Consider the following 72,089-nt stretch of genomic DNA (forward strand, 5'->3'; position numbering starts at 1 on the left):
ATTACTAGCTTTATATTCTATTTGTTCTATTTCTGAGTTATCATCTTCTATTTCAGTTCTTTATACAATTTATCATCACTGGCTCTAATTTGTTCTAGACTCATTATAAATTCGGTTGTTCCTATATATTTCACCACCAAAAACTAACCGTTTTTCAGTGAATCCACATATTTCTCTTAGTCCTAGTTTTTTTTATCCTTTTTAACCTTTTGTTGAATTCTGTATTCTTCATATTTTCTCATAAGATAAGCTCTCTGAACTCTTATTCTTTCTCCTAATGTGTTTTCTTTTGGTTCTAACTAAGTATATTCTTTTGAAACTTCTATGTTGTATGGGTTTGGTAAGTGGTCATAATATAGTTGTTGATATATCAATCCTTCTTGTGGTAAAAATCTAGCTTCATAAAAGAACTTAGTAAAACTGATAGTATATTCTGGCAATTTACTAATTTTACAACATTCATATTATTTAAATTCATTATTATTTCGGCTTTTCTTTCTGCAAATACTGTTTCTCTTGCCACTTACCATCTTTCTCCTAAAAATTCTCTTTTTAATACCATATCAAATAATAGTAACATTGATTTCCAATCATGAGTACAAGCTTCTATTTGTGGTCTTAACTGATGAGTTATTGATTTCATCCAAAATCCTACTTTTTCTATCATTGTTTTAGATATTAGGTCATAAATATAATCTAAATTTCCAGTTTGAGATGAATTCATTAAGGCTATGTACATTCCTAAATTCCAATCATTTATTCGTCTACTTATTTCTTGATAGATATGGTGATCGTGGACTTCAGGGTTCAGAGGGTTTTCATCGATACTGGAAGCTCGGTAAATATCATTATGAGAAAAGTATTTGAAAGCCTCCCTATAAACCCAGATAAAATGCTTCCCAATACGGCCCTACTAGTACGAATCAATTGACACATGATCCCACTATTGGGTATCATTTGGCTTGAAGTGGAAGTATGAGACTCTAGGCCCAAATGGAGGACAGGGGCTGAATTCTTAGTGGTAAACACAGTTCTGTCCTATAATGCAATCATGGGTAGGCCCATGTTGTCCACTTCGACTAAAGCCCTGTCCATTCAGCACTTGGCTTGGCAGATCCCGACCAAGGAGGAAATGGCGATGGCCTAAAGAAATCAAATGGTGGCACAATAGACCTACATGACCGTCAAACATGTCATCCAACATGTACGCCGCTTATCCTTAGCTAGAAAAGGCGACCTTCCAAATTTCATTGTCTCGATCAAGGGCGTATCTTGCCCCAATAATTCAAGATATGTCGTTCGATATAACTATCAAGCATGTCTCCAACATGTACACCGCGTATCCCTAGCTAGAAAAGCTGATCTTTCAAATTCCACCGATCTGGATCAAGGGCGTATTGTGCCCCTCGATAATTAGGTTAAAACTCTATATTTAATTAATGACTAATGGAATGAATGTTTATTTGGGAAATTTACATAGAAGTTCTTTGTTAAAAAATGGCTTAATACACAAATAACCCCCTAAACTTGTCCAAATATTGCAACTGCCCCCTCCAACTTTCGATTGTAACAACTTGCCTAATTGTAACAATTTACCCCTTAAACTTGTCCAATTGTAAAGTATAACCCAAAATTGCTGACATGGACTGCAATTAAAGAAACACGTGAAATGCAAAATTTGCAACGCTCGTGGAGTGTGATAATCAGATCTTTTGCGTGATACGAATCCGAAGAAACGCTTTTACCGTTGCTTCAAGTACGGGGTAAAAAAATTCCCAATTTGGGGTTATATTTTACAATTGAACAAGTTTGAGGGGTAAATTGTTATAATTGAAAGTTGAGGGGGGTAGTTGCAACATTTGGACAAGTTCAGGGGTTTTTTGTGTATTAGGCCTTAAAAAATTATCTACAACTATGTCAAGTAATAATTTGAATTATGTTAAATTAAGTAAATCTTTATTTTTAATATATTGGCAAAAAGCATATTTAAGCCCCTGAACTTTATCTGTTTTAAGGATCAAGCCCTTGATCAATTATTTTTCCACATTGAGCCCCTGAACATTGATTTTGTTATGGTTTAGGCCCTTATTTAACTTTTTTTTCGAGTTTAGGAGATGAGAATATCGATTTGGCAATTCTAATGTTGAAAATCACAAAATGGGAGAGAAGAAAATCGAGTTTGGAAGAATATACTGAAAATTAATTTCTATAATTTCGTTTTAATTTTTGATTTTTTATCTCTCCTAGTCAAAGAAATCTTTTTTTTATTTGTCCATGTCAACAAGCCAAATCGCTCTAGCGATGAATGCAGTCCAAACTCGACAGAAAAGTTAAATAAGGGTCAAATCCATAACAAAATAAATGATCAGGGGTTCAATGTGGAAAAATAATTGATCAGGGGCTTGATCCTTAAAACAGATAAAGTTCAGGGGCTTAAATATGCTTTTTGCCTAATATATTTTATGGACTAAGATTCAAACGTTATTAGTCTATAATATATTTTTTATGATTTAGAATTTAGAATTTATGGATTGGGGTCTAATTTTTTTAATTAGGGTATAAAATCATATTTTGTTTGTCATGTATAGAAAAGTGTGACATATTTACAGTTAATACTAATAATATGATTTAGTTGTAATTTTATATCTAATTATTATTTTAATGTAAAAAGCCTTATTTATTTCGTAATCAGAATAGAGATTTGGAAAATTTACACAGAAATTCAGATTTGAAAAGTTATTTACAACTATATCAAGTACTAATTTAAATAATTTCAAACTAAGACAGAAATTCAGATTTGAAAAGTTATTTACAAAGCCTTTTATTCCTACAATTTTTTCTTCACCAACGCTTTTTATTGACCAGAAGCAAGGATGAAAGAATAAAATTGAATGGCGAGTCCGGATTCGCTCTTTAATATCATGTGAAGAAAAAACAGAGTTTACTGGGAGAGGATTTCTTCCTACCCTACGTCCCTAAATAGAATTCCTCCACATAGAAATAGGAAAATTTTCGGAAGTCAATAGAGGGCGAGCTTTCTTAAAGAGAGAATAGGGAGTGAATAGAAATGCTTCTGTTTCTGTTTCAACGCGTGGGGGAGGGAGTGAATAAGATTAGAGATACAATTAAATATATATGTCAAGTACTACTACAACAACAACAACAAAGCCTTAGTCCCAAAATGATTCGGGGTCGGCTAACATGAACCATCGTATGAAACCGTGCAATCAAGTCGTGTCAGCGACACAAATTCTCTCCCTCCATTCTGTCCTATCCACTACCATATTCTCCTCAATCTCTAATAAACTCATATCACTCTCGATCTTAGGTCTACCCCTACCCCTCTCTACATCCCTTTCCCACTTTTCAGTCCTCCTAACCGGCGCATCAAGCGCTCTTCGTCTTATATGGTCAAACCACCTTAGTCGGTTTTCCCTCATTTTATTCTCAATAAATGTAACCCCTACTTTTGTCCTAATTATTTCATTACTCACTCTATCCTTTCTCGTATGACCACACATCCATCTCAACATACGCATCTCCGCTACCGACATCTTATGAATGTGACAGCATTTCACTTCCCAACACTCCGTACATCTGTGTCAAGTACTAATTTAAATAATTTCAAACTAAAAAAATCATTGTTTTTCATATATTTTAAAAACTATGTTTTATGAATTAGGAGTCTAAGATATATTTTTTAGGGTTTAGGATTTATGAATTGGGGTCTAAAATTTATAAATTAGAGTATAAAATTATATTTTATTTATGATATATAGAATATAATGATATATTAATAATTAAATTTTATAATAATATTTTATAATATGATTTAATTATAATTTTATAATGAGATGTGAATTAAAAAAAGCTAGAGATTTCTGATGAAAATATGGTGGATCGGCCCATTTGTGATGTGAGGAAATGTGGTCCATTTGTTTGGTCTTCTCTTCCTTCCTTTATATGTCTCTCCCTAGGAATCTAATGGACTCTTAAGTCAAATTGGAATTGAACCCCAAAAGAGTGGTCAATTTTACACTTTTCTTATGTCAATTTTCATAAAATAATAATATAAAAAAATTGAATCCTTTGCTTTAATTTCTTCCAAACAATGAATTTCAAGATAAATAGAATTGAATTCCTCAGTAATCTATCTTTAATTATTGATGACCCTAAATAATTGTTAGGATCTTTTAATAATTTCTTTTTGTTAGTCGTTCTGTTAATAGAATTAATCATAATCTTGTTAGAACATCTTATTCTATTCTTTGTCAGAGTATAAGCAGTGGTATTTAAATCTTCTTGATTTTATTGTTCTCGATTTGTATGTTAATTCTCCTTAATGAAAATTTCTTTGTTTCAAAAAAATTCTCTGAATAGTTTATTAATATAATCAAGTAGTTTCAACTATACATTCAACTAAAACTGTTATGAATATTATATCCTTCAACTATACATTAAAGTTAAGGGGCCATTAAGGTTCAAAGTTCGGAAGCCATGATATCGGATTTTGAAAAGTTCAAGCATGGATGTAATTTACCCAATAAATTTAGAAAATAATGTTACATAAAATTATGAAGAAAGAAAATAATTTTGAGTCTAACTGACAATTAGGTGTACATCTTTATTACAACAAGCAAATGCAAATCCAAAAAAAAAAAAAAAGGAAATGAAAATCTAACAAAACAATTATCCAAATCATAAATGGAGAGACAAATCAAGTTTCTGATCATTGTTATTCTTTCCCACATTGACATGATTATGAGCAGCAGCAGCAGCAGCAGCAGCAGCATTCTGTTGCAGGCTAGAGAATGACCTTATACTTCTTTGCCAATTCATAAAACTCCTTTCATCTTCTTCAACTTGATAATAACGATGATGATTATAACTGGAAGAACAATTGCTATCAAGCCTCGCTGCACCGTTGGATCCAAAGATATCAGAGAACGGATGGCTGTGGTGAAGGGTTGAAGCATGAGCAGTTATATACATTGAAGGATGTAAAAAACTAGTCGGTGCAAAAACCATTGGGGGCGGCGGTAGGAGCGGTGGAGGTGGTGCATATTGATGATGATGATGATCAGAAGAAGCAGATCTTTTAGCTTTTCTAGCAGCGTTTCGTTCTTTCTTGTGTGCGTTTTGATGGCCGCCTAAAGCTTGAGAACTGTAGAACTTTCTAGAACAGAAGAGACAAGGAAACACTCTTGGTCTTGTGTTGTTGTCTTCCTCTGTCTCTGTGTTATTACAAAGCTTGTCTTCAATTCTCATTCCTGGAGAAATTAGAAGAAGAAGAAGAATATAGTAGATGAGATTATTGAGGTTGTGGAAAGGAAGATGAATAGTGTAATAATTATATACAAGGGAATTGTTATGGGCTTGGGAACAGAAGAGATAAGAAAGAGAGATAGTTGTGTATCTTTAAGGTATTGGTGGAGGAGAGAAATGCCTGCATTTTACAATACAATCTCTCTCTCTATCTCTGTCTGTCTGACAAGTTATCGATCAGTTTCATGGGCAATTGGGTTTTCTCTTACACTAGTTTAACTCCCTGTTTCTTTCTTCATTTCCAAGTCTCCTGTCCTAATTCACCTTCATCAATCATTTTTGTTTTTTTCTCTACGGTAATATTCTAACTCAATTCTATATTTTAACTTAATACTTTAACCTCCCACACCTAAATTTGTAAAATTTGGTGCTTAATCGAAAGTTTGAGTTGAGATGACATATCAGCTTTCAAATCTTTCAAATTGACAAATAAGGATATAGAAAGTTTAAAATTGATAAGTTTAGATGTGTAATAGAGATGGATCTCAAATTTTAAGGAGGTTCCAGTTTAAAATGTTTAAAACGGATCTGGACAGAGGATGAAACAACAAAACATGACAAGTTTAGATGTATAATTATGTATTAAACCTACATAATTACACATTTTAACTTGTCACTCTTTATCGACACCTCCCAACTTGTGATTGGAACTATCACACATTTAATTAATTTATCAATTTTAGACTTTTAACACTTTTATATGGCTAACTTCAAAGTTTACAAACTTACACCTAGCAAATAAGGGTGCCTAAGATTCAAAATTAACAAATTCAGAGTCTTTATATATTAAATCTAATTCTACTCCAGTCAAACTGTATTAAACATTTTGAAACCCAACCGAATTCTGTGAAACACTGAACTGAAATTGGAGTGCATAATTGAAAATTAATTATTTAAAGAAGGTATGATTAAGAGGAGGTTCTAGATGTGGGCATTAATGATGTCTGGTAGACATTGGTTCAATTGTCGTTCCCCATGGATCGACCAATGTGCTACGCTCTCCAACCACGAGAGCATTGAATAAGGAGAGGAGGATTTTTACTTGTCAAAATTTGAAATGAGCAACAGGATGGAATAGGCCAAATTAAATTTGAAGAGAGAGAGAGAGAGAGAGAGAGAGAGTCAGTTGTCAGAGTAGCTAAGCTTTGGATGGTCAGGTATTGTGATCTCCAATGAATGGGAAAATTTAAAGCTAAAACCAGTAGTCCCCCACTTGGCTTCTGAAACTCAGTAGTGGCTTCGCTTCTTTCTCTGTGTCTGTACCATATCATGCAAATTGGCTTGGCTCTTCTGCTGCATTCCTCTGTCTTTCTATTAATAGTTATGGCCCTAACACCCACTGGTCCCCTACTTTCCACCGCCTTTTTCTATGCTTTCTTCCATTCCTCTCTTGTCATAACCCCTCTGTAACTGTAACTTGAGAACCCAATGCTTTTCCCACCCCAGTCCATGTGCTCTCTGTGCGTTGGTCCCATTTCCAGATCCATTTAACACCATTTACTGTCATTTTCTTACTTTGTTTCCACCCCCTAAATCAAACGGCCTGAAATTAAACAAGATATACCCCAACTTTTGATATTCAAGGAGGGTTCATGTAATTGTACAAATTATCCAATTGGCTCTCATAGATGTCTCATTCGCCTCCTCATGAACTTCATTTTAAAATGTTCTAAAACCCTAAGCTCATGTAACAAGAAAGATTTGGATAAGTTAAAACATATATACTTTGAGCAAGTATGACTAATAATAATAAACAAGTTTTGGATCCAATGGGTCATGATAAACAAATTCAAAAATTCAAGATGTTCATGCGACATCTCCAAAATTCAGGGGACAATCAGATCAGATAATTAAACGAGTACATAACCCTCTTGATGTATTAAGTCATTTCCACATCGAATTTCATCAATAATACACACATCCAAAGAACTAAAAAATCATATGAAACTCAAAAATTCAAAATAATAAATAATAAATAATAATGATGATATTGTTAATTAGATGATGTTTCATTGATTTTCCAATGTGTTTGAATTTGGACTATAACTTGAACAAAGAATTCAATTTCAAAATCTACTCCAACAAAGCCATGAACATGAAGAAGCCTTGGATTTTTGGAAGATCCTTTCGAAGTTGAGTGATTGAATAAATTGGGGCCAAATAGGGGTCGTGATGAATACGTAATAGAATGAACATGATTGCAACTATAACTCATATATAGCAATGAATACGTATTGAAAAACGAATGGGATATTTACAATTAGGAAGTAGGATGGAGATTTCTATAAGCACAATCTCAAAGGAAATACCATATATCGGTAGGCAGACACACCAATGCCAAGGAATCTCTCATCATATGCTAGACTGCTGATGCATATCTGAGCTATCAAATTCCAACCGTTCAGGCACAACCAAAACATCTGCTAAACGAGAAGAAACTAGATGGTTCTGGCTCCGGCTCTAGCTCTGGCTTTTTCCATGGAAGATGATCAAAGAATGCTTTCACTGCTCCAGCTACTCCATCCTCATTCTCCATTGCCTTGGCAAGCTCAACTGCACGCTCCTTAACCTGGCATTATAAGCCCGTCATGTTATTTCCTACCTCCAGGATCCCCTATGAGGATGTGACTCAATCCTCTTTCAGATCCAGAGCAATGCAATTCGACTTTTACAGTGAAAACTAACAGGAGACATGGATACTCTAGGCAAAATCAGACTTCCCTTAATACTACATTTGGTGTTTTCTGGTATTATTAAAATGAAAATGACCTTTCATTTACCCTCTTGGTCACCACTACACTATACAACAGCTATGGTTTACAGTTCTATTGTCTACATTTCATTATTGTCAAATTCGCTTGGTCAGAGTTGAGGAGCAAAAAGAAAACACCTGCTAAGAATGCAAGGAAGTTCAACCTATTCTTACTGCTTTTCTCCAGAGAAAAAAGAAAAAAGAAATTTCAAACGTCAAGAAGATTCTTGTGGTGTTATCAGAATCTCATAGACAGGGATCCTGTTTTCCCACTTCATCTCCCCTGTTAACTTAAGAGAGGGGGAGGGGGGGAATGAAAATTTTCGATGAAGATATTCTGGAATTGCATGATACAGATTATAGATATAGACAGTTTCTTTCTCACGCACCAGTTTATAAAATATAAAGCAGGTTAATCACATAAAAAAAAAATTCAGAACACCACTCATTACCTCAGGATCTAGCATGAAATTTATTGCATCGACTAACTTGGGAAGGGAAAACTCATCAACTGGTATGGGTGGAGGTCCAACACCCCTAGCATGTACTCGCTCGCCCCAGAATGGTTGATCACCAAAGAATGGCACAATGGTAGTAGGGCACTACAACAATTTAAAACAAAATCAAAAGTAAGAAGAGAGCATATGACATGGAAACTCAAGCTCTAAATCCAAAGAAGAAAGCTTCAGCCATTACAGAAGCTTTAAGACCAGCAGCTGTTGTCCCAGCACCTCCATGATGAACCTAAAAGAAAATGCTTAATCATAAGAGCGTGCCATCAATATACCAAATACAAAAGTAGTACAGAGAAGAAATAGGTCCAATGCATGATTACATCCAGAAAAGTTTGTTGGGCCCATTTAGGTTGACAATTAGCTGTTATCTTTCTATAATGAGCTCGACTGGAAATGATTGTGAAGTAATTGCAGCTAGAATGCAATATGACCCATAGAAATTTCAATTACATATTAATTGCAAATTTAATGTTTTTTTCATGTAAATAAATTTCTTTTTATATAATGGATATTTTTAGTAGTGCAAAGACAATATATTAATAAATATAACTAAAACCCCAAATATTGAACTTCTGTAAGTACATTTCTTGTGTTAAATTGGATGCATGTGAATTATGAACTATAAATAAAATGTGAATATTAATTATTACCTCAACAAATTTTTTTTAGTTTGCTACTTTTCTTGGCTTCATGACAAGGCCACATAGGCTATATGCATAAATATTTATGTGGAGATGGTCAAGATATCACGAAGGTTAGCAGTTGGTCCCTAGAATATCTATCTTTTAAATGATATAATCCATGTTTATTTACATATATTCACTGCAGGGCAATTGAAAACACAATCTCTAGCATATACTTATAAGTTATTCAACACCGTAGCTCAGCAATAGGATGTTCATCAGCTGACCCCAGAGAGTAAAATACCAAATAAAATGGGCATTGGAACTAGCACAAATATGTTGATACAGCATATAAAGTTTAATCTAATAAATCATCTATATTGCAGGGAACAAGACAATAACAGATGCTCTTCAAGAGATATATGTATGATTAGCCTCACCACTGCCTTGCATTGTAAGAATAACCAGTCATGAGGGCAGTTGTCCAGTAAGTATATAGAGTCCTTTGGTTCGGCCACTGCAAGCAACCAGAATTTAAGCTTATATACAGCAATGAGAAGAAAAGGATCCAGAAAGTGGCTATAGACAACGAAACAGAAAAGGGCGGCCCGGTCGCATTACGCGTCCCCGCTGAGCGAGGGTCCGGGGAGGGGTCCCACCACAAGGGTGTACTGGGGGCAAGCCTTCCCCTGCCAATTTATTTAGCAAGAGGCCGCTCCTAAGACTCGAACCCGTGACCTCTTGGTCACACGACAACAACGTTTACCGTTGCGCCAAGGCTCGCCCTCAGACAACGAAACAGAAAAAAGAAAAAAAAAAAAAAAAAGAATCTTCAGAAGATCATATGAAGGCTAAGGAGTGAGAAACTTACAGTTACCCAGACCACCCCAGCCTTTGTTAATGATTCCCCTCTGTCCGGTTTGTTCTAGTGCATCCACAATTATTTGGGTCATTTTTTCTGGTTCTTGAACAGGCTGACATGGAAAAGGAAGATGTATTAATAGAGAAACATCCAAGTAAGAAAGAAAAAGAAATGCACATAAGAGTGAAGTCGAATGTAATGGCATGCAAACCTTTCAATTAAACTACCATGAAAGAATAGAACCAAAAAAACATACAGAAAGAAATATGACACGCTATCTGTTTTCATTTGAAGGATCTGGTTTTAAACATTTCAATACTTTAATATGGGGACAAAATGCAAAATTTGGTCCCTACACTTGGCTACATATTTGGTCCCTGCAATTCAATTTGGTCACAGTTAGTCCTTGTACTTTTCAATTATCAGAAATGGCTCCTAATGGACTTTTTTGAGAGGAAATTCATTATTATCAATCACTGGTAAAAGGAAATTTAATGTTCAGATAGTGCTGGAAACAACACAATGACTAGTTCAGACAGGTTGTAGAAAGAGAGATTGCAGGTAACAATACCATCTGCCAAGGACCAATTATAACCAAAGGTACACAATGGACTAAAATTGTGCATTTTGCCTAAATAGGAGTACCCATATTCCTACTTCGGGTAAATAAGATCACTAGTTAAAGCCAGAGAACATTTTATATAATTCCAAGTTAGAATTAAGACCCTATAAAAATCAAATAAACACAGTCCTGAACAGACAACAAGTGCTTTTAAGTTATTTTGATCCACAAACTTCATTATCACATAAAAAATACTCCAAAAATTACCATAGAGATTTCTTTTATAAGCAAGCTAAGGGCAAGGCAAATATAATATTTCAAAGATAAGCAGCCTATTTGGCTTAAGTGCAGCACAAATGCAGGTTATTTAACAGTCAAACCATTGTCGTGTGATCCTCCTAACGATATGGTAGCAGAACATATTTTTTGACAACTATGGTAAGTCAACAACATCTTTATGTGACAAAGTGGAGTTTAAGGATTAATACAAGGGTTATGCATGAAATTTTCCTTAGCACACAAGACACTACAAAAGTGCACTATAACATCAAGTAAATGCGGTAACAAAGAGAGGACAATTGTATTTGAATTTGTGAGATTGTAATTCTCAGTAATTTGTTATTGATATGAAATATCGTATTTATACAGAATACAGTTCACTCTGTAGTGAACAACTATAGTCAACAACTGAGCCTATATTCTAGGCTAGGGATAAATAACAGAATTGATACAGATAAATAATACATATTCTAATACGCCCCCGTAGTCGAAAGGTTCGGAGGGCGAACATTGAGACTATTACGAAAATCTTCAAATAGTGTTGACGGAAGGCCTTTGGTGAAGATGTCAGCGATTTGATAGCGAGATGACACGTGAAGGACACGGACTTCGCCTTTTGCAACGCGTTCTCGGACAAAGTGAATGTCCATTTCCACATGCTTAGTGCGGTGATGCTGAACCGGATTGCCCGTGAGGTACACTGCGCTGATATTATCACAATACACTATTGAAGATTTCTGAATCGGACAGCCAAGTTCTAAAAGCAGATTGCGTATCCAGCATGTCTCAGATACTACGTTGGCAACGCCGCGATATTCGGCTTCTGCGCTGGATCGGGACAGTGTTGGCTGTCGTTTGGCGGACCAAGAGATTAAATTGTCCCCGAGGAATACACAGTAGCCTGATGTTGATCGGCGAGTGTCAGGACAGCCTGCCCAATCGGCGTCCGTGTAGGAGATCAATTGACTAGGAGAAGATGCCAGAAGTGTGAGGCCAAAGTCAAGAGTACCCTGAATATACCTGAGAATGCGTTTCAGAGAAGCCATGTGTGTAGTTTTTGGGTTGTGCATGAATAAGCATATCTGTTGAACTGCATATGAGATATCAGGTCGGGTGAGAGTGAGATATTGGAGAGCACCAGCCAATCGTCTGAATTCAGTGGGGTCATGATAATCAGAGCCAGAATTGATACTGAGCTTTTGTTTGGTGTCAACTAGAGTGGTAGCCGAATTGCACGAGCTGAGTCCGCCTTTTGCAATTATTTCAGAAGCATACTTCCGCTGAGACAGAAATAAGGAGCCAGGAGAGTGAGTTACTGATATGCCTAAAAAATAGTGTAGAGGACCCAAATCTTTCATTGCAAATTCGGAGCTCAATTTGGACATTACTGAAGCCTGAAGTGTGTCAGATGAAGTGATTAGCACAATATCATCAACATATAGAAGGATGTATGCCGTGTCAGAGCCTTGTCTGTAGATAAATAAGGAGCTGTCAGATATGCTGTTGGAGAAGCCGATTCGTATGACAAAGTTAGCAAACCGCTGATACCAGGCCCGAGGTGCCTGCTTCAGGCAATATAGTGATTTCTGTAGCAGACAGACATGATCAGGATACCTGGAATCCCGGAACCCCAGTGGTTGATGCCTGTAAACTGTTTCAGTAAGATCCCCATGGAGAAAGGCATTTTTGACGTCTAATTGCCGAATTTTCCAATTTTTAGACAGTGCTATGCTGAGGACAGCACGAATAGTGGCCGGTTTAACCACAGGGCTAAATGTTTCACCACAATCAACTCCTGCCAACTGTCCGGAACCATTCCCAACCAATCTTGCTTTATATCTCTCAAAGGAGCCATCTGACTTTGTTTTGTGCCTGAAAATCCACCAACTACGAATAATATTAGCACATTTTGGACGGGGTACGAGTACCCACGTCTTATTTGCAATAAGAGCCTCAAATTCATCAGTCATGGCTTGTAGCCAGTTTGGATCAGTTAATGCAAGAGAAGGTGTTTTTGGAAGCGGAGATATGGTAGGTTTGGTTAATGTGGATAGATTTAGCATTCGACGAGGTTTATGGATGCCATGTTGAGCTCTCGTGGTCATTTTGTGATTGTTAACAATTTGTAATTGAGGAGACGAGTTAGAAGGTGCTGTATCAGCAGAAGTTTTAGATGTATTGGAGGGGGAAATGTGGGCTGAAATCGGCTCGGAGGACTGCGTGTGCGCGATGCGCGCAGACGAGGAGACGGACGGACTGGGATTAGATGACGATACAGGAGACGACTCGGACGAAGGGTGTGGACTGGACGGGACGACAGATGACACCGACGAACTGACGTGACCAGATGTCGGGTTAGACGACGCGGACGACTCGGTTGGACTTGAGGGAGTGACGGGTGACGCAGATGACGGGACAGACGCAACAGAAGTGGGTGACGCGGACGAAGGTGCAGAATCAACGAAATTAGGAGTTGTTTGAGTGCGAAACGGGACAGCGGGTAGGAAATCGCTGTTCGATTCGACAGAAGTTGGCGGGGGAGATGTGCGATGTGGAGGTGCTGTTGAGAACGGAAGAATTGATTCATCAAAAATTACATGACGGGATATGATTATCTTATTTCTAGATATGTCCAGACATTTGTATCCTCTATGATTAGAAGGATAACCTAAGAAAACACATGGAAAGGAACGAGACTCGAGCTTATTTCGTGTTTAGGATGGAATTAGAGGGTAGCACAGGCATCCGAAGATGCGCAAGTGGGAATAGGTGGGTTCCTGTTTGTACAGAATCTTGGTGGGTGATTGATATCCTAGAACTTTGTGAGGATATATATTTAGAAGATATGTTGCTAATTCTAGAGCATGTTGCCAGAACTTAAGCGGAATGGAAGCATGATGCATTACTGTTCTAATCAGATTATTAATGGTGCGAATGGTACGTTCTGATTTCCCATTTTGAGGTGAGGTATACGGGCAAGAGAACCGAAATTGCATTCCGTTTGTTTGACAGAATTGTTTAAAGGAATTGTTATTGAATTCACCCCCATTGTCACACTGAAAAACCTTAATTTCTCTTTCAAATTGAGTTCGAACATACGACCGAAATATAAGAAAAGCGGAATAGACTTGAGATTTGTGAGCTAGCGGAAAGGTCCAAAGAAAATTGGTGTGCGAATCTAAAAACAGTACATAAAAACGATGGCCACCCGAGCTAAGAACGGGTGAAGTCCAAATATCACTGTGAATTAAATCGAAAGGCATACAAGCAAAATTGTTGGAGGACTGAAAAGGTAATTTTACTTGTTTTCCATTAATGCATGAAGAACAAACAGAAGAATCCTTAACTTTATTACAAGAAATCAACTTTTTATTGAGCAGGGCGTTCAAAACAGGAAGCCCTGGATGTCCTAATCTATTATGCCAAACGGCGGAAGACAAAGCAGTGAAGACAGAATGAGATGACGCTGAATTGTGGGTGCTAGAGGTGACTGGATATAGGGCGCCGGAACTCTTACATCTCATGATAGTAGTACCCGTCCGTAAATCCTTCACAGAAAAACCCAAAGGATCAAATTCAACAGACACTTGGTTATCTTTAGTAAATTGACGGACAGATATGAGATTTTTGATAAGATGAGGTGCATGCAGAACATTGGTTAATTTTAAACAGTGAGGATTAGCATTTAAATAGGCATTACCAGATCCACAAACAGGCATACAATGACCATTACCAACAATAATATTTTCATTGAGGTTCGAATTGAAATAAGAGGTGAGTGTACCTTTATCAGCTGTCATGTGCGAGGTAGCTCCTGTGTCCATGTGCCATTGATCAGAAGGTGGAGCAAGTGTCATGGTGTGCATAGCTTCTGCAATATCAGTAGGCACATATGATGGTGATTCCATATGAAGGTGTGCTTGCTGCATTGGAGGACGAGGCCCTAAGATTCCAGATTGGGACGGCTGTCCGCCTGAATTAGGGTAAGGACATGGAGGAGTAGCCCATTGTTGTTGTGGTGCCCATGGGTATGTATATCCCCAAGGAGGGAGGGCAGCAGGACGATAATGTGGTGGCGGAGCCGATCGGTTGTGGTGTCGACCGCCCCTGCCGCGATTATAACGGCCACCGTGTCTGCCCCCGCGGTAAGACGATGAGCCGCGATAATGCGCAGGTCGTGGAGTGTTATGCGACGGCGCACCCGTAGCTTCGGCGGACGACACATTCAATGCAATTGGTTCAGATTGAGGAGGGGTCTTGCAGGCACGAGCTGTTTCTTCCAGAATCAGCATGGATCGGGCTCTCTGAAAAGATGGAAGTGGATCCCCATGTCTAATTTGAGTTCCAACGGTATCATAAGCCTCAGTCAGACCGGATATAAGTTGTAGCACCATCTGATCGTTAGTAACCGGACAATCCACATTTGTCAGTTGATCAGACAAAGATTTGAGATGCTGACAGTAGGCTGAGATATCAGAGTAGTCACTGAGTTTGGTTTTGGAGAATTCTTGTTGGAGAAATAGAGCTCGGGAATTCTTGTTGTCTGAGAAGGTTTCCTCTAAACGACTCCAGGCCCTGGCAGCTGTGGAATCGGTTTCAATAATGGTGTGGAGAAGGTCGAGGGAGATGGTACTATAAATCCATTGAAGAACAACGGCATCAATGCGAGCCCAGAGCTTAGGATTGGATTGTTTAAGATTATTGGCGGAAGGGTTGGTGGGTGATGGAGGAAATATATGGTCCAGGACCTCGAATGCGGTGGCATGGAGCTTGAACAGAGCAGCCCAAGTGGGGTAATGGCCTTTTTCTATGTCGAGAGTAATTTTGATAAAGGTAGAAATATTGGAGACGGTGAGGGACGGATGGTGATTTGGATTTGTGTTTGTGTTGTCCATTGTCGAGTTTGATTTGGGGGGGGGTGCCGGTTGAGGAGTTTTCGGTGTTGGTGCTCATTATTGTCGACGGGAGAGGAAAGAGAAGGGATTGCGATTCTGTTCTGAACCGATAAGTAGAAGGTGATCGGAAAAAATGGAGAAGCTAACGGCGGCGGCGGCCGTGAGATTGGAGGTGATGTCGCGGCGGCGGCGACGGGGAAGGAGAAAGATATTTGTGGATTAGGGTTAGGGTCTCTGATACCATGTGAACAAATGCCTAACTCACCCCAAAAGGTACCTCAAAGGGTGAGGATTGCCTCACATATTTAAGGAGCCATATAGCTTCCTCATTTAGCAATGTGGGATGTTTAACACGCCCCCCTCACGCCCAATTCATTTGGTGCGTGACGCTAATATCAGCGGGAGCCCCAACGTTGAACCATGGCTCTGATACCATGTGAGATTGTAATTCTCAGTAATTTGTTATTGATATGAAATATCGTATTTATACAGAATACAGTTCACTCTGTAGTGAACAACTATAGTCAACAACTGAGCCTATATTCTAGGCTAGGGATAAATAACAGAATTGATACAGATAAATAATACATATTCTAATAGAATTGCATGAGTAAGAACATTGTGGCACATAAACAATAAACAAGTTACCAATTTAAAGCAATCAAATTGCAGTGACTGAAATATAGTTTTTGGAAAGAGATATGACCCATTGTAGCAATAAGCTAATTTTGGCCAGCAAACACAAATTGTGTTCCAAGAATTTGTTTAACAAACAAACCAGAAACAACCCAACAATCATGAAGCTGAAAAGGTATTACAAGTAATTCTCTAAATTGGAAAAATAACAAAAGAAAGAACTCAGAAACAAAACTCACAAGGCTCCCAAACCCAATGTAAATAGGTGTTGGACCAGCTTTAAGCCATTTCATAAGTGGCTCAGGAGGTTCATAATTTGATGCTAGATCAAGAAAGCAAAATCCCACAACATCAACCTTGTGCCCCCAGTCTGCATACCAAAAGATACAAACAGCAATCATCCTTCAATTTTACAATGATATGACCTGATCCAGAAATAATAATATGTACATATTTTTTGAAAAAAAAAATATGCTGCTTACTTCATCTATCAACAATAGTAAATGATATAACCAGAAAAGTTCAAAAAAAAAACAAATTCTCACACTTTAGTTTAACTGTTATTGAACAAGTTCAAATATGATATTCAAATGCCAAGCTTCAGCAGAACTATAGTTGTTCAGGTTCCCAAAAGATTCTAAGAGAAAAGAAAACAAAGAAAAAAAATAACGCTTAATCAGGTTTATCTTTGATTCACATTGATTAAGCATTATTTCCATCTCCTACTTTGACTATAAACCAAAATAAAGGGTCAGCTTTTTATGCTTCCAAAATAGCGAAAAGGTTTTAGTTTGAGGCTGTATTGAAGAGTTTGATGACATGTTGGAAGTAGGCCTCATAAACTACTGATCTTGATAAATTTGTGCAGCCTAATTTAAGAGCATTTTTTTTCATTAGATTATATAATCACAAGATAAGGCTTAAGGGTTCACTGAATACTACATCATGCAAATGACTCGCTTTACAAGAAAAAAACATCCAAGAGCGCAAGAGCTCAAGATAGAGGACAACAATAATTAAGTTAAGAGTATATTTTTCAAATGGTTACTTAACATAATGTAAGATTTGCATAATGAACTAATAATAAAATCCATCAATAACATACAATGACAACTAGAAAGCACCTTTTGGTTTGGGAACTAGGTGGGGACTCCATATATATCCATGTGGTGCATCAGCTTCCCAACCTTGTGAACCACTGAGATATGTTACAGGTCGTAGCTTTAGCTTTTTCTTCCTGAAGTCGTTTATCATGTCCCGTATCCCAAGCCAAATTAATGAGTCAACAATTTGGTAGGAGAGCTAGGTAAGCACAGATTGCCAGATGTCACTTGTAAAGATCCATACATTATGAAGAAATCAAAGTTACAGCAGAGAAAAGGGAGAAAAAGCAGAAAGCTCACTCGATATCCAGCTGGCTGCTTGACACGAGACAAAGGATGTGGAAATTCACTAGTTGGCCTGATTTAAAAGACGGGACATCGACTAATGCAGTTTAGGACTTCCTAACACAGAAAATCTGATAGAAAAGGAATAGAAAGCACCAAGTTTGAACAATAATAAATCTACATTTAACTCAGCCATATTCTATTACCCAGATAAGACTTACGTCCATGGCATAGTGAAGAATATATGAATTGGAACTTTGAGTGCCTCTGCGACATGAGTATGCCCTGGAAAGCATTAACAAGGTCAATGAATAACTAGAAATTCATCTACCATCCCAATAAAATTTTCAAGATATCTGGGAAGGACACTAACGTGTCAAATCAATGTTTCAAGATTAAAAACAAAATATAAGCATGCAATGGAAGAATTAGTAGATATTCCTTGCAGTTATGAGCATCTCATGACAATACCCAATTATAACCAAACTGGTAGCTAGATTTCCGTACTATAACAGAGGCTTCAAAATTGGAATCTTCATATGATCATATCACATTCCATTAAAAAGGGAAAGAACAACGGGAATCTAACAAAGCTCACCATCATATAAAAACAAACAGAATATATGGAAAAATGCAGATTTTTATAATCTGAAATCGCTCAATTAATGCAAAATAATAAAGCGATTCACAAGGCACCGAGTAGTGTGTATATCAAAAGGCTCATAAACTATAACGTTAAGGCCAAAAAATCCTTAAACTTTTTCCACTTTCTAAGTTTGATCCAATTCTTTTAATCTTATTACTCATGACTATAAACCTTGATGTCGATAATAATTGTAACCAATCGTGGTCTTAAGCAACACAAAACTCTAATCCAGGAATGTCAAAAACTGCATAAGGGTGGCTTTTCTAAACTCAAAACGCCTTTGCAATTGAGATGAGGCCATTTATAGGAGGAAACATGCAACCCAAGGAACAATACATCGCCCTATGAATCCAAAGACAGGGCAACACTATGACTATTCAACCATGCCATACTCTTCAAGTGAATGAGCATGCAGCATTTATGGATCCCCTCATTCTAGCTGAGCCAATGAGAAAATTAAAAACAAATAACTGAATAATAAATGTAAAGATACCATATAAATAGAAAGAAATACATGGGATATCATGTGATCCTAAAGACTACATGGATATATTTAACTTAAGATGAATAAACATATATACAAGGTTCCCCCTAAATTACTCCTGCAATTAAGCAAACATAGCATCCCTACCTACTAGAAGCCATCTAGCTGTCACAGCAGCCTTAGCATGCCTAAGTTTATTAGAATAAACAATATTTTGTTCCTCTTGATAGGTCAGGAACTCTAACCAAGGCATATAAGAAACAATCAAGTCAATATTGATAATACATATTAAAAAGTATACAATCATGCATAATCTTTTTTTGTTTATTGCTTTCACAGATGGTTCTACAGAAAGAAGATAAAATCTTTGACTTAAAATTTTTGAACAAGAAAGACGAACGTTATTTCAAAATTTATCAAAAGAAAAAAAAAATTATTCAGCACAAAGTTTATTTCAATTGTTAGAGAATTCAAAATAAAACTCAAAATAGAAATGCTTATATAAATTCCAAGTCATCATCTCATATGTTTGAGAAGCACTCAAAGTCAACTTTTTTGTGCACTCAAAATATTGTGGACAATATTAGACTATGTATTATTTATCTGTATCAATTCTGTTATTTATCTCTAGCCTAGAATATAGGCTCAGTTGTTGACTATAGTTGTTCACTACAGAGTGAACTGTATTCTGTATAAATACGACACTTCATATCAATAACAACTTACTGAGAATTACATTATTACATGGTATCAGAGACCCTAACCCTAACCCTCACCTATCTCTCTTCTTCACCGTCGCCGCCGCCGCGACACCACCTCCAACCTCACGGCCGCCGCCGCCGTTAATTTCCTTTTCCGATCACCTTCCCCTTATCGATTCAGAACAGAATCGCAACCCCCCCCCTTTTTTCCTCCCCGTCGACGATAATGAGCACCAACACCGAAAACTCCTCAACCGGTACCCCGCCCAAAACAACCTCGAACATGGAAAACACAGACACAAATCCAAATCACCATCCGTCCCTCACCGTCTCCAATATCTCTACGTTTATCAAAATTACTCTCGACGTAGAAAAAGGGCATTACCCTACTTGGGCTGCTCTGTTCAAGCTCCATGCCACAGCATTCTAGGTCCTGGACCATATATTTCCTCCATCACCCACCAACCCTTCCGCCAATAATCTTAAACAATCCAACCCCAATCTCTGGGCTCGCATTGATGCCGTTGTTCTTCAATGGATCTATAGTACCATCTCCCTCGACCTTCTCCACACTATTATTAAAACTGATTCCACAGCCGCCAGGGCTTGGAGTCGTTTAGAGGAGATCTTCTCAGACAACAAGAATTCCCGAGCTCCATTTCTCCAACAAGAATTCTCCAAAACCAAACTTAGTGACTACTCTGACATATCAGCCTATTGTCAGCATCTCAAATCTTTGTCTGATCAACTGACAAATGTGGATTGTCCGGTTACCAATGATCAGATGGTGCTACAACTTATATCCGGTCTGACTGAGGCTTATGATACCGTTGGGACTCAAATTAGACATGGGGATCCACTTCCATCCTTTCAGAGAGCCCGATCCATGCTGATTCTGGAAGAAACAGCTCGTGCCCGCAAGAACCCTCCTCAATCTGAACCAGTTGCATTGACTGTGTCGTCCGCTAAAGCTACGGGTGCGCCGTCGCACAACTCTCCGCGACCTGCGCATTATCGCGGCTCCTCCTCTTACCGCGGCGGCAGACACGGTAGCCGTTCTAATCCCGGCAGGGGCGGTCGACACCACTACTGGTCGGCTCAGCCACCACACTATCGCCCTGCTGCCCTTCCTCCTTGGGGATATACCTACCCATGGGCACCACAGCAACAATGGGCTACTCCTCCATGTCCTTACCCTACTTCAGGCAGGCAGCCGTCTCAATCTGGCATTTTAAGGCCTCGTCCTCACATGCAGCAAGCACACCTTCATATGGAATCGCCATCATATGTGCCTACCGATATTGCAGAAGCTATGCACACCATGACACTTGCTCCACCTCCTGATCAATGGCACATGGACACAGGAGCTACCTCGCACATGACAGCTGACAAAGGTACACTCACCTCTTATTTCAATTCGAACCTCAATGAAAATATAATTGTTGGTAATGGTCATTGTATGCCTGTTTGTGGATCTGGTAATGCATATTTAGATGCTAATCATCACCGTTTAAAGTTAACCAATGTTTTGCATGCACCTCATCTTATCAAAAATCTCATATTTGTCCGTCAATTTACTAAAGATAACCAAGTTTCTGTGGAATTTGATCCTTTGGGTTTTTCTGTGAAGGATTTACGGACGGGCACTACTATCATGAGATGTAAGAGTTCCGGCGCCCTATATCCAGTCACCTCTAGCACCCACAATTCCGCGTCATCTCATTCTGTCTTTACTGCTTTGTCTTCCGCCGTTTGGCATAACAGATTAGGACATCCAGGGCTTCCTGTTTTGAACGCCCTGCTCAATAAAAAGTTGATTTCTTGTAATAAAGTTAAGGATACTTCTGTTTGTTCTTCATGCATTAATGGAAAACAAGTAAAATTACATTTTCAGTCCTCCAACAATTTTGCTTGTATGCCTTTCGATTTAATTCATAGTGATATTTGGACTTCACCCGTTCTTAGCTCGGGTGGCCATCGTTTTTATGTACTGTTTTTAGATTCGCACACCAATTTTCTTTGGACTTTTCCGTTAGCCCACAAATCTCAAGTCTATTCCGCTTTTCTCATATTTCGGTCGTATGTTCGAACTCAATTTGAAAGAGAAATTAAGGTTTTTCAGTGTGACAATGGCGGTGAATTCAATAATAATTCCTTTAAACAATTTTGTCAAACAAACGGAATGCAATTTCGGTTCTCTTGTCCGTATACCTCACCTCAAAATGGGAAATCAGAACGCAACATTCGTACCATTAATAATCTGATTAGAACAGTAATGCATCATGCCTCTATTCCTCTTAAATTCTGGCAACATGCTCTCGAATTAGCAACCTATCTCCTAAATATATATCCTCACAAAGTTCTAGGATATCAATCACCCACCAAAATTCTGTACAAACAGGAACCCACCTATTCCCACTTGCGCGTCTTCGGATGCCTGTGCTTCCCTCTAATTCCATCCCAAACACGAAATAAGCTCGAGTCTCGTTCTTCTCCATGTGTTTTCTTAGGTTATCCATCTAATCATAGAGGATACAAGTGTCTGGACATGTCTAGAAATAAGATAATCATATCCCGTCATGTAATTTTTGACGAATCGACCCTTCCGTTTTCAACAGCGCCTCCAAATCGCACATCTTCCCCGCAAACTTCTGTCGAGTCGAACAGCAACTTCCTACCCGCTGTCCCATTTCGAACTCACACGGTCCCCAATTCTATTGCGTCTGTACCGTCGTCCGCGTCACCCATTTCTGTTGCGTCTGTACCGTCGTCTGCGTCACCCGTCACTCCCTCCAGTCCAACCGAGTCGTCCGCGTCGTCTAACTCAAAATCCTGTCACGTCAGTTTGTCCGTGTCGTCTGCTGTCCCGTCAAGTCCAAACAGTTCGTCCGAGTCGTCTCCCGTCTCGTCATCTAATCACAGTCCGTCCGCCTCTTCGTCTGCGCGCATAGCGCAAACGCAGTCCTCCGAGTCGGTATCATCCTCCATTTCCCCCTCCAATACATCACAAACTTCTGATGATACAGCACCTTCTGCCTCTTCTCCTCAATTGCAAGTTGTTAGCAATCACAAAATGATCACGAGAGCTCAACATGGCATCCATAAACCTCGTCGAATGCTAAATCTATCCACCTTAACCAAACCTACCATATCTCCGCTTCCAAAAACACCTTCTCTTGCATTAACTGATCCAAACTGGCTACAAGCCATGACTGATGAATTTGAGGCTCTTATTGCAAATAAGACGTGGGTACTTGTACCCCGTCCAAAATGTGCTAATATTATACGTAGTTGCTGGATTTTCAGGCACAAAACAAAGTCAGATGGCTCCTTTGAGCGATATAAAGCAAGATTGGTTGGGAATGGTTCCGGACAGTTGGCAGGAGTTGATTGTGGTGAAACATTTAGCCCTGTGGTTAAACCAGCCACTATTCGTGCTGTCCTCAGCATAGCACTGTCTAAAAATTGGAAAATTCGGCAATTAGACATCAAAAATGCCTTTCTCCATGGGGATCTTACTGAAACAGTTTACATGCATCAGCCACTGGGGTTCCGGGATTCCAGGTATCCTGATCATGTCTGTCTGCTACAGAAATCATTATACGGTCTCAAGCAGGCACCTCGGGCCTGGTATCAGCGGTTTGCTAACTTTGTCATTCAAATCGGTTTCTCCAACAGCATATCTGACAGCTCCTTATTTATCTACAGACAAGGCTCTAACACGGCATACATCCTTCTGTATGTTGATGATATAGTGCTAATCACCTCATCTGACACACTTCAGGCTTCAGTAATGTCAAAATTGAGCTCCGAATTTGCAATGAAAGATTTGGGTCCTCTACACTATTTTTTGGGCATATCAGTAACTCACTCTCCTGGCTCTCTATTTCTCTCTCAGCGGAAGTATGCTTCTCAAATAATTGCAAAAGCCGGACTCAGCTCGTGCAATTCGGCTACCACTCCAGTTGACACCAAACAAAAGCTCAGTATCAATTCCGGTTCTGATTATCATGACCCCACTGAATTCAGACGATTGGCTAGTGCTCTTCAATATCTCACTCTCACCCGACCCGATATTTCATATGCAGTTCAACAGATATGCTTGTTCATGCACAACCCAAAAACTACACACATGACTGCTCTTAAACGCATTCTCAGGTATGTTCAGGGTACTCTTGACTTTGGCCTCACACTTCTGGCATCTTCTCCCAGTCAATTGATCTCCTACACGGATGCCGATTGGGCAGGCTGTCCTGACACTCGCCGATCAACATCAGGCTACTGTGTATTCCTCGGGGACAATTTAATCTCTTGGTCCGCCAAACGACAGCCAACACTGTCCCGATCCAGCGCAGAAGCCGAATATCGCGGCGTTGCCAACGTCGTGTCTGAGACATGCTAGATACGCAACCTGCTTTTAGAACTTGGCTGTCCGATTCAGAAATCTTCAATAGTGTATTGTGATAATATCAGCGCAGTGTACCTCACGCGCAATCCGGTTCAGCATCACCGCACTAAGCATGTGGAAATGGACATTCACTTTGTTCGAGAACGCGTTGCAAAAGGAGAAGTCCGTGTCCTTCACGTGTCATCTCGCTATCAAATCGCTGACATCTTCACCAAAGGTCTTCCGTCAACACTATTTGAAGATTTTCGCAATAGTCTCAATGTTCGCCCTCCGAACCTTTCGACTACGGGGGTGTATTAGACTATGTATTATTTATCTGTATCAATTCTGTTATTTATCTCTAGCCTAGAATATAGGCTCAGTTGTTGACTATAGTTGTTCACTACAGAGTGAACTGTATTCTGTATAAATACGACACTTCATATCAATAACAACTTACTGAGAATTACAGTATTACAGACAAAAATATACCATATGCTGGAGGATTGGCTATTATTGCATCTGCCTTAAAAGGAATACCAGAATCTACATCAGGATCCTTGCAAGCTGGAAGCAGGGAATGAATAACATCCTTTATTTGATTGCGTTGAATGGGTATCTCTGAAGGGCCTGATGGCAAAAAGCCTTTATTTTTAACCATGTCTGGCAAGAAGAGAAGCAAACAATCAATGGACAAATTCATGACATATGTTAACCACAATTTTCTAGTCAATCAGAATCCAAAATCATATGATATAACATTAAGAAGACTGACGGATTGTCATATATTGAAGCAATTAGTACAAACAAGTTATCCACATAAGTTGGATGTAGAATATTCTTTCTTAAAAAATCATATATGTCTAATGCAGCAAATTCTTGAACCAATATAAAAATCATAACATGCATAATCCTTGTCATTAATACGGGGTTATTCTTTTTATACATGAATCAGTTCATAATCAGACACGTTACAAGTATCACAGCAATTATACAGGCATACCAATATTATAATGAATTTGTTACAAATGTGCACCAATTTAAATAAATGAAATGATCAAAGATGGCTGCAGCAGTTTTAAATAATTGTCTATCACAATAAGAAATGCGAAACCACTTCAGAAAAATGTAAATGAAAGAGGACTAGAATAATTATAAATAAATGGTCATACAAGTGTACAGAGGTACATACAGCCAGCAAGAACTTTTGGGTCTCCACCTAAAGGAAAAAACTCCAACCCAGCAGTCAAGACAAACTCTTTGAAATTTGAATGTGTAGCTAGTCTAACACGATGACCATAATCCTGCACACAAATATTCTCATGAACACACTGAAATCTTGAAACAGTAGGTCCCAAAAGGATACAAAAACAATTATTTAAATTTTTTTCTGCACTCCCCTTTGATAAACTCAAGTTTTAATAATCAAAATTTTGTGAATGAGATGAGCCAGTGCAACTAAATGTTAATGTCATAAATGGAATAACTATTGATAAAAAAGAATGGAAAGTGTACCAAAACATAATGGACAGTGATCCAAAGCGATGTTACATAAGGAAAATTATGCTGTTAACACTTTACTTAGAAGTTCCATCCTATTAAATAGTGTAAGCAAACATACTGCAATAGTGACAAATGGTTGAAGGTAGTAAAAGTCACCTGCAGCCGTTTTCCAATTGCTATAAATGGTTGCACATCGCCACGTGTGCCAACAATAAGCATTACTATTTGAAGTGGGGGTATACATTGAGGGTCTTTTGCATCAACAGGCTCCTCATCAGTAGCTGCATTATATCGTTCAGATCTAACGCTAAGAGCTTCATCTGCAACGTCACCTGGAATTTCAAATTCTACCGTTCCATCATCTTTAACAGTGGCTATTCTGTTCAACAATTTAAGCTGCAAAAATTTTGATAAAATTGAATAAAAAAGAAAAATGCATCATGAAGAATTTGCTATTACAATTATTCGTTTTCAAAAAATAAAATTCTTAGCACATAAAGACGCAGCATTTAGTTTGCAGCACATATTATGAAATATGGATGCCTGTCTATGCTGATGGTGAAAATGAAACAATATGCACCTAAGACAACAACAAAAATAGAAAAAACAATGATAGCAAGGGGGGAAATAAATACATATTTGAAGTACTGACATGATTCCGATGAGGCTGTGCAGTATTGCATGCTTATTCAACAGGTATGCATGCTTCAATGTGTTAAATATGTTCTAAATTGTGTCTGTTTGAAAAACATAAACAAGTATATCTCCTAAATTGTATACATGCTGCGCAAAAATTAGACTTAACTGTATCATTTTCATAATTGTCTTTTACGCATAATTAACTAAGTTGAGAATAGAAACCAATAATCACATTTACTAGAAGTATCAAATAATAAACTAAGCTATGTGCAGCAGTCAATTACATGACATTATGATTAAATAAAGATTTCATATTTCGTAGACTTTTAGATCATTATCCTTTATTCCTCGCTTCCTTTGCCTTTCCTTCTTTTATTTCAGGTTTAACATACTTTACCAGTAACAGTTACATTTTAATATATCAAAAACTAAACCTAGGCTCTGCACAGAAGAAAGTGAAGTGATATATTTTTCCCAAAAAATAAAAATAAAGATTTCATATTTTATATTTTATATTTTTTTATTCTATATCTTTATCTTCCTTTGTTTTTCTTCTTCCTTCCTTACCTGTTTACCAGGTGCTTTCTATTGTTACTTAGGCTTTAACATACTTTATTTGTTCTTTACTTCATTAAAATGGAATAAATTTCAAGCATCTAATGACCAGGCTATCTACAAATTAATTCTGAACTGTAGAATCTACTTGTTCATCCCATGTTAAGATCAATACATTCACCTTCTCATCATAAATTTCAAGAAACATCGTGTTCTTGTTTTATTTTGAGCTAAACCTAAATTTTCTTGAATGCACATTCCTAATCTTATCCATAGTGCTCAGTCATCCTCATCTCTACTACGCTTGTTTTATCAATACTCATCAACAATCACTTCTACAAAGCATTGCCGGCCAATAGATGTTTTATAAAATCTCCCTTTCAGTTTTATAGGCATATTTCTATCACATAAAACTCTTGTTGCACAACCATCCTGCTTTAGTTCTATGATTAACATATCATATCTCTTGTACTATAATAAAAAATAGGTCCTAAGCAGCAGAACTAGTTACATGACGGTACCTGTAGCCCCCCAACAGATACTTGAGCACCTGAGTTAGGTTATTATTTTCAAACTTACAATGCAAATACTCGATATTTTTAATACTCAACTTCAAACCTTTCTCTTCCAAGGTTCTTTGTCATAGTTCCAGCTTCCAATTTAGTCCTCAATCTTATGTGATTTCTAAATAGGACGCACCAAGATACCTCATCTTGTATATGTTTGGTCAGCTCACTCATTACTAATGTAAAAAGATAAAGATTCAAAGCAGATCTTTGATCTAATTCTGATCCAACAATTTTGTTAGACTTCCCTTGATTCCCCCTGGGGGTTCTCAGGGTCTTGTATACTCCATCGTAAAATGTTCTTCATTGCATTAATATTATCTGAAAGAATCTTCCAACACCAAGCAAAGAACCTCCCTTAGTTTTCTATCTTAAGCTTTCTCAAGGTCAACAAAAACCACATCTATGTCCTTTTATTTGTACATTTACATCATTCCTATAATAAATATAGCTTCCATAGTTGACTTTTTGGGCATAAAGCCAAACTGATTTTCTGTCACCTTAGAGTTAGACCCTCTTAACCTCTATTCAGTCACCCTCTACCTCCATAAGTATTACAATTTTGTAAATCACCATTATTTTTTAAAGCACTATTAGCCCCTGACGTATCCAAAATGTTGGTCTTTGCTCCCTGACCTATTATTTCGTAACATTTTCTCTCTGATATATCCAAAATGTTGGTCTTTGCTCCCTGGCCTATTATTTGGTTATTTGGTGACTTTTTGACCCCTGATGTATCAAAATTGGTGAAATCTCAACCAATGTGGATGATAAGTTAAAAATTCTGTCAAAACCTTAACCTACCTAACAGAAACATGATCCATAAAAATTCAAAGGAACTATTAAAAATTTAACAAAACTGTTAACTTACCATCCATGTTGCTTGAGATTTCACCACTTTTGAAATGTCAATGAGCAAATGTTACCAAATAATAGGTCAGGGGCAAAGAGCAACATTTTGGATAGGTCATGAGCAAATGTTACCAAATAATAGGTCGGGGGCAAAGACCAACATTTTGGATAGATTAGGGGTGCAATAGTGCTTTAAGCCTTTTTTAAAGCATGGAGAATTCAAAGATTGTGTAGAACAGAAAGGAAAGGAAAGTAAATGAAAGAGAACCTCGAAAAGGCTCTTCAAGGCACAGATGTCAAAGGCTAGCGCCTCAGAACGCCAAAGGGGGCCGCTGTTATTGCCTTTCATTGTTATAAGAGGCAAGCCTTTAATGGAGGTAAATGGGAGTAATGGAATCTAAAATACCAAATTAACCTTGTTTGGGAGTTTTTTTTAGAGTAAATGAAGGTTAATGAAAGTTAAACTTATACTTCCTTTAACCTCAAAACTCTAACCTCCAAATTGGGGGTTAATGGAAGCAACTGAAAGTTCATTAAAAAAATTTGTCTCTCCAGAATAAACTTTAACTTTCCTTCCCCTTCATATTTAAACTCCGAAGGAAGTTAAACTTTTAACTCTCATTTACATTCTATAAACTCCCAAACAAAGGTTAATTTTGAACTTTCATTTCCATCACTTCCCTTTCCTTTCCATTACCTCCTTCAACTCTCACCTCCATTAACCTCCAAACTCTCAAACAAAAGCAGGATTCCTGTAGGGTTTCATACATTTCATTTAAATGGTGTATTGAGGAGGAAGAAGAAGCCGACTATGTAGATGAGTATAGTACAGATGAAAACGATGAAAACCTTGAAGAATGATTTGCTGATGTTGGATATGACAATAGTGGTCGTGATACTATGGATACTCCTGACGAAAAGAGTTAACTTAGGATTTGGTTGAACTCTAAAATTTATTATTATGAGTATGGACGAGTTAGAGCATTTAATTGGGATTTATTTCATGCTAGAATTTACGATTATGGATATGGTTTAGCATATATTTCATGTTAGAATTTTTCACTTCTTAAAGATTAAATGTTGTCATTTATGGTTTTATATATTGTCATTCTTTAGTTCATCTTGTGTCGCTTAGGCACGTACCTACGCCTTGCGGCTTGTGCCTAGGCTCGAGGACCCTTTGCGCCTTTAATAACTATGCTCTAAGGACTTTCCTATAGTATGCAAAAATAGAACTAGAGCTTGCGTCTTGAAATGAGAAGCAGCAAAGCAACAATACAAATCAACAAAAATTTGTCACCTCATGTTATTTTGTATGTATTTTAGAGAGTATTAAGAGGAATAATTCTTAGACAGATGCTTAAATTCTCTTTGCAATCACCAGAAAAATGTTTCTTAAATTAATTTGTATCGGCATTTAAATATCATGCTTCTGTAGGATGTTCATAAATCTATCTTTTAAATAGTGAGATTTCCCACAAAAACTTAAGGGATAAGGTACAAATATGCCCCTAATGTTTTTGGGGAAGATCAAATTTACCCTTTAAGTATGAAATAGCAAAATTTTAGGTCTAAGGTTCTCATAAAGTGCAATTTTAGGCTCTTGTTAGATGGAAAACTTAACGGTGTTAAACATGTAATTCATATTCAGAATGGTTCACGGAAGTGCACTTCATCCTTATGCTCTCCTCTCCTTCTCCTTCCTGTATTCAATCATGACTCCTCTCTCCATCTTCTTCTTCTCTGCAATCGCAATTCTTCTCTTTTTCTCCTTCATTGCGATTATGCATCCTGTCTTGCGATTTCTTTCTTGAAATTATTTTCGGTTCCAACTCCTATTTTTTCCCTTCGTTCGCTTCTATCCTTTCATCGTGATGTCTCCCAACTTAAAATTTCAAGGTAAAAACGACTTTTAATTTGTAGAATGGTTCATGTTTAGCAGTTCAGGAATCTAAAACAATGTTGGATCTAAACGGTTCAAGAATCAATTCTTCATGTACTCTCTTTGTCTCCGGTTGACTCTCTGGTTCTAGACCTGATGCGATTCTTATTATCTTTAGAAACTAGTTTTAATTTGAAATGAAAGCCTTTCTCAAGCAGGATGGAAGTAATTCAGCTCGCCCTAAGCAAACACCTATTAATAAATAAAAACAGAGCAGTAGCTAACACCATTAAAAAGCAAAAACAAACAAGAACCAATATCAACAACAAAAACTGAAAACAGAGCAGTAGCCAACAACACCCATTAAAAAAACATGAACCTTGACACAATGGAATCAAATTGTTGAAGTGATAGCAGCAAAGGGTGGCAGTGGAATGGATTTTGGTACTCTATGATCGATATAGGATTTTGGTAGTGGAATAGAGGCGAAGAGAATCACAATGTTCAGAAATTAAAGGACAAATAGAAGAAAACGAAGAAATCCGGAGACGAAGGGAAGATGGGAGAATAAGAAAGACGAGTTGAGGGTGAAGGAAAGAACTCAACGATGGAGATGAAGGAAATCACGCTGAAGACGAAGACAGGAGTTAACGTGGAATTCTACTGTTAAAATGTTTCTGTCAAATAAGCCTAAAATTGCACTTTTGAAAAACCTTAGACCTAAAATTTTGCTATTTCAAACTTAAAGGATAAATTGATCTTCCCTAAAAACTTCTGGGGCATATTTGCACCTTAACCCAAAACTTAATATCTACTATCTAGAAATATTTCATACCAAATCAAAAAGGCTTCATGTCATGCCATTACTAATTTATGCCAATGTAGAGATCACTCGTTATGACCTCAAAACATAAGTATAAGAAACGGATTTCTAACAATGCAACTATAAAACAAAAATTGGTAGTTTTGAGATATGAAACTATTCTTACAGCCCTAATTATGAGCTTAAGTTTAAAGATGAGCAATATTTTGCACATCATTCCACCAATAATTTTGGAAGCACAGGTATGGAATCGTGAATGTCAGCCAAAATTGCATCTTCATCCAACAATTGGTGAAGTTTGAGCTTGTGTACAAAATCTCAATGTCATAATAGCAATAGAACAGCATGCACAATACAGAAATTGATGGCTTTCCAAATAATATTATCTGAAAAAGAAAATAAAACATTATGGTTGAAGATGCATACTTTCTTCTGGACAGGAATCTTGTCATCAAGAATTTGTGCTGCCTCTCCCGCAAGTAAATTCTGATGTCTTGGCCTCTCAGTTTTAGACCTTTCCAGCTTAAGCTCACCAGAAGCAGGTTCTAATTTGTTACCACCAGGCATTTCAGCCTGAAAACTGATCAGTTTGGGTGCGCTCCTGCCAGCAACTGCTACACAAAGATGAAAGACAAATGGCATTACAACTTTTAGCCTACACAAGCAGTGATTGAAGTAACCATTATATCTCCAAGTGGAACTACATTATGTTGCATGCCTAGTAACATAGTTCTTACCATGATACCAAGACTCAAGAAAGTCACTCATGAACTCTATTGTCTATTCTAACAATGTCAAAGCACCTAAATACAGGATAGGGCAAAAAACAAGGAAATATCACTTGCCCAGCCCAAATTTTGACGAGGATGTTTCCAGTATCTACTGTCACATTTTACAAAAGTGGGAAGATGAGTAATAACTTGTATGTAAATATACATTAGCTCTTAATGAGCCTATAAACCTAATATACTTCTCCCATTACCTTGAAGAAATGTTGACATATATTTTTCCATCCACAGTGAGACTTGTTATGTCTCTCACTCACTGTTATCCTAATCTTACGATTTGACTCAATTAAGCTCTATTTCAAGCCGAATCTACAGGGTGAATCTAAATTATAACAGAATCTTGCAATTCGCGATTCGAATTGTACAATTCGATTCGATTCAACTCTATTTCAAATCAATACACAAGTCCCATCTCATCCCATTCAGAAAACGTCTTTGGCACTTTGCTTTGTCGTGGTGCAACAACAGAAGATCAGAAGCAAATTATCTTCGTCACCATTCATCAAAAACTTCAACACTAAGTACTAAACTCACTCTCCTCTAGTCTGAGTGGTTATTTATCAAGTTGTCAACTCAAACTAATTCCACTTCATCATTATCAAGTTGACAACAAGGCAAGAAATAGAGTCACAAACTCAAACTCTGCATCTCCACTAAGTTATTAAACAGAGTCCTATTTGTGAATTATTTGTGAATTAGTTTTATTAGGATCGCATTTGCATTAGATTTAAATTTTAAGTACTTGGTTGATATGATTTATATTTTACATTAAAATTGCATTTCTAGACTAATATTTGATGATATTTTAAGCTCAACACTGTAAATATTTTATTTTTACATTAGACTCGTGATTCAATTCACAATTCACAAAATGAGGATTTCGATTCACGAGCCGAATCTCGATTTGACAACTATGCTGTCACTCAACAGTCTTTTGTCCAAAGAATTAGTTAAACTGAAAAAAGTGAAACGCAGAGTAATCCTTATATATACCTTATAAACCATCGTCCATACACTATAAAATAGTAGAGGTTCACTTAGTGTCATATTCTGAAAATTCATAGAGTATCCTTCAAATATGGTCTGAAAATCTTATATCTGCAAGGATCATTTCTTTCGAGAAACTTCTATAGGCTAATTCATAGAGTCTATCCTCCAAAAATATAGAAAATATGGAAATGTGTCTTGACTTTCTGCATATCCATGAGCTGCTCTATGAGTGGAACTTCTCAAAGAGGATTGACAAAAGAGTGAACTAAAAAAAAAATACCCCGGATAATTCAGCATTCTATTTTTCGGATCAAATGTAACTAACTCGATCCCAAATAATACACCATACCAGGAAAACAAATTAACTCGAAATATGCACATCAAGAAAGTTGAACAGAGCAAGTAATTGACCAATAAAACCGTCTGATACACATATATTAACGCATTTAAAAATAAGAAAATTAATAGACAATTCAAACTAATAATACAACAAACTACATATATTTCGCACAAGAAAAGCTCAAACGAAAATTGCGTCATCGACAGCAAAGTCATCCTCAACTAAATTTCATTCCAGAGAGAAAAATTGAAGAAACCTGAAGAATTGGAGCCTCCATTATTTACTGAACTACCAGTGACTTCTTTAGTCTCCAATTCTTTGCCATCACTACTAGTACCAGCGCTATCGATCATAACCGAAACTTTAGAAGAAGTAGCAGCAGAATAAGAAGAGCTCCGGCGATTCTGCGGTAACTCCGCCATCGCCGCCTCTGATGCCAGCTAAGCTCTGTGAGTTGCTTCTTCTGATCCGGATCTGCAGAACTTCCCACATAAAATATAGAAAGAGGTTGGTCCGTTCGCGTGAAGAATATGAAAGTGGCTTATTTGGAAGATACTCTTTTCAGTTGCTTTTTCTTTGAAGCTGGTGGAAGGAGAGGTCGAGAGAGAGAAGGCACGTTGGATGAAGTGGGCGACGGACCTGTAAACGATACTGCTAGATTCGCGTACAGGGATGGACACGTATACAATTGTCCGGCCGAGGGTACTTTGGTCTTTTACACTGTCCATTCGGTTTTTGCGGTCATAGTCAATTACTGGTCCGGTAGTGCTGTTTCTAGTGTTACAACTCTGATAAGATCGGACGACATGTCGTTTATGTGGGCACACAAGAATATCATTTTTCAAAAGGGTATGTCGTTCGTACAAACGTCAGTATTTGTAGTTGTACTACCGATATCTCTTAAATTTGTCATTTTTCTTGGGATATTATCATATTATTAGTTATAAACTTTATTATTATCGGTCATCAAAAATAATACTCAAAAGTTACGTATCACCCAAACATTTTATTACTTCAAATTTTAATAGATTTCACTTCTCATAAAATATTTTATATTTACTCAATTAACATATAATTAATAATTTTTATCTAATAATATAATTAATTCAATACTAATTACTAATACAAAAAAAATGATAGGAATTGGGACGAGACAGAACTTGGACAGAATGAGCACCCGAGGTCCAAGAACTGACAAACCCGCAATCAGGTCCGTCCCTGAGCATGGACAGGAGGGGCGCCTGCCCAGGGTCCAATGATGAGGGAATATCCAAATATAGTAGTAAGCTTTTAATTTTACTTAGATTAAAAAAGAATACATAATAATGGGTAGGTTACATATTACTCATTATTAGACTAACTATTTACAACTATCAGATATTCTAAAAAGAATTTCTTAAAATGTTAAGTACATAAAAACTAAAATTGGTTTTAGCAATGTCAGCATTTGAATTTCTTGAATTTGTCAAAACAACATATTGTTATCTTAAATATGTTAGTGACTGTTGTGTTTGCTAAAAAGAAGTTTTTTGAAGTTAAAATTATTAAAAAGTTATTTGAGATTATTAATGTCACAGAAAAATTTAAATGGTCTAGCCTTTTTATGTATTAAGAGACAATATTGATATAGACAATATTATTAGTGATTTTGCATCTAAAAATACTTGTAGACATTATTTTATATGAGAAACTGGATAATAAAAGTGATATAAAATGTTTTTTCCATATCAAATATTTTTTTAGTAGATCATTTGTTAAGTGTAATAGAAAAATTATCATTTTGAAGAAATTTTTCTTTGCACAATTAACTTTCATAATTTATTTTTTACTTGTACTTTATTTATTAGGGCTCTTATTTGGTTATTCGCCTTAGGCCCCTAAAATCTCAGGATCGGCCATGCCCGCAATATATTAATAAAAGAAAAAAATAAGTGTTTGAACAATAGAAGAGGAAGGAGAACAAACAAAAAGAAGGGGGATGAGAAAAATTAAAGAAAGTCAGGAAAAACGCAAATGAGAAATACTACAAATGTCATCATTGATAAACCTGTGGCAAAAAGCAGGAGTTGAAGGCCACCAATTGATCACTGAGGAAGAGACTCCAAACTTTGCCAGTGCATCAGCAACTCTATTTCCTTCCCTAAAGATGTGTGAAAAAAGAATGTTTATCCTAGAGCAAATGCTGAGACAATGCAACCGCTCTTGACGAATACTTCAAGGAACATCCATGGAACGATGTCTAAACAGATTAACAATGTACATTGAGTCTGACTCACCCCATGATGCCAATTTTTCTCCCAAGCAAGTTCAATTGCGAAAATAGCGGCTCTCAATTCAGCCAAATAAGCAAAAGAATGAGGGGTAGAAAAAGCAAAACAGCCTTTGGAAAATCCTCGATAGTTGCAAAAAATACCTCACGCTCCTGCCTCTCCTGGAGTGCCAAAAGCAGAGCCGTCCACATTGACTTTAACCCAGCCCGGAGGAGGTTTAATATAATTAATTTAATATACATTATTATTTTAATAAAATTAAATAATTAATTAATTATTATGAAATAAATTTAAACTATTGTGTAACTAATTATTTATTAAATGAAAAAACACTCTTGGAATAAATCTTATTAATTGATTAAAATACGGGTTACATAGAATAAAATAACATAATTTTTACGAGAATCATACATTAAGGTCGTGACTCTGAAAGGTTGTCATATATGTTCAACTAGATCGAGTTTTAGATTCATATGAGTTACTTTACTGCGGAGCTGTAAATCCCATGCGAGGTAAGCCGCAAAATCAGGAGCGGGTCCCTGTCGAAGGTCTTCAATACCGACTGGTTCATATACTTCTACAGGATAAGTTCTGGAGTAGAGGTGTCGCTCATCTTCGACAATCATGTTATGCAGTATAATAAATGCTTCTATAATATCATGCATTTTACTTTGGTCCCAAAGCCTAGCTGGTCCACGAATAATTACAAAGCGAGCTTGTAGTACCCTAAATGCTCGTTCTACATCCTTCCTTGCACTCTCGTGCTTCTGTTTGAAAGTGACTTTCTTAGGTTCAATCGTGTGTGGAAAGCTTTTCACAAATGCAGCCCAGTCAGGATATATATCATCTGTTAGGTAGTATCCCATCTTATACACTTTATTGTTGATAGTGTATTTCTCTTCTAGAGCTACTCCTTGTAATTTGTCTCGAAATAAATGTGATTTGTTCAACATATTGAGGTCATTATTCGACCCCGCAACACCAAAAAATGCATGTCAAATCCATAGATCTTGTGAAGCGAATGCTTCAAGCATGATTGTAGGAACCCCATGATCGCCTCTAGTGTATTATCCTTTCCACCCAATAGGATAATTTTTCCAAGCCCAATGCATGCAATCAAGACTTCTGAGCATCCCAGGGAACCCATAGGTTTCCTCGTGCATTTTAAATAAGTGATGGACATCAGCAGCATTAGGCTTTCGCATATAGACTGCTCCAAACACCTCGATAATAGCACGACAAAAAAATTCAAGACATTCAAATGTTGTACACTCAGCAATTCTAATGTACTCATCTTCACGATCAGCGGCTTCTCCATATGTAAGCATGTGAAGCGCCGATGTGCATTTTTGAAGTGGAGTAAATCCTTTCTTCTTTATTGTATCGACCCTCTGTTGGAAATATAATGTGTGATTCCCTAAGGCCTCCACAATACGTAGGAACAACGGTTTACTCATGCAAAACCTTCTTCAAAAAAAGTTGTCATTGTATATTGGTTCGTCAGCAAAATCATCTTCATATAAACATTTTGCACCTTCTTCACGATTTTAATCCACATATTTTCTACGTCGAGGTGGTGTAGATGGTTGTTCTATTTGTTGCAAGAACTCACGTTCCATTTGCTCATCTGTTCCGTCCCACATATTTCTAATAACATCTACTCTCGTTTGGTAAAAGCTGTCACGGTTTGAACTTGATATTTTTTTTTTGTAAAATATTGGGATGCAAATGTGAAGGAATGAAATATATATAGAAAAAATTGATTTTTGATTTGGTTGATGCAAATGTGAAGTATCTGAAATATATATATAGAAAAAGTTGGTTGTTGAATTTATTATGTTTGTTTGAATTTATTGGGTTTGGTTGAATATTTTTGGTTGAATTGTCATTTAATGCATTGGCGGAAGAAAAACATAATACTTAATTATCAAAACAGAAACTTACATATACTATAAATAAACAACTAAAGTACAAACATAATACTAAATTACAAACATAATACTAAATTGTAAACATAATAAATTAACAAATAAATTACAAATAGAATAGCAATTACGTAAAGCAATCATACTTAGATAAAATATATGCGCACATTTTCTCGTGTTGTGCCTTCATTGTTGGATCCATATGGGACGTATCTTTCTCGAAAAAATTGAAATCTTTGGCCCTAATCTCTTTGGGCTGATTACGAAGAAATGTTACCCCTTAATCAAATAATAGTTGGTTTGTTCTAATTTTTTCCTTTTGTAATTCCATAAAAAATTCTTTTTCTACCAAATTAGAAGATGCACCCGCCTTTTGTTTTCCTTTAGTAGCTTGTTTAGCGGTCTTCTGTCCTATTGGATGTTGAGGAAATGATTGTACATCATTCATTGATTCGTTTGTTGAACTGTATTCTCTAGTTGATGAAAGCTTCATCCTTTTTGAAGAATTGCCATCGTTGTATTTTTCTTTAAAAACGAGTCATTTGGGTTCGTCTTTCATTATCTGCCAACAATGAAGAAATGGAAATTTGGAGCCATGCCTCTGAGCATACAATTCTTCGGCCTTCTCAATAATTTATGAATCCGAATACCCACTCGGTTTCAACTGGACAATGTCGGAATAACACTCGATAAAATCACTAATTGTTTTACTCATTTTGTAAAATTTCGTTGAAGCCGTATTCTCCTTTATTAAAGAAGGACCTTCAGGCTTGTATATGTTGTAGTGATTGGTGATTCTCTTCCAAAAATCCCCCATCCGTTGATCCGTACCCACAATTGATTCATTTGCGATTGTCAACCAACTAGTACATAAAAATTTCTCATGTGTATTATTCAACTTAAACCTCGTTGTTGACCCGCCAGCGGCTTGTGCTTGATGTTCCGTTACTTCAATGCACTCATCAATCGAACACGTCTTTGGAGATTCGACACTAATTGGAACTTGATTGGAATGGTCCCGTCTTGTATAATCTTGACCCGTATACGGATCATTGTCAAAAGGCCCACAGAGGAAATACATCGGCCTCCCTTGATAATTTCCCAGTATATTCATATACGTGTGAGGGAATTTGAGACTGAATAAGTTTTGGGGGGTTCGTGAGATAATGCACGTACGGATCATAAAATGGTCATGGAGTTGGTCTAATAGGCGACCTTTTGGTTGGCGTATTTGGGTTCGGTGATTGAGAATTTTGCGATTTGGGATTTTGGATGTTTGGAACCTGAGAATAATACTGGCTAAAATAATCTTGATTGTTCTCCATTGAAAACTAAGATAAAAGGATGAAATATTAGGGAGAATAGAAAATTTTTTGTAAAGATAAATGAAGAATTATGTGGCTTTTATAGAGCAATTTGGTAAATTTAAAAGTTCAGCTGTTGATTGCAAAATTCAAAAAAATAATGGAGTTTTTTTGATAAATTTTATGTATCAAAACGGTAATATTACCGTTTGAAACAATTAAAATATAAAAATGACTTTTTCTACTATGCACTGCACCAACGGATATAAAAAAATAGTTCTTTTTTTTTATAAAAGAAAATAAATAGTAGGTGAGTTGGGAAAAGATAAAAAGTGACTATTGACTACAAGTAAAGCTGACAATCACACATAAAGAGACCATTCTCTTTGATATCAAATTTAGTTACTCACTACAATTGATAACATGTTAAATAGTGGTTAGTTACCATCAATTGGGAGAAAGTTACAACTAAAAGCTCCCCATTAGTGTAACATCTCAATTTGGTGCATTTCATTTCATATAGGCATATGCATTACATGACCTTATTAGGGTACATTAGAAAATAATATTTGCATTTTTACATGTCATTAAATACATAATAATTAATGTAGATACTAATATTAGGATAAGTGAAAGTATATGAAATAGATGTTTAAGTGTGTCTTAAAAGTATAGGGACTAAATTGAATAATCTTAAAAGTATAAGGACTAAAGTGTAATTTGCTAAATTTATAATTTAAATAATAAATATAATTTCAGATCTAATAATAATAATAATAATAATAATAATAATGATAATAAGATAGTGGGGAGTGTAAAAAAGACAATTACATAGGGATAGATATGGGATTTTACTCAAACACATAAGATAACCTTGTGGAAGGTTTATTTAATCCATTCTAATCTGGAATTCTCCAGAAAATTGAGAGAGAGAAACACTTTTAAGAGAGAGAAAGTGAAGAAAAGAGAAGAAGATGAAGATGAAGTGGTAGAAGAAGAGAAAGGTACTCAAAACTTTGAAGATATTTCGGAGGAAGGTACAAGTCGCCGTTAAGGAAGCTAGCGGCTTAGTTGTGAGTATAAACATGATATGAATATTTTGGCTTTTGAAGTTGTGATTGAAATGTTGATATTAATTGATATTTTATGATATTGTGAATTGTCTTGCTATGTTTGATGTGAATTGATACTTGATTTAATTACTTGTGATGGAATGACTTAAATGCAAAGTATGTGCACATGTTGCATAAAACGTAAATGGCGTTGTGGCGTACCAGTCTAGACACTTATGACTACTTGATTATATGGACTACTTGGACCTATATGGTCAGATATATGGACTACTTGGACCTATATGGTCATTTACATGGACTACTTGATTACATGGGCCGAAAGGTCGAATTATGAAATTACAAGGCTGTACAGCAATACATGTGTTACCGTTTACCTGCTACTTGATCCCGGGAAATGTCTAGCTGGTGGTGTCACAACAAAATTAATAAAAAGGCTTATCATTTGCATATGCATGAATTTGTACCTGTGTATGTGTATGTGATTTATAATTCATTGATTGTTTATATTCACTGAGTGGCGACTCATATAAATCGCTAAATTTTTCAGTTGGTTGATGAAGTAGACGAATAAGAGTTTCTAGAAGGTTCAGATATTGTAGATAGCATGGATGAAAGGTCGGTCTGCTGGATTCCATCTCATTCTCTCTCCTCTCCTCACAAGCATGTAGTATAAGTAAACTTTTGGACTATACAAGTTTGTAGACTGTATGTATAAAGATATATATATATATATATATGTGTGTGTGTGTGTGTGTGTGTATATTAACGTGTATATGTTTGATATACCTACGAGTATAGGTTGTTAATATATGCTTTTATCTAACGAATAGTTTTAGTAAAAAAAAAATTATTATACGTCTAGGGTGTTACATTTATTGGTATCAGAGCAGGAATATGACCTTAGGGACATACATAAGCATATATTGCATGACATACATATCATTTGTTTATAATATGATATTACAATCATATAGGGTTGAAGAAGTTGGTGACCAGAATAGAAATGAAAATGAAATGAGGAGAGAGGAACCAGTCAGACCACCTTCTATAGGTGCCCCAAATAATAATCCACAAGCATCACCTGCACATTCTCATGCATCAAATTTGCATCGTCAAGCTCCTCCTTTTGAGCAGAGACAGAATCAAATGGTTCAAAGGGAAAGGAGGTTCGATAAACTGAAAAAGCAAGGTGCTGAAGAATTTACTGGTACCACTGATCCTACACAAGCAGAAAGATGGTTGAAGAGGATAGAGAGGGTTTTCAACTTGATGAAGTGCACACCTGAAGAAAAATTTGACTATGCTGTGTTTTTACTTCAGGGAGATGCATATGATTGGTGGGAAACTATTCCTAACAGTACTGTTCAGCCTCCTGTTTTGACATGGGATGATTTTGTTCTTGAGTTTCGCAATAACTATATGCCAGAAGTGTACTTAGATGATAAAAGGAGAGAATTCTTGAATTTGAAGCAGGGAAAAATGAGTGTAGCTGAATATGAAGTGAAATTTAATCAGTTGTCAACTTATGTATCTTCTTTGGTGGCAACAGAAAAAGATAAATGCAGACAATTTGAAGAAGGGCTGAGGTATGAAATTCGAAGTAAAATTACAGCTTCTGATCTTGAAACCTATCAAAAACTAAAAGCTGCAGCTATTAGAGGTGAACGGTTGGAAAAAGAAAGAGTTGATTTCCATACAAAAAGGGGTTATAGTCATTCTAGTGCTGAGCAGAGTAACAAGTTTGTCAAACGTCAAGCTAATTCATCTCCTTCACAATCAAATGCTAGAGGTGGATATTCTGTGAATCGAGGAGGAAGAATGAGTGTTCCATCATATTCAAGACAGAGTCAAAGGCAGAGCTCAGGATTGAAATCAGCTTGTAATACATGTGGAAGATATCATGAGGGAGAATGTAGGAAATTGACTGGGGGATGTTTCTTTTGTGGTTCCTTAGATCATTTCTTCCGTGATTGTCCAAAAAGGGGAGTATCTGACAGACAAGGTTCAGAGGCTACAGTACAGAATACGAGGGGGAGTGGGGTTGTTATGCCAGCAGGTAGAGGTAGAGGCAGAGGAGCAACAATGAATACTACTGGAGGTATTGGTAGATCTGAAGCTCAGGGTTCACAAACCCAAGTTCGAGCATTTGCTTTGAATAGATAGGAAGCCATTGCTGCACCACAAGTTGTGACAGGTAAACTTTCGATTTGCAATCTAGAAGCTTATGCATTAATTGATTCTGGATCTTCTCATTCATTTATATCATCAGATTTGGCATTACATTTGCATATAGATTGTGAATCCTTGGGGTTTGATTTAAATGTGGGGACTCCATTAGGAGAGTTTGTGATAGTAAATCAGGTGTATCGGAATCGTTTGATTCAAATTGGCTCGGCAGAATTGAGTGCAGACTTGATATTGCTGAATATTAGAGAATTTGATGTGATACTGGGTATGGATTGGTTGTCAAAGCATCATGCAACTGTTAAGTGTTTCACTAAAGAGGTTATTTTTGAACCACCGGATCAACCCAAAGTTACCTTTCAAGGTGACCGCCAGCTTGTACCAACTTGTTTAATTTCTGCTATCAGTGCTTTCCATTTAATGAAAGGTGGATGCCAAGGATATTTGGCACATGTCATCGACACCAAAGCAACAGATGTAACACTTGAGAATATTCCTGTGGTAAATGAATTTCCAGATGTATTTCCTTCAGACTTGCCGGGTATACCTCCTAGTCGAGAAGCAGAGTTTACAATTGATTTGATTCCAGGAACTGCACCAATTTCTATCTCACCTTATAGAATGGCTCCAGTTGAATTAAAAGAGTTGAAAACACAATTACAAGAACTACTTGATAAGGGGTTTATCCGACCTAGTGTGTCCCCGTGGGGTGCTCCAGTTTTGTTTGTCAAGAAAAAGGATGGCACAATGCGATTATATATTGACTACAGACAGTTGAATCGGGTCACCGTGAAGAATAAATATCCTTTACCTCGAATAGATGAATTATTCGATCAATTGCAGGGAGCATATGTATTCTCAAAAATTGACTTGAGATCGGGGTATCATCAACTCAAAATTTCAGAACCAGATGTTCCAAAGACGGCTTTTCGAACTCGATATGGGCATTATGAATTTCTTGTGATGTCGTTTGGGTTGACAAATGCACCAGCAGCTTTTATGGCATTAATGAATAAGGTATTTCAAAAGTACCTTGACAAGTTTGTTATTGTTTTCATTGATGACATACTTGTGTATTCAAAGAGCAAAGAGGAGCACGAATACCATTTAAAAATTGTGTTGCAGATATTAAGGGAAAAGCAGTTGTATGCAAAGTTTAGCAAATGTGAGTTCTGGATGGATCATGTTTTATTTCTGGGACATGTGATTTCAGGTCAGGGCATACAGGTAGATCCTAAGAAGATTGAAGCAGTAGTTAATTGGGAAGCACCAAAGTCTGTAGCAGAAGTAAGAAGTTTTCTGGGGTTAGCTGGATACTATAGACGTTTTGTTGATGGGTTTTCTCTTATTGCTGCTCCATTGACTAAACTCTTAAGAAAGAACATTTCATTTCAGTGGACAGACGCTTGTCAGAAAAGTTTTGAGGAGTTAAAAAGACGATTGACTTATGCTCCAATTTTGACGATTCCTTCTGGCACGGGAGGATTTGTGGTATATAGTGATGCGTCTTATCAAGGTTTAGGGTGTGTTCTAATGCAGCATGGTAAGGTAATTGCATATGCATCGAGACAACTAAAACCATATGAATTATCTTATCCAGTGTATGATTTAGAACTTGCTGCTGTGGTGTTTGCTTTGAAGATTTGGCGACATTATTTGTATGGAGAAACATTTCAAATTTTTACTGATCACAAAAGTTTGAAATATTTGATGAGTCAAAAAGATTTAAATATGAGACAGCGAAGATGCTTGGAATTGTTAAAGGGTTATGATTGCACAATAGAGTATCATCCTGGAAAAGCGAATGTGGTAGCAGATGCCTTAAGCAGAAAACCTGGTAGTGTTTTGGCTCATGTTCAAGTATCTACATTTCCTTATTTGGTGCAATTGCGTGCTATGAATGTTGAGTTAGATTTGAATAGGAATGGAGTTCTATTGGCCAACTTTAAGGTGAGACCAGTGTTACATGATAGAATCAAGGAAGCTCAAATCCGGGATCCACGGTTCAAGGAAATAATGGAAAGTGTAGAACAGGGAAAAAGTAGTAATTTTGCAGTTGAAAATGGTACTTTGATGATAGAACAAAGAATTTGTGTGCCAAATGTTGATAATCTACGTAAGGAGATTCTAGAAGAGGCTCATACTGCTCCATACGCCATGCATCCTGGAATGACAAAGATGTACAATACTTTGCGGTCTCATTTTTGGTGGCCTAGAATGAAAAAAGATGTGGCAGAATATGTTTCTAAATGTCTAACATGTCAGCAGATCAAAATAGAACATCAGGCTCCAATTGGAAAACTACAGCCGTTATCTATACCAGTCTGGAAATGGGAAAGGGTAACTATGGATTTTGTTTATGGACTACCGAAGACTCCAAGCAAGAATGATGCTGTTTGGGTAATTGTGGATCGGTTAACAAAGTCAGCTCACTTTTTACCTATACGGTGGGGTTGTTCACTTGAAAATTTGGCTAAGAAGTACGTGAATGAGATTGTCAGATTACATGGGGTGCCAGTATCTATTGTATCAGATAGAGACCCGCGATTCACATCTCGATTTTGGACGAGTTTACAACATGCTTTGGGTACAAGATTAAATTTTAGCACTGCATTTCATCCTCAAACTGACGGGCAATCTGAAAGAACAATTCAGACATTAGAAGATATGCTTCGAGCTTGTGTTCTTGAGTTCAAAGGTGCGTGGGATGAATATATTGCTTTGATAGAATTTGCTTATAATAATCATTATCATAGCAGTATAGGTATGGCACCGTATGAGGCATTGTATGGAAGAAAATGCAGAAGTCCTATTTATTGGGACGAAGAAGGTATGCGTGTTTTAGAAGGTCCTGAGATTGTGCAAGATGCAATGGAGAAAGTGAAGGTAATCAAAAGCAAACTTAAAGCAGCCCAAGACAGACAGAAAAGTTATGCAGATCAACACAGAAGAGAGATGGAGTATGATGTAGGGGATAAAGTATTTCTTCGAGTTTCACCTTGGAAAGGCGTGATAAGATTTGGAAAGAAAGGAAAATTAAGTCCAAGGTACATTGGACCGTATGAAATTCTTGAAAAAGTTGGTCCTCTTGCTTACAGATTAGCATTACCTCCAGAGTTAGCTCAAATTCATGATGTTTTTCATGTAAGTATGCTTAGAAGATACTAATCAGATCCTACACATATAATAAATGATCAAGGAATTGAAGTTGCTGATAATCTCAGTTATGTAGAAGAGCTAGTGGCAGTCATTGGGTACAAAACAAAACAGTTACGAAATAAAGAGATTCCATTGGTTAAAATTCTTTGGAGAAGTCATTCCGTAGAAGAAGCTACATGGGAAACAGAGGAAAAGATGAGGAAAGAATATCCGTACTTGTTTCACGAATCAGGTAATGAATTTCGTGGACGAAATTCCTTAAAGAGGGGGAGAAATGTAACATCTCAATTTGGTGCATTTCATTTCATATAGGCATATGCATTACATGACCTTATTAGGGTACATTAGAAAATAATATTTGCATTTTTACATGTCATTAATGTCATTGAATACATGATAATTTATGTAGATACTAATATTAGGATAAGTGAAAGTATATGAAATAGATGTTTAAGTGTGTCTTAAAAGTATAGGGACTAAATTGAATAATCTTAAAAATATAAGGACTAAAGTGTAATTTGCTAAATTTATAATTTAAATAATAAATATAATTTCAGATCTAATAATAATAATAATAATAATAATAATGATAATAAGATAGTGGGGAGTGTAAAAAAGACAATTACATAGGGATAGATATGGGATTTTACTCAAACCCATAAGATAACCTTGTGGAAGGTTTATTTAATCCATTCTAATCTAGAATTCTCCAGAAAATTGAGAGAGAGAAACACTTTTAAGAGAGAGAAAGTGAAGAAAAGAGAAGAAGATGAAGATGAAGATGAAGTGGTAGAAGAAGAGAAAGGTACTCAAAACTTTGAAGATATTCCGGAGGAAGGTACAAGTCGCCGTTAAGGAAGCTAGCGGCTTAGTTGTGAGTATAAACATGATATGAATATTTTGGCTTTTGAAGTTGTGATTGAAATGTTGATATTAATTGATATTTTGTGATATTGTGAATTGTCTTGCTATGTTTGATGTGAATTGATACTTGATTTAATTACTTGTGATGGAATGACTTAAATGCAAAGTATGTGCACATGTTGCATAAAACGTAAATGGCGTTGTGGCGTACCAGTCTAGACACTTATGACTACTTGATTATATGGACTACTTGGACCTATATGGTCAGATATATGGACTACTTGGACCTATATGGTCATTTACATGGACTACTTGATTACATGGGCCGAAAGGTCGAATTATGAAATTACAAGGCTGTACAGCAATACATGTGTTACCGTTTACCTGCTACTTGATCCCGGGAAATGTCTAGCTGGTGGTGACACAACAAAATTAATAAAAAGGCTTATCATTTGCATATGCATGAATTTGTACCTGTGTATGTGTATGTGATTTATAATTCATTAATTGTTTATATTCACTGAGTGGCGACTCATCTAAATCGCTAAATTTTTCAGTTGGTTGATGAAGTAGACGAATAAGAGTTTCTAGAAGGTTCAGATATTGTAGATAGCATGGATGAAAGGTCGGTCTGCTAGATTCCATCTCATTCTCTCTCCTCTCCTCACAAGCATGTAGTATAAGTAAACTTTTGGACTATACAAGTTTGTAGACTGTATGTATAAAGATATATATATATATATATATATATATGTGTGTGTGTGTGTATTAACGTGTATATGTTTGATATACCTACGAGTATAGGTTGTTAATATATGCTTTTATCTAACGAATAGTTTTAGTAAAAAAAAATTATTATACGTCTAGGGTGTTACAATTAGGGACGCTCTTAAACAATGAATCGTTCCTTTGCTCAGACAAACAAAAGACCTAGAATGACTGTGGTCCTCCCTGTTGAAACACCTTTACACATGATTTTGATTTGACAAAATCATTTAAGTTAATCCATGATTAAGGGACAATTAAATTTAAGTGCTTTGATTTAATTGTACTAATATGTTTGTTCAATGTTGAGTATAAATATAAATACAAATAGAAATAAAAAGAAAGACAGGACGAAGTCAGCATGAGATCACAGCACAAGCTGAGTAGAGTGGAACTCAGCATGACAGAAGATAAGTCATCTTCAGAACAGAAGCTTAAAGATCAAGAAGCTGAGTGGAACGGAACTCAGTATCAAAAATAGAAAAGTCTTCTTCAAAACTATGTCTTGCAAAATGAAGCTGACCATGTAAGCTGAGTAAAAGAGAACTCAGTATCTGAATTGGGAACAATAAAAGACAACGGCTATCAAAGTCAAGCTGAGTGATCTTCAAGACAGCATGAATGATCCGTTAGCTAAAAGACAAGTCCGACAACTGTCTGCACCAATAACAGAAACCTTGGAATTACGCAAAAGCCAATTTCGAGATGCACGGGTCAACTGTTCCGTTGCTAAAAGACAAACTGGCACAAAAAGATGGCTCACTACCTGCTGACTAATTTTATCTTCCCCAAAATTAACTCAACATCATCCGCCTCAAACTTCGAGCAGTGCTTCATCTGGCATATGCTGACCTATCAACCACTCAACATGCCGGTGTTTCTTGTCGGAGCACTTCAACGAAATACTGGGAAACTCATGTTGGGGTCCCTCATTACCAAAATCCTGGAAGATCATCAAATCGACTTGATCAATGAGACTGAGTCTTGCGGAACTGAAATCACAGTGGCTCTACTATTCGGGTTAGTATACGACCAACCCCTCAAGTCTAAAAAGGGAAAAGAGGCCATTGAGGAAAATGAGGAAGAAGTTGATAAGGTACAGGATGTGCAACCCAAGGAAGGGAAAAATGCTGTGACTGAATCTGCTGACCAAGCTAAGCAAGAGAAGAAGAGGAAAGCTATCCAAACTTCTTCCAAAGATGTTAATGCTGCCCCCAGGAAAATCCGAGTTGTCTCAAAGGGGAAGAAAATCGATGCTGGACAAACTCAGGACACACCTAAGTCAGCAGAGAAAAGAAACAGGCAAGTTGAGCCTGAAGAAGAGAGTGAGGAAACTCCAGAGCAACCACTGCAGAAAAAGCAGCAGAAGAAGAAGAAATCTTCTGGTACAAGTCCAATTGATGCTGTCCCTCTTGGTTTTGCTGTTTCTGATGATTCCCACTTCATGAAAAGCCAAGAGATTGACCTTGAGAAAATCCATGCTGACCAAGAAGCAGAAGAACTAAGAAACGATGTAGGTCAGCATGATGATGTTGAGCCAGGTCAGGAAGATAATGCTGAGCAAGAACAGTTTGATGCTGAGGAAACAACAAATGTTGAGCAAACTGAGACAACAAATGTTGAGCAACATGAGGTAGTCAATACCGAGCTGGTTGAAGAACAAGCTGAGCCCACAGCAAAGGAACATGCTGACCTAGGGGTACATTCACTTTCTGACTCTCTTGATTCTATTCAAGCTGACCCCTCTCCCCCAAAGGCTAAAAAATTAAGGAGACTAAAAAAAAAAGGCTCAGAAGTCGCCAGCTATTGATCTTTTGGGTGATTCTCCTCTGCGGGATCCCATTATTGATCTGTCGGACATGCAGTTTAAATTCTTCTCCAACCCTACTGAGCCTTCTCCAACGGAACTTGAGAAAAAGCAAGCATCTGTTACTCATCCTGAGGAACAAGCCAAGTCTCCGGAAAATCCAATTCCTACCGAGCAAGAGCTCGAAGTCCAAGCAGCTCAACATGAAAAGCATGCTAAGGAAAATCCTGCTCAAACTGAGTTGACTCCTCCTGCACCAACTCAAACCAACATTGAGCAGGCCAATACTTCTGCTGATCCACCTCATTCTCATCCAATTTCGTAGAATGTTGAGCAGCCTGTTTTCGCTGCTACTTCAAACAAAAGCCCAGCTGTTAATCAAGCCGGCCCTTCGAATTCCACCAGAATTCCGGCAACTGAGAACATTCCTGAGGCAACATATACTTATCTTCATGCTACTGAGTCCGGACGTCGCATTATTGACTCCGCTCAAACTATTCTCCAGGATTTGAACACTTCTCATGCCGATGCTGCTGGGTCTGCAAATGTTGAGTCCCCACAAATCTCGTCTATCACTCAGCTCCTCAATGAGATCAAGGGTCTCAAAGATTTAGTAAGTGTAATGACAACAGTCCAAACACAGCAACCCAAGCAATAATCCATCGTCAAGCTGGCCGAACTGCAGTTAATGATGGTGAATCGTATGGATTCCCTTCAAGGCCAAATTAATGCTCTTTCTGCAGTCAACACGGGCTATGCTACCTCTGCTGAGTTGAATCAATATTTTACCAAGTTGAACTCTGAGCTGACCGGCATTCGTGAGCTAATCTCCTCAACTTCTCAATGTTCGATCGAACAAATTAGCGAAGCTGTCCATCTACTTAACTTGAGTAAGGAGGAAATGGAAAATGGCCAACTCAAAACAAACGAACTGCTGCAATACTCTCGGGCCACTTATAAACATATGCGCCACACAAACGCTCAACGTTAGTTTTATGATTCGGGTCTGCTTAAAATGTACTATCAAGCCTATGCCCAGCTGACTGACACAATCACATGGATTGGGAAATCCCAGGAGTATATACTCAGTATGTTCAGTGCCTCTATCTGAATTCCCCGTGATACATTGGATGATGGCATTCCAGTTTTTAATGGATTAAGGGAAAGCACGAAAAGGCTCAATGCGTATTTAGTCATGTTAACTCGTGCTGCTATCAATGACACCTTCGTTCCTCCTCTGCCCGATGGTGGAAAAACGGGGGAGAAAGAACAAGCTGATAGAACTCAGCATGCAGGAGAAGCGTCTGGTAGTCAGCAGCAACAAAAAGGAAAAGGCAAAATCAATACTGCCCATGTCCAAGTCAATAGGAAGAAATAGTTTGGCTAGGTTGCTAGCTTTTATTCTTGACTTGTATTTTTATGCGTATTTTGTCTTGCTGACTATCTATAAATTATGCATCTTTTATTCCAAATTGATTAATCGTATGTGATGCTTACTTAAGTATTGTATTTTATGCTGATCTGTCTTAATTGAACAAACAAACAAAAGAAAAAGGAATAAACTCAGTACACATTAGACTTGATACATTTGCTCTGAAAAAGTTTTCCCATAACTCTGTTATCAAACTAACCATGTATCAAAACTGAGTTAAAACACATTGACCTCTTCTGAAAAGCTGACCTAGACTCATCTGAATTAGATCTTGGAAGGTCTAGAATTGAACTAAGTCAGTATAAGCATGCCTTAATTTTACTCAATTGAATCTTAGAAGGTTTAGAGTTAAGTTAAGTCAATAGATGCAACCCTTACGGGGGAGTAATTTCAGAAGTAATAAAAAGAATTTCAATCATGGGGAATCTCAATGTTGAGTTCCATCAATTAAATATTTTGCCAACATCAAAATGGGGGAGTTTGTTGAAACACCTTTCCACATGATTTTGATTTGACAAAATCATTTAAGTTAATCCATGATTAAGGGACAATTAAATTTAAGTGCTTTGATTTAATTGTACTAATATGTTTGTTCAATGTTGAGTATAAATATAAATACAAATAGAAATAAAAAGAAAGACAGGATGAAGTCAGCATGAGATCACATCACAAGCTGAGTAGAGTGGAACTCAGCATGACAGAAGATAAGTCATCTTCAGAATAGAAGCTTAAAGATAAAGAAGCTGAGTGGAACGGAACTCAGTATCAAAAATAGAAAAGTCTTCTTCAAAACTATGTCTTGCAAAACGAAGCTGACCATGTAAGCTGAGTAAAAGAGAACTTAATATCTGAATTGGGAACAATAAAAGACAACAGCTATCAAAGTCAAGCTGAGTGATCTTCAGGACAGCATGAATGATCCGTTAGCTAAAAGACAAGTCCGACAACTGTCTGCACCAATAACAGAAACCTTGGAATTACACAAAAGCCAATTTCGAGATGCATGGGTCAAATGTTCCGTTGCTAAAAGACAAACTGGCACAAAAAGACGAAACCTGCTAGAAGAAGACAAACCTGATGACTGTAGAATTCAGACGACAGGATTGGCCTGCATATCTGAAGCTGACCAGAACATTATCCCCAAAAGAGCCGTTTTGGATTCAACGGGCAAATCAAATTCAAATGATTTGATCTTCAGATTGCAACTATAAAGGGACAAGTATACCTCTTGGATCATTGCCGAATTACAGAAAATACAAGAGAGAAAAATACAAGCAAAAAGCACATCAAAACAAAAAAAAAAGATCTTACACCAATTTTCTATTCTTGTGTAAAAGCTAGAGTGATTTTTGTAATCATCTAAAGTGTTCTTCATTCGAAAAGAACAATTTGTATCAATTGTAAATTGATAGTTGTGCTGAGTGTCTGGTTGTAAATACTCAATGGTAGAGAAACCTAAGTGTTCGGTTATAGCACTTAGTAGGAGTTGAGTAGACGAATAGAGGAATGTACTCTTGCATATTCAACTGCCTTGTAAACGGTTTGTGCTCTACCTTTAAAGAGCTCAGTATTGGATTTCAAAAGCCCGGAGGGACTCTGGGGACTGGACGTAGGCGGAGAGACCGAACCAAGATAAGTCGTGCTGAGTAATCTCTAACTCTCTCAATATATATATATATCTGTATGTGTTGCTTGTTATATTTACTCAGCATATAAATTGTCTAAATTGATATTGAGTAAATAAGAGTGCTGAGTTGGAAGCTGACCACAAAAGTGTTAATTCCCAACTCATATGTAAAATAGTTCTAGTCAATATCTGACTAAAGCTATCTTACGTTACAATCGGCTGTGCTGACCAAAGCTGAGTTGACAAACTTAAGAAAATATATTAAGTCAGCTTAATTAAAATTGAAAAAGTTATATTAGTTCCTAACCCCCCCCCCCCTTGGAACTAATCACACGGGACCAACAAGTGGTATCAGAGCCAAATAGCTCACTATTCAAAGATTTAACAATCTTGAGCTGATCCCGATAAATGGCTAAGAACAACACTCATTTCCTTCTAGGGAACCAAACAACACAGATACTCCCAGAGGGATTATCAATTAGTCGGCCTCCCCTATTCTTTGGATCTAATTATACATTCTGGAGGAATAGGATGAAGAACTTCATTCAAGCCACAAACATGAGTGCATGGCTTGCAATAGTTCAAGGCCCATATGTGCCATATAAAACTGTTGACAATGAGAAATTTGTTAAGAGTGAAACTGAGTGGTCAGAAGATGACCTTAAAAAATTACAAAATAATGCTTCGACTATCAATATGCTTCATTGTGCGTTAGATGCTGCAGAATACAATAAGATTTCAGGTTGCGAGTCAGCACATGAGATTTGGAAAAATCTTGAAGTAACCTACGAAGGTACAAGCAAGGTCAAGGAGTCAAAGGTGAACCAACATATGAGATTATATGAGCTGTTCGAGATGAACGACAATGAGGACATCTCTGGAATGAACGCTAGATTCACCAACATCATAAATAAGCTAAAGAGGCTTGGCAAGAACTTCACTGAAGAAGAGCAGGTGAAGAAAATCCTGAGAAGCTTACCAAAGAGTTGGCAAGCTAAGAAAACTGCTGTGGAGGAAGCTCAAGATTTGACCACATATAAATATGACGAGCTGATCGGATTCTGCTGACTCATGAGATCTCTATGAAAAATTTTGAAGCAAAAGAAAAGTCAGAAGACAAGAAACAAAAATCAATTGTCATGAAAGCCGACTCAACCGAAGCTGACTCATCGGACGATGAGGAAATGGCCATGTTCACAAGGAAGATGAAGAAGCTGTTCAGAAAGAATGAAAAGAACAACAAGAGGCCATTCAGAAGAGGCGACAGGTACAAAGCTGAGTCTAGTGACAAATACAAAAAGGACAGCTCCAAATCTGTCACATGCTTTGAGTGCCATCAAACTGGGCACATTAAGTCAAGCTGCCCTAATCTAAAGAAAGACAATAAGGGAAGCAAAAAGGCAATGGTGGCCACATGGAGTGACAGCGACGACTCAACATCGTTAGAAGCTGAAGCCACTGAATCGGCAAACATATGCTTCATGGCCGATGACGCTGCTGACCACACTCAATCTGAGCATGCTGACCTCTCTGAAGAATCTGAATAGGAGGAATACTCAAATGAGGTAACATCCTTACACTTGCTTAGAAAAGAAATGATTAACACCCTGAGTGATTTATATACTCTAACTAAAAAGTGTAACAAGAAAATAAAGGCACTCAACAGGCGGTGTGACGAGATTGAAGAGGTCAAACTTAGTGACCTCCAATATCTTCTCCAAGACAACTCAACTTTGCATAGAAACATGGAAATTATGCACAAGTTTGTCTCGGAGGTCCAATCAGATTCAAAGAAACTGAGAAAGGATGTCACAAACCTTCAGAACCAAATGAAAGGTTCAAGCAAATCCCATACTGAGTACTCAGGTACTGGTCAGCATAGACAGTTCACTCAGTGTGACTGTTGTGGGAAAAGGGGACACACAAAAGATGTGTGTTGGCACAACAAGCGGATTGTCCAATGTGACTTCTGAGGAAAGAAAGGACATACCACTAAGGTATGTTGGCATGCTCAGCACAATGGTGCTAACCAAAAACAAAGTCACTCCAAGAGGGTAACATTCTGTGACTTCTGTGGTAAACAAGGCCACACTATAAAAGTATGTCATCACAAATTAAAACATGACTTTGCACCTGTTTATGCTAACAAACGAGGACCCAAAAAGAATTGGGTACCTAAAGATGAATGATTCAAAATGCAGGTGAGCCTGAGGTGCGTGGAGAAGTCAAAACTGTGGTACATTGACAGCGCATGCTCGAGGCATATGACTGGTGATGAAACTCAGTTCATCACACTTGAGCTTAAACGAGGTGGAAACGTGAGCTTTGGAGACAATAAGAAGGGTAAGATAGTAGGATCAGGTACTATCGGAGGTAACCCCACCATTGAGTCAGTCTCCTTAGTTAAGGGTCTCAAATATAACCTATTGAGCGTAGCTCAGCTTTGTGATAGCGGTAGACAGGTTATATTTGATGCTACCCAGTGTCGGATACTCGAGGGAAAAACAAATAACTTGATTTTAACTGCACCTCGTGTTGACAATGTATATATGTTGAGTTTAGAAAAACAGTTTTCCAAAAATATATGCTTGGTGTCTAAAGAGGATAACTCCTGGCTATGGCATAGGAGACTTAGTCATGTAAGCATGGACCTCCTTGCCAAATTAGCTAGAAAGCAACTAGTTGAGGGATTGCCCAAATTGAAATTTGAAAAAGATCAATTATGTAATGCTTGTCAGCAAGGTAAACAAACGAAAAAGTCTTTTCAAAGTAAAAACATTGTCTCAACCAAAAGACCATTGGAATTACTACATTTGGACCTTTTCGGACCTGTCCAGTCACTCAGCTTGGGCGGTAAGAAATTCTCCTTAGTCATTGTAGACGATTTCTCTCGGTATACTTGGATCATCTTGCTGAGTAGCAAGGATGAAACATTTGAGATGTTCACCACATTGATTAAAAAGCTTGAAAATGACAAAGACCTAAAAGTAGCTCATATTAGAAGCGACAATGGTGGAGAATTCAAAAACCAACAGTTTGACGAATTCTGTGAAGCTGGTGGTGTTGACCACAACTTCTCTACTCCTAGAACGCCTCAACAAAATAGGGTGGTTGAAAGGAAGAACAGAACAATTGTCGAAATTACTAGGACAATGCTGAGTGAAAATAGGCTTCCAAAGTATTTCTGGGGTGAAGCTGTCCACACAGCATGCTACATACTCAATAGGGCCTTAGTTAACCCCATACGAACTTTGGAAAGGGCGAAAGCCCAACATTGGCTACTTGCGTGCCTTTGGGTGTAAATGTTTTATACTCAATACAAAAGATAACCTTGCAAAATTTGATGCTAAAGCTGACGAAGCGATCTTTTTAGGGTACTCAACTAACAGCAAAGCATATAGAGTATATAATAAACGAGCTCAAGTTGTTGAAGAGTCTGTCCATATAGAGTTCGATGAAACTGACCCTGCAGGAAAGACAACTCAGTCTATTGAAGATGAACCAAGCTCAGCTTTCGCTGACCAAACAGGAGCTACTGAGTCATCAGTACAAGGGCTGACCAAAGGTAAACACGAACCCAAAATTACCTTTGGTGACCAATCTATTCCTGCAGATATTGTAGAAACACCTATTCCAGACAACTCAACATTACCTATAGAAATAAAAATCCCAAGAGGACATTCGGAGAAGTCCATTCTGGATGCCGCTGACAACAAGCTGATGACAAAAGATCAGCTTAGAAAGTATCTCGAAAATGTTGCATTCGTCTCAGTAAATGAGCCAAAGAACTTCGTCGATGCTGAGCATGATGAATACTGGATCAATGCTATGCAAGAGGAGCTTGATCAATTCACGAGAAATGAGGTATGGGATTTAGTACCAAAACCTAGGAATCAAAAGACCATAGGAACTAAGTGGGTCTTTAGAAATAAACTAGATGAGCAAGGCAATGTAGTCAGAAACAAAGCCCGACTTGTAGCCCAAGGCTATAGTCAGCAAGAGGGCATTGACTATGGTGAGACCTTTGCTCCTGTTGCTAGGTTAGAGGCTATACGTATATTGTGTGCATATGCTAGCTATATGAACTTTAAACTATATCAAATGGATGTTAAAAGTCCTTTTCTTAATGGCTTTATAAACGAAGAGGTATATGTTAGTCAGCCTCCAGGGTTTGAAGATCCAACATTTCCAAACCACGTTTATAAACTCAAGAAGGCCCTGTATGGCCTAAAGCAAGCACCATGTGCTTGGTATGAGAGGTTGACCAACTTCCTGCTGACCAGGAATTATGTCAGAGGCAAAGCTGACACAACCTTGTTCATTAAAAAAAAGGGTAAAAATATCTTGCTAGCATAAATTTACGTAGATGATATAATCTTTGGTGCTACTGACGAGTCTATGTGCAAAGAATTTAGTAAACAGATGCAAACTGAGTTCGAGATGTCTATGATGGGCGAACTCAACTTCTTCCTTGGACTACAAATCAAGCAAGGTAAGAATGGCATCTTTATTAGTCAGTCCAAGTACGCCAAGGAAATGCTCAAAAAGTTCGATATGGAAGATTGTAAGCCCATATCAACCCCAATGGATACTGACACTGTCCTATGCACGGATGAGAAAGGTAAGTCAGTAGATAGAAAGCTATATCGAGGTATGATTGGCTCTCTACTCTATCTTACTACTAGTAGACCTGATATTCAGTACTCTGTATGCTATTGCGCTAGATATCAAGCTGACCACAGAGAATCTCACCTTGCAGCTGTAAAACGAATTTTTAAATATTTGCAGAGCTTAGTTAATGCAGGTTTATGGTATCCAAACTCAAATGACTTCACACTCATTGGATACACTGATTATGACTATGGACGAGATAAGCTAGAGCGTAAGAGTACTTCGGGAGGATGCCACTTCCTTGGAAGCTGTCTAGTATCTTGGTTCAGCAAGAAGCAGTCATCAGTTGCCCTGTCTACAACTGAAGCTGAGTACATTGCTGCTGGAAGCTATGTGGCTCAAGTCCTATGGATTAAGCAACAGCTTGAGGATTACGGAGTCAAAACAGAAACAATTGAAGTCAAATGCGATAACAAAAGCGCTATTGACCTATCCAAAAATCCAATCCAACACAGCAGGATGAAGCATGTCAGCATAAGGCATCACTTCATTAGAGATCATGTACTCAAGGGTGAGATCAAGCTGACCTACGTACCTATAAATGATCAGCTTGCGGATATCTTCACTAAGCCTTTGGCTCGTGAGCAATTCAGCATATTAAGGGAAGCTATCAGTATGTCTAATCCTCTTCAATAATACTATGTGCTTAATTGAATGTTGAGTGATTACCATGCTGAGTAACTTGAGTTAAATTAGTAACTTCTACATGCTGAGCTTAATATGTGTTATAAAAAAAATCACCCTAAAGATATACATGCTGAGTGATCACCTTAAGATGAGTTACTAAAGTAGTATGAAAACCCTCTACGTAAAACTGTGCACTCAGTACCACAAACGTTTAGTATTCTAACAAACTGAGTAAAGCCCACTTGCACCATTAAATGCTAGCACGTGAATTAAATAGCCACCTAGGATGACGTAAGAAATAATGAGAAAACATATGCGCCGAATGTGTCATAAATGTCAGGATCTTTGTCGATTGATCATCTCGAGGTAAAACGGCTAGTTCAACGTATAGGATCAATTCGAACCTCTATAAATAGTGGAAGATTTCCCACTTATCTCTCTTTACACTCGAATTCTTTGGCATTCAAATCTTCCGCTCTCCAAATTCCAAAACCTCTCGAAAATCTCTGAGAAAATCATGTCGGACTCTCAGAATATCTCCGGCGGTGATTACGACAGAAATCACTCCGATGAAAACCCTAAATCACCTCCTCAGCAGGAGTATAGCGAAACTCCCACCAAAGGACAAGGTCAGCATGACCAAACTCCAAGCAAGAACCCCCAAGCTGACCTCACAACCTATTCGAAAAAGAAGAAGAAGAAGAAGGACAAACAGCCCAAGGAAAAGTTTTTCCTCAAAGTCTACAAAAGTGTTAAGAACCATGAGGTACTTCGCTGTCGGTGGTTTTCTCCGAGCTTCGTGACGGCTGAGCAACTGTTCTGTGAGTGGATCTCGAAGAATGAGTGGGCTGGGCTCTTTTCTCTTCCTAGTAGAGCCTACCTGTAGACACCAGGGTCGGAGGACCGATGAAGAAAAATTATAAAAAGGGATCCAAATCAGTCGATTGAAATAAATGATGAGTCAATAAAAATAATAATGAAAAAAACGTTGTTCGAAGGAACCGTGGAGACCGGTTTGATCGAATTCGGAAATCGAATCGAGATGACGGGCGAATCGGTTCCGCGAGTGAAATCTTAAATCATCTCGCCGAGTTCGGGGTATTTCACACCCTCTTCTTACTAATTTTATTATTAATAAAATCTCGGGATGATAGAGGGTTTTATTTTGGTTATCGAGCAATCCAAAGAATATATATATATATGGTTTTGTAAAAGGATCAATTTTATAAAAGCTAATAAAATCGGTTTTGACGAAAATCAATCGTTATTGATTTTGGTTGTTTTTAGATGTATTTTATTTAGTTAAACTTATTTATTTTTTTTAGTATATATAAACGCGGCCCCGTCGGGGCTGGTATTTACGTCACGGGCCGTTGGACGGCCCGTGACGAGGGCTGGGCCGCCCAGGCCCAGCCCTCCCTGCACTTGGCATTCGGCCAAGTGCAGCAAATGCACTTGGCCGAATGCCAAGTGCATTTGTTAGCTTTTATTTAAAAAAAAAATAAAAAAAATAAAAAAAAGAAATAACAAATAATAATGATAATGATAATAATAATAATCATAACAATAAAGCCATCTAGCTTACCTTTGGCTCCAAGTTGGCTTGGAGCCAAAAATAAATTATGTTTGGGGCTCCATATGCCTATAAATAGGATGGAGTCCCAAGGCATTGAAGAGGAAGAAAAAACCCGAACCCCTGGAGAAATTCGACGAGATCCGAATTCGCCCAAAAACCCAAAAAACCGACTCAAAACACTATCAATCGACTTGATTTGGCATCTCCATTACCTATTGAGAGGTAATAATCCGAGGAACTAGACCCGTTTACTCTTTCATTTCATTCTTTATTACGTTTTTATTGTTTAGATCTACTCCTTTACTCTTTTATTTGCACTTTAATTGCTTAAACTTGTCAAATTAATTTTCTTCTTTCATTCTACAAACACTTGAGTTTGGATCTAAAATAAAAACCTCGTTTTGTGTCCCAATACGAACCGTGACCCCATTTAGGGGTAGTTCGGGACTAAAACGTTGGAGATCTAGATTTAGAAAATGTTTTAATTAACGTTTTAAAATAAAACATCGTTTTGGGAGTTTTCGTTATAGACTATGACCCGATTCGGGTAGTTCGGAGGCCAAAAATGATAGAATAGATTAGATCTAAAGCTTTTGAATAAATCTGGAAACTGTTAAGAGCTGTTTCTGTAATTTCACTTTTTCTGTCGGTAAAGGCGGTTTACCGACGGATTTTCCGTCGGTAAAGCTGCTGGAATTCGAAAAAAATGCCTTTTTAACCCTTTTTTTCCTAACCTTTTGATATTTGGTTCCTAATATATGTATATATAATTATGTAATTATTTTATTAAAATCATTTTGGGGTATATAACTAATAATTATCTATTATATATTTACTCATTTTGTGTTTGGATATTATTTATATTAATCTAACTTTGTAAAAATATATATGTGTATATATAGGTTTTCTTTAAGTCCATTTAAGCTATATCTAATTATTATTTTTGTGGATCATTTGCTTGGTCCATTTGGGATGATTTATAAATGCTTTTGGGTTATTAGATATTATTTTGGGTATTGATATTGGGATGTACTTTTAGGTGGGTTAATTTCCATATAGCTATTGTGTAAAAACTAATTTGGGGTTAAATGTTATTTTCTCATTCATGAACTTTATTCATCATTTTTACATGTTTTGAATTAGGATAAAAAGTATACTATACTTAGTGTTATTTTCCTTTTTATTAGCATATATCAATAACTATAGTACATATTATGTTTTTACCTTATTTTTAATCTATAGGTGTAATCACCATCTTTTACTAAAAAGGTATATATATATGTATATATTCCTTTTTTATTCTTTAGACATTTATATGTATATTTTAAATGGGTTTTGTTTGGTAATTGTGATTTAATTTGTTGTGATTATGATAAGTAAAGGTTCAATTGAGTAAAAAAAAGGGAAATAAACCACAAAAAAAGAGACTTCAATTTGATTATTTAAACTAAAGAGTTTTTTAGAGATTCTTAATGTAAATAAAAAGGTTTTTCGTCGTTTTAAATCGCTTTCTAAAAATATCACATTTTAAAACCTTAATTCGTTCCAATGACGGATTAAGCGAACCTTGTAATTAAAATCGTTTTCATTGTAAATAATGAAGTTTTGAATCGTTTTCCTAACTAAACAGTTTTATACAAAATGAATGAACTTGTATGCTTAATCACGTTTTTGGTTAAAACTTCTTGTTCAAACGTTTTCAAACGCTCGAGTCGTTCCAACGGCGATTCGAGTCGATGTCATGTAAATTAACGGGGTTTTGAAACGTACCTAAATCGTTCCAACGGCGATTAAGGTACGAACCATGTAAATAAACTCGTTTTTCGGGGAGTGAGATTAGCTTAGAGTTAGTGTATAGTCTAAAGCATAAAATCACACTGTGAATAAATCAATTCTCTCTTCTCCCCCTCTCTCTCCTGTATACTTTAAATTTATGCAAAATGGGTGATTCTTTACTAAAATGGCTTTCAATAACATGCTCAAAAAGGTTTTCAAAGCGAGAAAGAAAAGGTTTCAAATGAATTTTAAACTTAAAGAAATATGCGATTAGTCCGTTATCGCCTAACACGCTGAGTAAGAGGCCGGTGGTTCATAACCGGACGATGTCGGGGTGCCTAGTAGCCTTTCTCCGGAAAGGATCTAGCCTTCTTGGCTCGTACCTAAGTTTTCCGAACCCTCACCGGTCTCCCGCAAGGGATCGGTGTTCATTTTCCCATTCGTGGGTGGCGACTCTTCCATATCTCCGAGCTCCGGTCCTGTCGAGCAGCTTGATTCCACGATTGGTTGCTTTCGGCGCCAATCACCGCTTACATCGCCATGAGGTGTCCACCCCCCGGTCCGCCCGGGCGAGGCTGTTCGGCACCCTGTCTAACAAGTGGCGACTCTGCTGGGGAAGCGAGAAATTTGATTCCGGAAGGCGTGTATTAAGCCCTTAACGGGGACGGATCGTATTATTTCTTTTCGTATGCATTCATAAGCATTATTGCAAACCTTTTGGGTAATTTCCGCGAAACCTCTAGCGAGAGTCCATTCGTCGCTCGAAAGAGGCTAGCGTAAGTTCCCCCTTACAGTAAGGTGCCAAAGGGTCCCCATCCATTCGTTAGGGGCGAATTTGTGCGGTCCTGTGAGGTCCCGCGATGAGCCGTGTCAGCATATAGTAGCCTTAGAAGTTGCCATAGGATTACCCGTTACCATTTTTGATGTGATAAATGAATCAGTTCGTGTTTTCAAATTGCCATGATACGTGTCTAATCCTAAAATATGTAAAGAAAATGAAACGATACGTTAATATATACTCTTAAACCGATATACAAACTACCCCAAAACATCGAAACGATTCGAACTAAAGACGACTTAGTCATCTCGTATGAATGAACTTGTGCGACCCGACTGGTCCCTTTCCGTGTCCCGAAGAAGGCACATGTTCAGGAAATACATTATGACGTAAGCACGTATTAGTACAAATCGTTTTGATGTTAAGGATAGTTATATCTTGATTCAAAAGATTATATTAACGATAGTCGTTATTCACATTCTTTAAATACGTTGGGATAAAACGAAATTATGACGAAATGAAAACAAAGAACATTTCTGTTTTGAACGACCCCGTTGTAACGTAAAGAGTTTTGCAAACATGGCCCGTCCCTTCCGAATAAAAGACAAACTCTTACGTTACGCCTTGTGTTGTTCTTAAGAGAAATGGATGTATCCGCAAAAGTGACTAAAGAAAATAAAAGAAAATAAACAAACGACCAAAGTCATTCTGTATCTACGATGTATATCCATCCCGAGGGTAGTTAAAGAAAATGAACCAATGCCGTTAAATACGTGCCTTAAGCCGGTATATACGCCGTTTAAAATCATAAAGCCGAATTAAGCTAAACTGCATAATTGCGCCATATGGACGAGACTGTGGGTTTGACTAATGGCTCGATCATTTCGACTGTTACCAAAACCACAAGAAATATGGCCCGATTGGCGTGTTTGCTCAATTCGTGTCTAAATGAGGAGAGCGGTAATATCCCTGCTTCGAATAAGCATGCGATTCAACGAAATGTTGATTCTCTATAACCACGCTAGGGTGGTATATCCCGTAGATTGGAAGAAATAAAGAGTTGTTAATAGCCCAAAAGATTACCGTGCGCTCAAATAAGACTCGCCGTCTTTTCATATAGCCAAAATGAGCAAACGGATTCTTGACGCTAAAAACAAACACGTTATGCGATGAGTCCGTTCCCTAAAAAATAAAAAGTGATTTCATCACTAAATAAACACGTAGTTACGTCTCTCGATAGATCCAAAAGATCCTGTCGTAATCCAAAAATCGAGACACGAACCCACGCGAATAAAAGGGAACGAGTCATTGTCAATAACGAACGATTGAACCAGAAGAATAACTCGTACCACGTCTAAAAACCGAGATGCGTTCAAAGGGTGTCAAAACCGGAATTGAAGCATCTCGCAAAAATAACGAGGGATTAGTTATTCGGAAGAACAATCCATTTGGTCGATATCTTAGTCACTAAACGTTGATATGTCAAAACGAATTGTATTGTCTGGTGGATGATTTACTTTTTCCGCAATAATCGACGGCGTCACGCGTCCCTTGGACCGCAATGTGAGCCCCAAACCAAAATCCTAGGAAAGAGACTTAGACCATCGAGTGTGTGGAGGAATAAGGGTGGAAGAGAAATGTTATGATACGTGTAATTAGACTGACGTTTGTTCTTCTTATCTTATATATCCGAAAATAATAAACGCACACACCACGACTCATGCATATAAATCATGCATACATACTGAAATGAGTGTTGCTTACGCAGACGTCACCATTAAGAAGTCTTGGTACCTCGAGAGTAGCCGGCTAGTTAGGCGGTTTGATCAGTTATAGATCGTCAGTCCCGAATCAGCAGTTGTGGCGTTCGAATCATCGTTGTCCGAATCAGCTCGGTCTTTGGTCAGTATGTCTACGCCAGATGAGAGAATATCAGGGTTAGAAAGAGTGGTAAACAACATCAATGATCAGTTAACCGCAATTTTAGTCCATCTGGATGAGCTTGCAATTGAGAGTAACAAGAGTGGCAGCAAACCAGCTGAGAACAGGGTGAGCACGGGTCCCCGTTTCGGAGATAACTATCAGGAATGCGTAACAAGCAGTTTGGGGAAGAGAAAGCAAAGGGAAGAGGAATGGAAGCAGCACATCACTCAGGAAGTGCATGATCTACATGGGGTAGGCTCTGGAGGTCAGGACTTTTATGATTTGAAGAACTATTCGTCGGCAACTGCTTTGCCTTTGAAGTTCAGACTCCCTGACATGAAGAAGTTTGATGGAACTGGGGATCCTACCGCCCATGTGAACCAATATGTGGCAGCGATGAAGCATATAATTCTGACTGAGGAACAGATCCTAGGGTCGTTCAGTGCCTATCTGGAAGGAGTTGCCCTCGTGTGGTTTCATACCTTGCCACTGGGAACGAAGAGAGATTGGAAAGAACTAGCGAAGGTATTCATCACCCAATATAGCTTCAACACTGTGTTTGAGGTTACTTTGAGGGAGCTAGAGAACACCAAGTAGCAGGCTGGGGAGTCTTTGTCCGACTTTGTGAGTAGGTGGAGAGCTAAGGCAGCAGTTATGAAACAGAAGCCATCGGAGCAGGATCAGATTTGGGTGGTAATCAGCAATACTTTGCCGTATGTTAAGAATGAGCTGCGATGTATGCCTTTCACCGATTTTAATCAGATATATAGCTACGCTTTGACAGTTGAGGGGGATGGAGAGCCGAAAAGAGCTTATACTAAATGGACGAAGTCGGGGTATAGTGCCGGAGGGCCAAGTGCTAATGTAGACCCTGCTACAGTAAAGGTGATTGAACTCAATGCTATCGGGAAAAGGCAGTTCGCCCAATTTGATCTGACCTATGCAAAAGTTTTCGAACGATTGCAGAAAAAGGAGTTGCTGAAAACTCTTACTCCCAAGAACAAGACAGGACCCACACCACGGATGATAACCAATGGGTATTGCGAGTTCCATAGTAAATACGGACACACCATTGAAAATTGTGAGAGGCTAAAGCATGAGATCCAGGATCTGATTGATAAAAAGAAAATAGTCGACCCATTGTTAGGAAGCTCTCCCTCTAAGCGCAATCCATCGCCTAGTCATAGGGTGAGCGCAATCAGATCTGGGTTGGAGGAGAGCTTCGTGGTGGATTCATTCTGTGAATTTAAGGAAGAGCTTTTGAGTTCCGAAGACAAGTTAAATGTGGGAAATGGATTGCATATATCCGTCTTAGGAGGAGGAGTAACAGAGGAAGTGATAAATGACGAAGGAAAAGCCGAAGAGGTGTCATCTCAGAGGGTCAGGCCCATTGTGAGTTTGTTCAGTGGGGTAGAAGATCCCGAAGCCCATTTGTTCGAGTATGTGTGCGCTATGTTTAGAGAGCCATATGAGGTGGAAGATGTCGCTCCGTGGTTCTATCTATCGCTAGTGGGCGAACCTGTGAGGTGGTTTCAGTTGCTACCTGAATCGACTAAGCATGATTGGTCGCTGATGGCAAGCTTGATTTTGATGAAGTATAGAAAGGCCAAAGCACAGGTGGTGAAACATAGCGCGATGCAAATTGGGCCTATCAAACGCCCGTTTCCAGTTGTCAGCAAGTATAGTGAAGATAAGGATCCTATAGAACACCTGCATTTTTATATGTCCAATATGGATCCTCTAGGCTTCAAAGAAGAGGAAATTACGAGTTTGTTTTGCAACTCGCTAGCAGGAGAATCACTGGTGTGGTATATGTCTCTTCCGATGAGTGTTAAGGTGAATTGGGCTGAAATGACTAAGAGGTTCATCAAGAAATACACCGCATGGGGACATCCAGAGGAAATGCCTGAGTCACCCGACGAGGAGACACCTAGGGCGGTATTAACTATGGCTAAGTACAAGGGAGAGGAGAACCCCATCGACCACATAAACCGTTTCCGCACTCACATGTATGATGCAGGACTCTATCGGAAGTGAGTTGGTTCAGCATTTTCCAAAGACACTCGTAGGAGAAGCTTTGATGTGGCACCGAATGCTCTCGGTAAAGGCAAAAGGGGACTGGGGGTCCCTCATGGAGGCTTTCGTGCAGAGATATGAGATGTACATCCCGTGGACTGGGTCGTTGGAAGATTTAGAAAGGATCAAGCAATTTCCCGAGGAAGCATTCATGGATTATGCTAGGAGATGGAGGTTCAAGTATGCCTCATGTCGGGTCACCTTGAGCGATCAGGAGCAACTCATGTGTATCCGAAGGGGTGCTATTACACTCGTCGCTAGAAGAATGAATGGAGTGTTCCTCAGGGACTATGAAGAACTGATAGGCTGGGCTCGGTATGGATCGTCGGACCCTTCCTACGTAAATCCGAACGTCCTTCACGTAATGGATCTGATGGTCATGGATATTTGGGGAAGTTCCTCCGACGAAGATGGTATCAATCAGAGAGTTCCGATCAACATCTGGGATGAGTCTGATGATGAGCTGGAAATGGCTGCTAGCACCGAAGGAAAGATTCTGCCAGGTTTTGAGATCTTCAATGATGTTACCGACTGGGGCAAAGGAGAAGCAAGCTGTTTCATCGAGGAGATCATAATGTTAGATCTTAATGTCGAGGAGCAGGTGATCACTATTGAGGCCACTGTGGGAGCGGTGGATGAGCCCAATACCTCCAAGACTTATGAGAAACCCGAGAACCCTGTTGATGACAACTAGATTACCGCTTTGTTTGAATCTGATGATGTACTCACCAATACTATCAATGAAATGAATTCTGATTTTACTTACTTGCTTAATGTTGATTCTGATCATTCCATGCATTCTCATTCATATAACATGCCTACATTTGAAATCAATGCAATAGAAATGTCAACTTTAAATCTTGGCACGGATGAAAATCCTAAACTTATACAAATTGCTCAAGAATTAACTATTGAAGAGAGAAAAGAATTTGAGAGAATAATAAAAAAAATACGAAATAGGGTTTGCTTGGACGTACGAAGACATGCCAGGAATCGATCAATCAATCGTAACTCACCGTATTCCAACATACCCCGATGCTAAGCCCGTGAAACAGAAACTTCGACGCATGAGGCCGGAATGGGCAGATAAGATCAGAGAGGCAGTGAAGAAACGGTTGGATGCAGGTTTCATCGAAGTAATCGACTATCCCCCTTGGGTCGCAAATGTAGTGCCAATCACAAAAAGGACGGTAAAGTGAGAATGTGCATCGACTATAGAGATCTCAATAAGGCTTGCCCCAAAGATGAATTCGCATTACCTCACATTGACGTATTGATTGACAGTGCAGCATCAAGCGTCTTACACACAAATGTGGATGGATTCATGGGCTACATACAAGTTCAGATGGCCGAAAAACACAAAGCGAAAACTTCGTTCACCACTGAATGGGGAACATGCTGCTATCGAGTTATGCCGTTTGGATTGAAAAATGTTGGGGCAACTTATCAACGGATGGCTACGGCACTGTTCCACAATATGATACGCCAAGAGGTGGAAGTCTATATGGACAACATGATGGTCAAATCGGAGACGAGAGAGGGGCATTTCGCTGCACTAGAGAAGTTTTTGGCCCAAATTGCAGAATTCAAGCTAAGGTTGAACCCGAAGAAGTGCTTCTTTGGCGTTTCATCGGGGAAGATCTTAGGCTATGTGATCAGTAACAAGGGGATTGAGGTGGATCCCGACAAGGTAAAGGCCATACAGGAAATGCCAACACCCAAGAATGAGAAAGAAGTGAGAGGATTCCTGGGGCAGGTTCAGTATATCAGTCGATTCATAACATGACTCACCACAATCTGCGAACCAATCTTTAAGCTGCTACGGAAATATCAACCCACGGTTTGGAACGATAAGTGCCAGCAAGCGTTGGAAAGTGTCCGGACCTATTTGACTAATCCATCGGTTTTGAGGCTGCCTAAACTCGGAAAACCACTTCTCCTCTTTGTAGCGATCGAGGAGCGATCCATTGGAGCAATGTTGGCCCATGAAGGGGACACCGGTGTGGAGCATGTGGTGTATTATCTGAGTAAGAAGTTCCTGGAATACGAGCTTAAGTATAATATGATCGAAAAGACATGCGTGGTAGTAGTATGCCTAACGAAGAAGCTGTGACACTATTTTCAGTCTTACAAAGTGATCATTATTTCCCGGATGGATCCCGTGAAGTATCTGTACCGAACTCCATCCTTAATCGGAAAGATGGCCCGATGGTTGTTGCTTCTGTCAGAATTCGACATCGAATATGTAACGAAGAAGGTTATCAAGGGGAGAGCCGTAGCAGAATTTCTGGCCAATCAGCCCCTAAGTGCGGAAGAAGAGGAGACGAACTATGATTTTCCCGACGAGCATTTGAGCGCCATAGAGGTTATACCGTGGAAAATGTTCTTTGATGTCGTAGTTAATTTAAGTGGAGCAAGGGTAGGAGTGTTACTTATCTCGCCAGAAAGAGAAAGGATCCCAATGGCAAAGAAGTTATCGTTCCCTCTCACTAATAATACGGCCGAGTATGAAGCGTGCGTCTACGGGTTAGAGTCTTTAGCAGCATTGGGAGCATTGTACGTTGAAATCTGGGGCGACTCAAAGCTGATTATCGAACAAGCACAAGGAAACTGGGAAGTAAGGGAAGAAAGGTTGCGCCTATACCTAGACCAGCTGGAGGGGTTGGCACAGAGATTCAGCGAGTGCCGCTTTTATCACATTCCCCGAGCACAGAACCAAGCAGCGGATGCTTTGGCCACCTTTGTGTCGGTGTGGGATAATCCACGGAATCTTGCCTCAAAGCCTTTGGTGCTAAAAAGGTCCCACAAACCGTGCTATGAAGATGTAATGTTGTTAGGAGTAGACGAGAAGCCTTGGTACTTCGACATTGTGAATTTCATGAAAAATGGGACTTATCCAGCAGAATCAGAACTTAGGGATCAGGCTGTGATCAGGAGGTTAGCTCATCAGTTCGTCATCCATAATGATTTGCTTTACAAAAGGCACACCGATGGATTACAATTGAGATGCTTGGACGAGGGAGAAGCCCGTGAGGCAATGGAGTTGGTACACTCAGGAATTTGTGGAGCCAATATGGGAGGAGCAGTATTAGCAAAGAAAATCGTAAGGCAATGCTTCTATTGGCTCACCATGGAAAGAGATTGAAACGAATATATGAAGAAATGCCATGGTTGTCAAATCAACGGGGATTATAACCACCTGCCAGCTATGGAACTATACATGTTGGCACCCGTTTGGCCGTTTGCAGATTGGGGCATCGATATCGTCAGCGAGGTGAGGCTTAATGCATCTAATGGACACAAGTTCATCGCAGTTGCCATTAATTACCGTACCAAGTGGGTAGAGGCAGAATCGTTTAGTAAGCTGGGATCAAAGCAGATGAGGAAGTTTATTGAAAAGCATCTAATCACCAGGTTCGGGGTGCCTCATCACATGATCACGGGCAATGGGGTCCAGTTTCAAGGAGAAGTAAAAAGTCTTTCCCAGGAGTACAATATCGAGCATCATAGATCTTCTCCATACTGTCTGCAAGCTAATGGGGCAGTAAAAGCCGCAAATAAGAACCTTAAGAGGATTCTCGTAAAGACAGTGGAGTCGCATCGGAATTAGAACGAGCAACTTCCGCTCGCTTTATGGGCTTATCGCACGACGGTTAGAACGTCTACTGGGGCAACACCGTTCTCTTTGGTATATGGGGCAGAGGCCGTTCTCCCAATGGAGGTTGAAAAGCGATCGTTGAGAATCGCAGTAGAAGTAGAGATTCCCGAGACGGAATGGGTGAAGAACCGATATGAACAGTTGGCGTTGGTGGACGAGAAAAGGATGGAGGCTCTTTACCATGTGCAGTTATATCAAAGAAGGATGGCACGGGCCTTCAACAAAAAGGTCAAGGCCAGCCCTATCAAAGAAGGGGATATGGTGCTGAAACAGATCCGAATGACGCACACTAACCCTAGGGGCAAGTTTAGGCCAAACTAGGAAGGATCGTTCTTCGTGAAGAAGATCCTGAGCAAGGGGGCGGTGAAGCTTGCTACTATGGACGGCATGGAGTTCTCCGAACCTACCAATCTGGATAGGCTTAAGAAATACTTTTCGTAAAAAAAAAAGAAAAAAAGAAATAAAAATTCCCGATAGGTTGAAAACCCGCAAAGGGCGACCTATGCAACAATAAGGGACATCCCAATGAGTGAAAACCCAAGAGGGCGCTCATTTGAAAATTTCGGGATAATAAAAGGAGAGTTGAAAAATCGCTGGGACCTGAAAACCGAAAAAAGGCGAGTGTAGACACCGAGTCGGAGGACCTGTGATGAAAACCTTTAACAAAGCGGTCGAAGCGGTTGGTTCCGGGAAAATTTTGAAAGAGAAAAACGTATAATAATAAAACGGTGAGTCAACGAGAATCGCGGTCGTTGAGTGAACGGCTCGTGGACGCTCCGCGACGAAGAGCGAGCACCTAGAGGCAGCCGACGTGTGTCCGACGACAGTCGGACGCACGTCCGGCAGCGCAGGGCGTGCGATCGGTGCCCGCGGGACGCCCGACGGCCGTCGGGCACGCACCCCCGACAGCCATTGGGCGAGCGCCCGACGGCCGCTGGGCAGGCGCCCAACGACGTTGGGCGAACGCCCAATGATGGTTGGGCGAACGCCCAACTTCGCCCAACCATCGTTGGGCGTCCGCCCAACGATGGTTGGGCGTTCGCCCAACAATTGTTGGGCGTTCGCCCAACCAGGGTGGGCGATCGCCCAACCCCCTTTGGGCGACGTCCAATTTTACTCGGGCGTCGCCCAAAGTTCCGGGGATCCGTTTGCCTATATAAGGCACGGATCCCCATGCATTTAGAGGGGGGACTTTTGGGAGGAGCTTCTCACTCTAAACATTTTTAGAGAGAGAAAATCTTTTTTTGGGAAAAAACATTTTTTTTCCTAAAAATTCCAAATTTCCTAAAAGTTAAAATTTTACCAAAAACACAAAAAACACCGGGAAAGCACGATTCGTGGAATCAACCGACTTCAACCGTCAATACCGAACTTGAGGTATTATCCGAGGACTAGACTCGTTTTATTTATTTCATTTATTTTATTTTCTTTATTTATTTTTATGTTATAATTTTATTTATTTAGTTATTCATTTATTTATCACATTTTATTTAGTTCTTCGTATTTATTTTTATCCCGTGTTAAATAAAAATTCGGTTTTGTTTTAAAATAAAAAACCTCGTTTTAATATCCCAATACGAACCGTGATCCGATTAAAAGGTAGTTCGGGTATTAAAAACGTTGTAATTATAAGTTTGGAAAAGATATTTCCGAATAACGTTTTAAAATAAAAACGTCGTTTTAGGAAACTCCGTTATAGACTATGATCCATTTTTGGTAGTTCGGAGATCCCAAACGATCGAATTAGATTTAATTTAAAGCTTTTGAACGAATCTGGAAAGTTTTGGAGTGCTGTTGTAATTCTACCTTTTCTGTCACTAACAGCAGATTGGCGACGGATTTTCCATCGGTAATCTGCTAGAAACCGAAAATCACCATTTTTACCCTCCTTTCCCCACTTTTTGACATTTCTACTTGTATATATATGTATATTATTGTGTAATATGTTTATAAAAATTATTTTTTTAATCCTATAACTATTTATTATGTACTATATATTTATTTATTTCATGTTGAAATTTAATTCGTTTGGATTTAATTTATAAAGTAGTATATATGTATATATATAGTTCTCTTTGGCATTTGAATTATATTAGCTATCATAGGGTAAAACTATTTTCGAAATTAAATGTTATTTTTAGTTTTTATAGTCTCCCTTATTTTTACATAGTTGTAATTAGGATAAAAAGGTATTATATGTATTACTACTTTCCTTATCCTACATTTAATCTATATATATATTATTACCATTTTTACTATTCTTACATATATGTATAAATATGTATATTCATTCTCCATTTGGATTTCCTATAGGTATATATTCTTTAAACATGTTTGGTTGGGTGAAGTTGAATTTAATTTGTTAGTTGTTGTAATTATATTCAAGTAAGGATTAATTGAGTGAAAAAAAGGGAAAATAAAATCATAAAAAGAGACTCTAATTTGTTTATTTAAACTTAAGTTTTCTAGACATTCTTAAAGTGTAAATAACGTTTTTCCTGACCTTTTTAAACTATTTCCAAAATATCACATGTTGAAACCTTAATCTGTTCCAACGACGGATTAGGCGAACCTTGTAATTAACATCGTTTTTATTGTAAATAATAAAGTTTTGAATCGTTTCCTTAAATGATTTGTACAAAATAAATTGACTTATATGCCTAACCACGTTTTTTGGGTTAAAATTCTTTATTCCACGTCTTCAAACGCTCGAGTCGTTCCAACGGCGATTCGAGTAGATGCCATGTAAATTAACGGGGTTTTGAAACGTACCTAAATCGTTCCAACGGCGATTAAGGTACGAACCATGTAAATAAACTCGTTTTCGGGGAGTGAGTGTAGTGTAGAGTTAACATACGAATCGAGGCATAAGACACACTGTAAATAAATCAATTCTTCCTTCTCCCCCTCTCTCTTTTATACTTAGCAGCAATGTAAATAGGTGATTCTTTACCAAAGTGGCTTTCAATAATATATGCTCAAAACGGTTTTCAAAACGAGAAAGAAAAGGTTTCAAATGAATTTTAAACTTAAAGAAATATGCGATTAGTCCGTTATCGCCTAACACGCTGAGTAGGAGGCCGGTGGTTCATAACCGGGCGATGTCGGGGTGCCTAGTAGCCTTTCTCCGGAAAGGAGCTAGCCTTCTCGGCTCGTACCTAAGTTTCCCGAACCCTCACCGGTCTCCCGCAAGGGATCGGTGTTCATTTTCCCATTCGTGGGTGGCGACTCTTCCATACTCCGAGCTCCGGTCCTACCGAGCAGCTTGATTCCACGATTGGTTGCTTTCGACGCTAATCATCGCTTACGTCGCCATGAGGTGTCCACCCCCCGGTCCGCCCGGGAGATTAGGCCGCGGCACCTCGTCTAACAAGTGGCGAATCTACTGGGGACACGAGAAATTTGATTCCGAAAGGCGTGTATTAAGTCCTTAATGGGGACGGATCGTATTATTTCTTTTCGTATGCATTCATGTGCATTATTGCAAACCTTTTGGGTAATTTCTGCGAAACCTCTAGCGAGAGTCCATTCGTCGCTCGAAAGAGGCTAGTGTAAGTTCCCCCTTACAGTAAGGCGCCAAAGGGTCCCCATCCATTCGTTA

The 72,089-nt window shown here is 38.2% G+C and overlaps 2 protein-coding genes across 3 annotated transcripts; both read right to left on the reverse strand.

Moving 5' to 3' along the window:
- Positions 1 to 4,572: 4,572 nt before the first annotated feature.
- Positions 4,573 to 7,149, reverse strand: LOC136229581 (protein LATE FLOWERING-like). Its single transcript, XM_066018461.1, has one exon. It carries the CDS (start codon positions 5,266 to 5,268, stop codon positions 4,699 to 4,701), a length of 570 nt encoding a protein of 189 aa, XP_065874533.1. The 5' UTR covers positions 5,269 to 7,149; the 3' UTR covers positions 4,573 to 4,698.
- Positions 7,150 to 7,280: 131 nt separating this feature from the next.
- On the reverse strand, positions 7,281 to 33,651 carry LOC136229580 (sterol 3-beta-glucosyltransferase UGT80A2). 2 transcript variants are annotated; one of them, XM_066018460.1, is made up of 14 exons: positions 33,250 to 33,651; positions 31,302 to 31,486; positions 25,715 to 25,954; positions 25,248 to 25,359; positions 24,548 to 24,718; positions 18,059 to 18,122; positions 17,853 to 17,910; positions 17,574 to 17,751; positions 16,689 to 16,819; positions 10,087 to 10,189; positions 9,656 to 9,732; positions 8,774 to 8,821; positions 8,530 to 8,679; positions 7,281 to 7,894 (listed from the first exon to the last, which is right to left on the reverse strand). In XM_066018460.1, the coding sequence occupies exons 1-14, from the start codon at positions 33,413 to 33,415 to the stop codon at positions 7,727 to 7,729; spliced, it is 1,851 nt and encodes a 616-aa protein (XP_065874532.1). In that variant the 5' UTR covers positions 33,416 to 33,651; the 3' UTR covers positions 7,281 to 7,726. The 2 variants fall into 2 exon arrangements, with proteins under 2 accessions (XP_065874532.1, XP_065874531.1); XM_066018459.1 differs by having other exon boundaries at positions 31,302 to 31,489.
- Between the last annotated feature and the right edge of the window lie 38,438 nt (positions 33,652 to 72,089).

This window comes from Euphorbia lathyris, chromosome 5 (genome assembly GCF_963576675.1).
Source record: "Euphorbia lathyris chromosome 5, ddEupLath1.1, whole genome shotgun sequence".
Classification (NCBI taxonomy): Eukaryota; Viridiplantae; Streptophyta; class Magnoliopsida; order Malpighiales; family Euphorbiaceae; genus Euphorbia; species Euphorbia lathyris.

What these genes read in the sequence shown, in the direction of transcription:
- LOC136229581 (XM_066018461.1), bottom strand. Translation starts at nt 5,268, where the DNA reads ATGAGAATTGAAGACAAGCTTTGTAATAACACAGAGACAGAGGAAGAC.
- LOC136229580 (XM_066018459.1), bottom strand. Translation starts at nt 33,415, where the DNA reads ATGGCGGAGTTACCGCAGAATCGCCGGAGCTCTTCTTATTCTGCTGCT. An exon ending in CAATTGGAAAACGGCTGCAG is followed by an intron (nt 25,360 to 25,714) that starts GTGACTTTTACT and finishes ATTTGTGTGCAG; the next exon opens with GATTATGGTCATCGTGTTAG. An exon ending in ATTTCATGCTAGATCCTGAG is followed by an intron (nt 7,895 to 8,529) that starts GTAATGAGTGGT and finishes TTATAATGCCAG; the next exon opens with GTTAAGGAGCGTGCAGTTGA.